Source organism: Ambystoma mexicanum, chromosome 6p (assembly GCF_040938575.1).
Source record: "Ambystoma mexicanum isolate Mex_15411 chromosome 6p, UKY_AmexF1_1, whole genome shotgun sequence".
NCBI lineage: Eukaryota > Metazoa > Chordata > Amphibia > Caudata > Ambystomatidae > Ambystoma > Ambystoma mexicanum.
In genome coordinates, this window is record NC_090935.1 from 446725203 (window position 1) to 446797291 (window position 72089).

A 72089-nucleotide genomic window follows, 5' to 3' on the forward strand; every position below is an offset into this window, starting at 1 on the left:
AGACCATTCCTCACTACGTCTAAAAGCGTTACGCTAGCGAGAACCCTTATTATGGCTAAAATTGATTACTGTAGTGCTCTTTATCTTGGCACCAGCCAAGAGAACCTGAACAGACTTCAAACGACACAAAACAACGCCATTCGTGCCGCTTTAAACATTCCCCGACACCACCACATCACAGAAACCAGAAGTAAGTTAAATTGGCTACCTGTCAAACAGAGAATTTCACTCAAAACACTCGCCCTTACGCACAAATGCCTAGCCAACAAAGCCCCGATCTACCTTGGTAGTCGACTGTCGCGCCATTCTACCTCCCGACTTCTAAGAACAGCCCAATCCCACTGTCTAGCGATCCCCAGATTTAAATTGCAAAAAGCAGGGGGCTCAAGTTTCCCCGTCTTAGCTTCCAAGTTATGGAACTCCCTCCCTGTTACAATTAGAGCGGAAGACTCTTTCAATACCTTCAAAGCCAATACTAGATCTTGGCTTTTCAACCAGCTTTAAGGCCGGCTTCGCGCTTCTTCCTGACCTACCCTGACTTGCCGACCGCTACTATCACCTATCGGCACTGAAACTACTGTACATATGTATATAAGATCCTCTTGTAAATGTATATAATGATTCTTTGTTATACCTGCATATCTGATCCCATGTGTAAATGTTTAATGATTCTCTGTTATACCTGCATATCTGTAACCTTGTACAAATTGCGCCCTGATGCCTCCGGGCTTGTTGGTTTGCGCGTTATAAATAAAAATACAATACAATACAATACAATACAATACTGTCAGCCAATACACAGGTCTCTGATCACCCTTTTGCTGCCATGCTATGCCTCCCTGCGTTTTCACTTAGAGGGAGTGGGGGGTTTGCTTGTAGCCATGCAATCCATTGCATGCACATTGCATGTGATGTCTGAACTTGCCCTTGCACTGCCTTCACATTTATTGATAGACATCATAATGTACTTGTTCATGTAGATAGTGGGTAACGTACAGATGTTCTTGACTGCATCAACCCACTTCTGAGCCGTGTTACACCCTTTGACATGCCTACTCACTGATGCAATGTCAAAGTCAACTGTCATGTATGAGCAGTTTTTCATCCCTTCTCTGTCATGTATGCGACGGGCACAGGTGCATCCTGTGACACATATACGTAGTATTGGAACTCCCTAGTGGTTGTTTAGATGAGTTGATTGGTCAATCTGCAGCCTATACCAACTGGCATAGGGTACTGATTAGATGTATCCTGCCAATCGGGTTGTAATGACTATGGAGCTTCCTTCACGTGTGTATGTGTGCACTTGCACATACATCAAAACAAGTTGCGTTATAGCTGCTTGCTTTGGTGTATTGGATGCTGGTCATGTTCACAATACAGATGTATGGGGAAATGGGTGTTTTTGAACGCTTTCACGTGTACATATGCAAGCAGCGTCAACATTGTGTGGTGCAACATTGCGAATACTTACTTATGTGTTTATGAAAGTGTCCATTTACACATGTGTCTTCTGCAGCTTTTTTGTTGACTGATTAATATATAGTTGATAGACGTTTATGCTGGTGAGATTTCTGCATTGTGCACGTTATGTGGAACTGGCATGATCCCAAACATTCACTGTTGTGCAGTATGTATATGCCCAGGCCTACTTAGCTACTATGGTGGGTCCTGGGCGTGGAGATTTCCACAAGGAATTATGTAATAGGGCACATTCATAGCCCAATGTGCTCAATCAGGCCCTGAGGGGTGTTGTGAAGGCCTCATGTCCTGCAGCTCGGACGGTACTGGGCATTATGTTCCCTCATGCCTGGTTGCTGGCACTTGCTTTGCTTGGGACATTGACTATATCTACATGGCCCATGCTACCCGGTACGGGCCGAGCTGCAGATAGATGTAGCTATATTGATGCTGATGCTTTAGTGATGCATGTCTACATGCATGGTACCTGTGTCATTGTGTGTTTGGATTCACTTGCAGCAGTGGTCAATTTGCAGTTCAGAACTGCTTATGGTGTGTTGCATGTCTTAGTTGTCATCTGTCTTTTCTGCATGTGACATGTGCCTTACAGAGGTGGATTTGTAATGGAGTTCACAAACTACATTTTGTACTTGTGTAGGCTTTGCTATTTAGACACATCCATTTCTGCTTTTGGGATGTGTTTGTATATCAAGGCCACTGGATGCATTGCAGGTTCTCATTTGTGTGTGACATGTCTGCTTCATGTGTTGGCTGTCAATGTGTGTTATGTGCTTCTGACATGTGTACTAATGTTAATATTTTCTCCACTTTTCAGATGATGACAAAATGGAGCCAGAGGATGGTGTTGTCATGCCAGACACAGGGTTGCTATCGCACCAGCAAACCAGCACAAGTGGGGGTCGTGGGGTGGTAGGCCATGAGAACCCACTTGTGTTACAGACCATCTTGTCTAGGGCTGGCAATGAGTCTAGCTCGGATGATCAATCTGATGACAATTTCGAGATGGATGTGCATCGGGTCCATTCGTCAGGGGTTAGTGATTCTCATGTGGATGCTCCTGTGTCTGCGACACGTGCACTGAGGGGCCAGATGGTGGTGGGAGCTCCGCCTGTGGTGGATCGGGATGCAGGGTCACCCTCCACTCCAGTTGCTGATTTGCCTGGGGCATCACATCAACAGAGGAATGTTGTCCTGCAGCCGCGGGCAGTGCCAACCCAACAAGGATGTCGGCTCCTTGGGCCCCGCAGGTATCAAGCCCCGCAGCACGGTGGCCGCGCACCACTGGGGTATACTGAGTGGGAGCAAGACATGGTTGCCAATTCAGAACACCAGGGGGCAGCAATTGATAACATCTCTGAGAGCATGGAACGTGTAGCCCAATCTGTGCTACCCCCTGCTAGGCAGGTGGAACTCCAGCAGCAGGTTGCACAGTCCACGGCCCGCTCACTCAGGCTGGGCATGGCGGCCTCAGACAGGGCAGGCCAGGCTGAAATGGTTTCTTTGTGTCAAGCAATTGCTGCTCATGCAGAGGCACACATGGAAGCCATGAGGGTTGACTATGAATCCCTCAAATCTACTCTGGCTGTGCTCATGATGTCCCAGCCGAGGCGGTCAGAGGAGAGGTTGGAGAAGCTAGAGAATACCATCTCGGCTGAGCTACGTGCTTGCCGGGAGGTGTACCAGTTGTCCAGCCAGGCCATGCAGGAAGAGCTCTGTGTTACACATGTTAACTTGCAAGAAGAAACATGCATATCACGCGAGGTTCTACATGCTGACCTACTTGTCATCGCCACACAGACCCAGGCTCACCTCTCCCACAGACTTGCTGCCGACAAGGGGCAAACTGTGCCTAGGCGTGGTCAGGGTACTTTGCCACATCAACCTATTCATCCAGAGGGTGATGAGGACGACGAGTTATCTCCCACACAGGTCAGGCTGTACAGGCATTGAGCCCATGGAGTTTTTTCTTTTGTCTCAACATCATCGCATGTGGGTGTTGAAGTGCACCCTTTACCTCCCCCCTCCTGGGTGCCTCCCCCCGGTCGTATGTGGCCATTTTTGATTTTTCTTGTTAGTTTAGTTAGTTAATATGGTTTTTGATAGTTTAATTAGGTAATGTAGGTTTTTTATAGTTAGTTTAATTATTTTAGTTTAAAATTGCTTGTATATGTGACGGTGTGGTGCTTTGTGGCTTTTGAAAGCATCCACTGTCGGTTCCAGCTGGGCTCTTCAAGCTTGTCCCGTGCATGTGTTGTGCATGTGCATTGCAGCTTGGGGTCCTGACTCACATAGGCCACTCCTGCTTCCCTTATCCATGGGCTCACAAAGATGGCCCAGTGTAACAAACATTTACACAAGGGCTTTGGATTTTCATCATATCTGTGGCCTGTCTGCTGCTGTACTACTTGTGTTAACACCCCTAGTGGGGATTGAGTGGGTTTTATCCATGGCCTGTCTGTAATCAATTTGGGTTAGTACATGATTGATGTTTCCATTAATTGATGTGGATTGTGATGTATGTTATTTTCTTGCCTGTATATGTGCTTGATGCACTTCATGCTATAGACAGTAGCCTGCAACCTTTGCCTGTCAAAGTCACACTGATTGTGGGAGGAGTTCTGATGTAGGTCTCTAACATGGCCCAGTGACAATCAGCATGAAGGCACACACACAGGGAACTTTCCAGTATTATTAATATGTTTTATGCCCTTTCTGCAGGAAAATGAGCCTCTAGACTACCTTTACCAGCAGACACAGGGCCAAGCACTACTGAAACCTGGCCATGTTCGGTGGTGCAGAAGTGCACATGTGTGCGCAAGCAGAAGCACAGGGCTTGTGCTCAGACGTCCAACAGAAGCAGACGTGTTTCCAGGAACTCCAAGCAAGGTGAGCAGCACAAGGGGTCACACCGCAGCCAACCTTCCACCAGGCCACTTGCACATGCATGCTAAGTAGCGCCAGTGCTGGGGAGCTTGCCCAGATATTGTTGTAGAAGCGCACAGTGAGCTAAGATGCATTGAGGGACAAATGCCAAGTAGCTTTACAAGTTGTCAGGGGCACACGCAGGGGCCATCGCACATATCCTCCAGTCCCCCCTGTTTCATAGAAGCTGAGTTATTAGCGCAGTAGCGTTCCTAGCCAGAAACGTATACAGCGCACAGGGACACCCAGCGAGGCACAGACTCGTGTGCAGTGCATATCATTTACATGTGCAAATTGCCACTTGCACTACCTATTGTAATCCACAGCTGCCAGAGCACGACTTGTACTGAAGTCGCACCTCACTATACGCGTCTGGCAGCTCACCCAGGGACTATTCTATCATGTGTGATTCTTGACTCATTGGTCTTCCATTTACCGCGCGCCCACGTGCGACTGCATTACTGCATTGACAGTGTATGAACCATCACGGGGGCAAACTAACGTATACGTACATAGCAGCAGAGAAGAGTGTTTGTTTGTGGAGAAGTCACTTACTTTGGGGGATGAATGGTCTTGTGTGTGTGTTGTAAACTCACAATCTCTTTGCAGCATTGAACTGATCTTGTTACTGGACCTGAGAGTGCGCAGGTAGGAGGCCAGCACTCAACCCAGAGATGAGTCTCTCTTTGTCTTGCATTTGACTCTTTTAGTACAATGTTCATGCAGAACATGGTTTCTCTGATTGAGTATGTGTTATTGTCAATAGTTGTATTTTGTATTTTGTCTACTTTCCCTTCCCAATCCAACTCCCCTCTCCTGCCCCTCTTTCCGGTTATCCTGAATACCGATGCCTGTCCAACCAACGGATCCCTGACCCTCTTTACCCGCCGGGGTCTCGGAGGCCTGTGTAAGTTTAACCTTGCAGGTGCCCAGACCATGGAGGGGGTGGTTGGTTTGTGCCAAACCTGCGCCTGGAGACCGGAGCTCTGACACTACCGATCAGTTTTTGCATCCTCATTGTATGTTGTTTCCTGAAAAAGGTACCCATCCTGTTGAACCATTGTTGAACTGTGCTACCTTGGTAGTTCTATCATTCTGCTTGTACATGTGCCTGGACTTTTTTTTCCACTTCAAGTAATCTACTGGAGACTCTTCCAGGGTTTTCTTGTGCCTAGAGGCTTTTGGGGGTTTGGCTCTTGGAGTTCTCTGCGATTTGCTATTTTTACCAGTCAAGGAGGCCTCTGTGGGGCTGGACCCTATTTACACGCAAGGTGGAACATGAACACCAAGGGATAGGTGGATCCTGTAGCCAGGTAGACTAAAAGGGAGAAGGCTACATACCCCTGATACAGTTGTTCAGAAGGTCATGGTGATGTGTAAATGAGGGAGGGCCTTTTGTTGTTGGACAGTAAGCCTGAGCTACAGTGTTTGGGCACTCTCTGACAATGTCATTGTGGGGTACTATGTACATGATGTGTTCTGCTGGTCAATGGCTGTTCCTGTGTTGTATTTACTTTTCAGGTGTCAGGGGATTGTTGTGGTTTGACATGCTGCGGTGTACACATGGGCAATGTTCGCATGTGATGTGTACAGGACACTGAGGGTCACTTGATTTCACATGCATATATTGAGTGCATGTTCCTACTGACACACACAGTTACACAATGCTCCACCACACGTACAGCCACCCTTCCATGCCCACAGGTGCACACAGAATGCCTTCTCGGGCATGATGTGTCCCTGCAGTGCATGATCAATTGCCATTTGGGAATCGTGTACATGTATCAATGGATTGTATCTTTTGTTTGTCCTTTTCATGTGATGCTCAAGGTGTATCCCCAACACAATGTCTGCTCACTGTGCTGTGTGTTGAGCAGTGCGTTGCAGGAAACACAAACAGCACAAGGGTTAGGGAGTAGCCATTTTGCCTTGACCAATGTGCATGTGAACAGGCATTCAGTCTTTTGTTCATGGTAACACTGGTGGAAAGCATTTCTGTATGACTTGGTATGTGTGGGAGGTTGTTGGTCAGTCATGTCATCAGATTCCATGTCAGACGTCATTGCGTCGTGCCACTTCCCATTTATCACATGTCACGTTTTATGTAATTGGTCATGTGTTGGGCTTTTGCTGTTGCATGCCATGTCATGGTGTGGCAGACAAGGGTGATCTGGGTTGGGAGGGTTTGGGTGACAGGCCAGTGATTGTCATGGCCTGTTTTGCAGGGGGTGGTGTGATACACACCTTGCATGTGTTCCTTTTGGTCACACAGGATTGGTAATGTTTAAGTAGCTAGAAATGCACACACGTAGCACTTTTGTGGCAACATTCTTAGGGTGGTAAGGTTGTGACAGTTAGCTGTCTCTTTGTCATCATCGATTGTCACCTGGTATGTGCCAGTACTATGTGCACTCCGCAGGGGTGTCAGTTTAGGTGAAAAATGTGGCCACAAGCTGGATCCGGGCTGCCTCGCCACGTGCCCTTTTCCCCTGCCATAGGCAGCGTGTGTGCCTGTGGTTGGGGATGTTGGGGCACCACCGTGTCCACCGGTACGTCCCGCCGTGTTGCAACATTGTGCAGGACACATGCTACCACAATGATCCTGCACACTACTGGGGGTGCATATAGTAGCTGGCCGCCAGAGCGGTCAAGGGAGTGAAAGCGTGACTTGAGCACTCCGAATGTGCGCTCCACTATTGCCCTGGTTGCAATATGGGCAGCGTTGTATCTTACCTGAGGTGGTGTGGTGGGGTTCCGGATTGGCATCATCATGTGGTTGCTCAGAGGGTAGGCACTGTCCCCTGAGGAGATGATGATGGTTGTGATTAGTTGGGTTTGTGTATTTGTCTGTGTGTGACATGCATGCATGTGCACATGCAATTGTGCTCACCTAGGAGCCATGTGTTGCCATGCTTCCCAGCTTCCAGGGCCCAGCTCAGGGTGGACATTCTGTATATGAAACTACTGTCATGGGTTGAGCCAGGGTAGTTTGCATAGACAGAGGTGATGATTCCCTTTGCATCGCACACAACCTGCACATTGATGGATTGCCAGTGCTTGCGGTTTCGATAGATATGCTCAGTGGCCCTCGGTGGACGTAGGGCCACATGGGTGCAATCTATGGCACCGAGCACTTGGGTGAAGTGTGCCACCCTGTAGAAGTCCTGGATCACAGCCTGTCTTTCTGCCGGTGTTCTGGGCATGTATATGTGCCTGCGGACTGAGGGGCACGCTGTCATGATTGCCAACACCTGGTATAGGCAGTGTGACTGCGTGGCCTGTGAGACCCCCCCCCAGTATGGCAGTTGTCTGCTGAAATGACCCAGTGGCCAAAAAATACAGGACATTGAGCACCTTCTCCAAGGGGCTCAATGCCCGGGAGCACAGGGTGGTGATGTAAGGTCATCTTCCCACTCGCTGACCAGGTCTAGGATGATACAAGGTGGAAAACTTTACATGCCATAGACCTGGTCATCAGGCATCCCAAATAGGCTGGTCCAGGGCAAAAAAATGCAGGGCCTGGCTATTCTCCTCCTCCTGCGGTGTCCCACGATCAGTGCTGCAACAAATGGGGCATTCAACGTAGCTGTATATACATGTTTGTTGTTGCTCGCACTTTTATACTGTGCGTGGGGACGCTTCCGCCTGCCTTCCTGTGGCAGACGTGTTGATGCCTGTGCACGTCTTTTAGCGTGCGTGGGTCTCCCGTATTCGATTCCATGAATACGTGTTGTTTGCGTGCATGTGGGTGTTCCGTGTATTTCTCTGCATTACTTCCCCAGTTACGCGTTCTTTTTCACGCGTTTTTCCCCATTCCACATCTTACGCCCCGTGTCCCGCCCCTTTTTAGTGTGTGCACTGACGTTGTGCGCGTTCGCTGTGCGCGTCGCGCACGGCGTTCAGGATGTTGATGTGACGTGTGCGCCCGTGAATGCCACGCTCGGATTTGGTGCACATCCCGCAGTAAACATGCGCAGGCCCTTCCATGAATCGCACGCGTGCGCTTGCTTTATCACGCTTGCGCTGGCTTGCGCCAAGATTTTCAGCACACATTTGTTGCATGAATCGGCCCCTGAGTATTTCATATCATTGTGATATTTAGAACTTCAACTGGTTCCAGGGAGGGCATTTCTGGGTGAGCTGTGCTAAAAGAAAATTAATAAGACACGTGCACTTTTATTACGGGTACAGCCAAAGGAGCAGGCCCTTATTCACAGATGGTTTTCCAATGTGGGGTTCGCCATTATAAAACACTTCTATGAATTAGGCACAAGTTTTCTAGTGCAGTTGAGGAAATAGGCTTTGGTTGCGGGAGCAATTGACAATTAACATTGTGTGGGAGGTGCAGAAAAACAATGTGACTTAGTTGAGAGAGAGGTAGGGAATTAAAAATAACTTAATTGGTGAGAGAGCAACAAAGACTCAGTCGAGGGAGTTGCCAAAAATAAAATGTTTCTAGTCCATCTTTTTGTAGCTACTTCTACTCTTACAGACACAGAGTCTAATGGCACTACGACCATGCAGTGGCAATGGAAGCTTTTGGTACCTGGGGTGGAGGGGGCGGGGCAAATGGCTCTTGAATGGGAACCAAGATTTCTAAACGAGACATGGGTAAGCCCTTGTGGAGCGGTGAATGCTTTCAGTGGAGGGACCTTCCTTTTTTCTCAAATTAACGCAAGCGACCGAGCATAGCGATAGAGCCTAAAATAATTAAAGGGGGCCTCAGAGTGTGCCAACCTAAATAATGTGCTGAAATTATGCATTTTGCAGCACCATTTTTAACAAAAATTAGATAAAAAGTGATACATATTAGAGTTTTTTCTCAGGGTAACACATGAAAAAATAAAGCAAATGCTATAACTCAAACAATAAATGGTTAATGCATATGCTTTAAAAAAATACCATTGCTGGGATATATAGGTTGAGGCAGCAGTTTCATGAATGTGATTTGAAGTGTCAATTGCTGGTATATATAGGTTTACTTATCTATGCCAATAATGGTCACTTTAAATTAGAAGCTTGAAGGCTTAAGTGCTTCATGCATATGATTTCAAATGTCCATTACTGTCATAGATAGGTAACCGATCTATAATGGTCATTTGAAATCCTATGCGTGAGGTTGCTGACACACAACATATTTATTCCAGCAGTCTCTGCGAGGGGTTTGAAATGCTATACACACAGCACACACATTCACACACACACATTCCCCGACACACTCTGAAACACTCTCTGAAACCCTGTGAGTGGTGCAACATACTTGCTGTTCATAACCCGGCTGATGCTCAGTCAGCGTGCTAGCCCTACGGGAGGCTGGGGGCATGCTGGGCACCAGGAAGGAGCCAGGATGGGTGGCCACACCTACCTCCCTCATCCCTCCCTGACTTTGACACTGATACTACTCCCACAACTACTAATAATAATACTAGTTCGACCACTACTATTACTACCACAAGGAAACAGCAGAATAGCAGTGAGCTGCATGCATGATATACACACACATGACATTTATTCTTACTGACTTGAGAGTCTGGAGAAAATCACAGAAAAGTTTGGAGGCAGTCTCAGATTACTTTTTGTTGAGGAGGCCCCAAAATCCCAGATAGGCCCAGCGGTATCGAACTCGGTGCAAATAAGACTCAATGACGCATTAGACAGTGTGCACAGCAGAACTCAGCTCTATTCACATCAAGACAAAGCCAGGACAGCATATATCTGTGAGTATATTGCTTGTGCCATAGGAATTGCTATCTCATGCCTTTGTTCTGCAGTCCCAATTCTAAACACAACTTATCGCTGAACAATACACACTGCTACAATCCTCGCTCACCTTTTTTCCTCCTTTGCACAGCCCTCACCAACAATATTTCTACACAAATTGACACCTCTGCAGCTGTCTATGAGACCACGCCTCCTGCATCACTCAAGCCATCGGAACGGCACCGCAAACACCACTCATTCCACGAGCAGACCCACCCCACTGCTCCAGCATTGGACCACACTTCTTGGTCCACACAACCACTTCACGTCCTCCACAAATTTAAAGAAAACCACTGGTAAAATATCTCACAAAATAAGGCTGGTGCCAGCAATCATTACCCCAATACAATACAGCTGTCTTCTCATTCTACTAGGCTTAAATTTAAATTTGGCATTTTGCTCAGTATCCTTCTCTTCGTGTAGATTTTCCTACAGTTATAATGTGAGGGTTGAGTAGGTAGTTTAGCCACTACTTATGCTTGTTTTACTGCAGGGCATTAGACATTTTGTCTCACTGGGGGACAGTGGTCCGGATTTGATTCAGATTGTGTCTACAGCTTTGTCATACAAAATATAAATAAAATGTGTTCACTTAATGTTACAAACACTTACAGACATTTTTTAATTGCAACAATTGAACTTGATATGAGCAACACAAGAGGCTTAAAAAGGGAGCAGCCTCCACAAACGATGTCAAGAGAGGGAACTCCCTTGTGGCAGTAAGGTCAAGAAAGCTGAACATTTCAGGAGCCTCTAAGCTTTTGAGAAAGCCAGGTGGATATGAGAGTCTTATGGGGCAGCAGAGATATTGTACCCCAGGTCAGGTCAGTGGCTCCCACCATTGGTTTCTCAGAGATCTCAAGTATCCCACCAGTGTCAGGCATCAGTTAGGTCTCAGGAAAGATTTACTGGTGACAAACTGTAGTGTAGGAAATTACTGCTGGATGAAATGCTTGTGACCCTAGGAGAACAGAAGCAGAACGATGAGAAGGAGAAGGCTGCACCTGATTTATCAGAGCAGAGACAGAGTGAGGCAACTGCTGTTGGGAAGCAGAATCAGAGCGATTGTGTGATACTCTGCTGACCTGAGGTGGAGACTAAGAAGAAGACTTGCAAGCTAACCTCTGGTGGTAGGGAAGTAGCTCTAATGGTGGCATCCACGTGAAGCTTTGGTGCCACATACCCAAACATTTTATCCAATCATACAAGGGGGAGAAAGACATCTTGGATTTGTTTGAGGCACTGGAACATGGCTTCCACCTCCAGGATGTGGAATAAGAGCTATGGGAAGCAGCCCCTATAAGCTTCCTACCGATGGCTAGACTAATGTAATTATTCAGTTGGCTACTGCATTTATGAAAAGATCAAAGCTAGCATCCTCATAAAGTTCTGAAAAACACCACGGAAGTACCTCTGCGCATTAGCGATTTCAAAAAAAGGGGAATCAAGCTTGTGACGTGGAGTTACACCATCAGTTAGTGGACAAGAATCAAAAGAGCTTGCAACAGCTGCAGACAGGTATGTTAGTACTTTTGACCTTCTTCCAGGAAAGGGCCACAACGACATGTATAAAGATCCCAGACCCATGGCTGGACATCCCTCATAGAAATGCAGAGTGAGGACACCTTCTGGACTGATACCCCTGCTCTCTCAACACCCAAATGTAGTTTAGTATTTGCCAAGGGAACACATAGAAAAGGAGTTCTGTCATGCAAGGGGACATCCAAGTATTTCAATTGTAGCTGTTGGTCTGAGGGAGGAGACAATATGGGGCAGACAATATTAAGTTTTGTATCACCACAGATGAAGTCTCACTAGGCCAGGAAGTCACTGAAAGTTCCTTAAGTCTGATTTGGAATATTACTTGGTCACTGGAGGTGGTCCAACTTCCTGCCTACACTGAGTTGTTTTTGGAGGGTGTCTCCATAAACAGGGAATATTCTCTGACTGTGTGTGACATTGCTGCTAATGACAAAGCTGTCATGTGAAACCAGCCATGGAAGGGGTTTAGATTATCAGAGCTACTGTACCTTGACAAAGGTAGTGTAACGCTCACCTGATTCTCGCAGAGGCGCCGGTCTTGACTGGGCGACTACCGTATCTTCAAGGTGATGTGTAGCACCCGGTTGGCTCTTTGGGCTGGACCTCTGTGCACTGTATGCCTGACGTGTAGAGTAAGATGTCTGCAGATAGAAAATATGGGGTTAATGAACTGGGGTTATTGGGGTGTCCCTATCTCTTTCCTCTTCTCCTCTCCTGTACACCCCCAAAGGTTAACGCTCTCACCTTAGGTAAGTGAATGCCGAGCTCTCCATCTGCCTCAGGGCAGGGTGCTGTAACCAGTTTCTTCACTGGATAGGTAGCGCAGGCCTCTTGACTTCAGAGGACTGCTGTCCGTCGTTTACTGCACGAACGGTAAGTTTCGAGTCATTCAAATGTCTTTAAAGTCTTTAGTAATGATGTCTCTTGTTTTGCAGGGTTCCGGCGATGGCGGATGACGGGCTGAAGTGAGTTGAAGATGGAGCCCGTGTGATGAATAGAAGCGCCTGGAAGCACGTAAGTAAGCGCTTGTTGCCTGCTTCACTATGCGCTCTAACTGTCTTTTTATTTTGCAGGTACGAGTTCAGAGCGGCTGCAGGGTGCCGGAATACCCACTGGATTAGATGTGGAAAGGAGTAATGGCACGTGAGTATTAAAGTTCCCCAATGTCTTTAAATGCACCTTGTTTTGTCTTTCAGATGCGGGATGCAGCGCCGAAGACCTCCGGAGCGCACGAAGAGTAGGTAAGCCTTTGCCTTTCAGATGCCGGAATGCTAACCTGTTCTTTCTTGTCTTTATAGGTGTTGCTGAAGACTGGATTCAGGATGGTAAGCCTTTGCCTTTCAGATGCCGGAATGCTAACCTGTTCTTTCTTGTCTTTATAGGTGTTGCTGAAGACTGGATTCAGGATGGTAAGCCTTTTTCCTTTGGCCCAGGACCGGATGCAGAAGACACGATGAGCGTTCTGCTGCAGAGGTTGCAGAATAACGCAAAGCAAGATTCATCCACCGGGTGTGGTTTAAATAGCCTCCTGTAGTGCTTAGGTGTCTCCTTCCACAGCCACGCCCAAGTAAGAAAAGAGTTCCTGGTAAGAAAAGAGTTCCTGCCTTCCAGAAGAGTTCCAGTGTTCTGAATCTAGGGAGTGGCTCCAGCCCCACCCAACAGGAAAAGTAGTTCCAAACAGAAGATGATCAGAGGCTCAACTGGCAGGCAAGTAAGCAGCATGGTCTGCTGAAGGTAAGTCCACCCAAGCATTATGAGCCCGGCGCTTCCAGCGCTGGGACTGGGCATATTTATGAGCCTGGTGCCACTGGCGCCAGGACTGGGTCCAAAAGGTCCCAATTGGGACTGGTTGGCACTCGGAACCTGGGTTATGGATCTGCTTCCAAGGGAGTTGGGAAAACCCTGACCTTTTGGAAGCAGAGATCATGACAGTACCCCCCCTCAAGGCCCCTCCCAAACCGGGCTTCTCCGGGGGTTTTGGCTTGTCAGGAAATGTTCGGTGAAATCTTTTGATTAGGCGAGGAGCGTGGACATATTCAGCAGGTTCCCAGGATCTCTCTTGGGGGCCGTAGCCTTTCCAGTCAATTAGGTAGAATAGTTTAGATTTGGAGATCTTGGAGTCCAGAATGCTTTTGACTTCAAACTCGAGTTCTCCATCCACTAGAATAGGTTTTGGAGATTTGGTTAGTCGGGTTTGAGGTTGCACGGGTTTTAATAGAGAGACGTGGAAGACCGGATGTATCTTCATGTGCGGGGGCAAGTCCAACTTGACCGCTACTGGGTTTACTATGGTAGTGATGGAATAGGGACCAAGGTATCTTGGGTTGAATGTGCGTGGCCCTTTTAGAGATAGATATTTGGTGGATAACCAGACTTGATCCCCTACTTGATAGTGAGGGGCTTCCTTCCGATGTTGATCTGCTCCTTTCTTGTATTGTTCTTTAGCCCTTTGAAGGTGAGAAACAGCTTCCTTAAAGGCTTGGGTGATTGTAGAATGCAGGTAGTCTACTGCTGGTGTTTCAAGATCTTGGAGGGGATCCAACTCCGAGGTTCGAGGGTGACTGCCGTACAAAAGAAAAAACGGGGTTTTCCCAGTTCCCGAATGGACAGAGTTATTGTAGGCATACTCGGCTATCCAAAGGATATCTTTCCAAGTTTTTTCAGTTTGTTGCAGCATGCAGCGTAAATACTGTTCCAGAGTTTGATTGGTCCTCTCGGTTTGTCCGTCGGTCTGAGGGTGGTGACTGGTCGATAGTCTCACATCAATTTGAGCCGACCGACAGCAACTTCGCCAAAAATGAGAAATAAATTGACTACCTCGATCCGAAATCAGAACCGAAGGAAAACCGTGCAGTCGGACGATGTTTTCGAGAAATTCTCGGGCCAGAGTTGCTGCTGTTGGCAAGCCTTTGAGCGGAATGAAATGCGCCATCTTGGAGAATAAGTCCACGATTACTAGAATCATATTGTATCCGGAGCATGGAGGTAGATCGGTGATGAAGTCCATAGAAAGCGTATGCCAAGGGCGAGGTGGGATGTCAATAGGGCGTAAGAGGCCTGCTGGTCTTTCCTTTTTACTCTTGTTTTGGGCGCATACTCCACAGGACATTATAAAGTCTCTGATATCTTTTTTCCAAGACGGCCACCAGAAGTAGCGCTTGATCTTTTCTGAGGTCTTGGCTATACCGGGATGACCTTCCATTAAAGAGTCGTGATAACAAGAGATTACTTTTTTCTGTAAATCTGTGCTGGGTAGGTATAATCGTTCTTGGAAATACAATAAGTTGTCCTTTACTGCAAAGTCCTTTCCCTGCAGATGCCAATTCTGTATGTCTGCTGGAGTTACAAGTTGCCTGGCTTTATCCTTAATTTCCTCTATGGATTCTGTGGCGATTACACCCAGAATTCTTTGTTCGGGAATGATTGGTACAGGTTTAGGGTTGACCAAGTGTTCTTCCACTCCCATCCGAGAAAGGGCATCGGCTTTACCGTTCTTTGTACCAGGTCGATAGGTAATTATGAAGTCAAACTCGGCAAAGAATAATGCCCAACGGAGTTGTCTAGAGGATTGGGCTTTTGCGGTCTTCAAATATTGCAGGTTTCGGTGATCCGTAATCACAGTAACGGTGTGTCGGGCCCCCAGCAGATAATGCCGCCAAGCCTTAAAGGCAGACTTGATAGCCAGAAGTTCCTTGTCAGTAATCGTGTAATTGATTTCAGGAGGCGAGAATTTGCGGGACCAAAATGCCACAGGATGCAACTGATTGGTTACCGGGTCCTTTTGTGATAGAACTGCCCCCATGGCAAGGCTTGAAGCATCAGTTTCCACGATGTAGGGGAGTTCGGGGCGAGGGTGTTTTAAGATTGGTGCAGAGATAAATTTAGTCTTCAAATCCTGGAAAGCTTGTTCCGCCTCGGTAGACCATTCAAAACGTTTGTTTTTCTTTAACAAGGCAGTGATGGGCTGGACTATTCGAGAGAATTCGGGGATAAACCTGCGGTAAAAGTTAGCGAAGCCTAACATGCTTTGCACACCTTTTACGGAGGATGGTGATGGCCATTTGAGAACTGCATCGACCTTCTTTGAATCCATACGCACTCCGCCAGGTGATAATATGAATCCCAAGAATTCAACTTCAGTCACGTTGAAAACACATTTTTCCAACTTAGCGAAAAGTTTGTGTTGACGCAATCTTTCGAGGACCATTTTCACATGTTTCCGATGTTCAGATTCCGATGAAGAATAAACGAGGATGTCGTCAATGTAAACAACAACACATACATCTATGAGCTCTCTGAGGACATCGTTCATAAAATATTGAAAGGCGGCCGGGGCATTGCAAAGTCCGAAGGGCATGACCTGATATTCAAATAGCCCATACTTGGTGCGGAAGGCCGTCTTCCATTCATCGCCCTCTTTTACTCGTACCAAGTGGTAAGCTCCTCTAAGATCCAGCTTTGTATATATGCATGCTTTTCTGACTTGGTCCAGGAGTTCAGGGATCAAAGGTAACGGATATCTATTCTTAACGGTGATCTGGTTCAGGGAGCGATAATCGATACAAGTTCTAAGGTCTCCTTCCTTTTTTGGAACGAAGAACAAAGCTGAAGAAGCAGGGGACTTGGAAGGACGAATAAACCCATTTGCCAGGTATTGATCCAGGTATTGTCGAAGGTGAAGGTTCTCAGGCTCGGTGAGGGCATAAATTCTACTACAAGGAGGAGTAGATCCAGGTATCAGGTCTATCTGGCAGTCATAAGACCTATGAGGAGGTAGAGAGTTAGCCTGATCCTTCCGGAAAACATCTTGGTATTCTAGGTATTCTGGAGGTAACTGGGGAGTCTCTGAAGAAATTGCGGCCAGTGCAACACCAGGTGGAGGGTGACAAGTAGAGACACATTCTGGAAACTGGACCGTTCTTGCTCGCCAATCGATCAGAGGATTGTGTTTCTCTAACCAAGGTATTCCTAGAATAATCTGAAACTGAGGGGCCTTGATCAGATCGAACACGATCTTCTCATGGTGTCCATCTTGACTTACTAGCGTCACCTCTTGAGTGGTATGCGTTACTGGCCCGGAGGCTATCTCCGTACCATCCACCGTAGTAATGACGTCCTTTACAGCCTTGGGACAAAGAGGTAGATTCATCCTCAAAACCATTTCATGATCCACATAATTGCCGATGGCACCGCTGTCGACGTAAGCTTCAATTGCATGTAATCGATCCGGATTATCAGGGCTAATGAGGACCATAGGTATCACGAAATGCGAGGTCACGGAACTGGTTTTCACGCTCGGCAAGAGGACCTCTATTCTTGTCGGGCGAGGTCGTTTCCCTGCTCAGAGTTTGTAACTTTGGTAACTGCAGCTCCTACTGCCTTCTTGGCAGGTTTCACCGGACAGTCTCGAAGAAAGTGCCCTGAGTTTCCGCAATATAGGCATAATTGCAACTGTTTCCTCCTTTCCCGCTCCCTTTGTGTTAGAGGACCTTTCAGTCCCCCTATTTGCATGGGTTCCCCGGAGTCTACTCCTTTGGAAGGAGTTGGCGGTTTGGAAAATACTCGAGCACCAAACTTGGAACGATCGGCCTTCCTGTTCTGCAGCCTGTGATCTATTTGAACGACCAAGTCTATATAATCCGAACAGTCTTGTGGGGGATTCACTACTTGGGCTAAAACGTCTTTGAGCTCTCCACGTAGACCTCTATAAAACAGCGTAATCCTTTTGTCCTCAGGCCATTGAGTTTCCACTATTAGTCTATTGAAAGATGCAATATAAGCCAAAAGGTCTTGATTACCCTGTCGCAACGAAAGAAGCTCATTGTCCAAGGCCTGCCCCTGTGAATGTCTTGCAAGCAGTTTTTCCATACTGAGCTGAAAGGCTTGAAAATCATGGAGAACCGGATCATCTTGATTAACTAGAGGGATCGACCAGTCTGCCGCATTGCCACTAAGGTACGAAAGTACAAAAGCTACTTTTGCTTGATCAGTTGGAAAGGCTGCTGGCCGGCATAAGAAGTGCAACCGGCACTGATTGATAAATACTGCAAACCTCTTTGGGTCACCAGAAAATCGTTCGGGCGGAGCCAGAGGTACATTCCCAGGTAGGTTGATCTGCACTGGATTCATAGAGGATGTTGAAGGAAGATTTGCCCCTGATGCGGGTAACGGGGTCTGTCCGGCTTGTGACTGTAGCACTTGTCTAGCAAGATTGTCTGTTCTCTCCTTGGAAATAATTAGTTCCTTTCTTAGAGCATTCGTTTCCTGACGAGCTGCATGCACTTCTGCCCTTAGTTCCCCAAGTAACCGGGCTAGGGGGTCAGTATCCGAGGTTTCCATAGCGCCTGGGTGAGAGTTTTGCGGTAGGCTTTGCGTTCTGTAACGCTCACCTGATTCTCGCAGAGGCGCCGGTCTTGACTGGGCGACTACCGTATCTTCAAGGTGATGTGTAGCACCCGGTTGGCTCTTTGGGCTGGACCTCTGTGCACTGTATGCCTGACGTGTAGAGTAAGATGTCTGCAGATAGAAAATATGGGGTTAATGAACTGGGGTTATTGGGGTGTCCCTATCTCTTTCCTCTTCTCCTCTCCTGTACACCCCCAAAGGTTAACGCTCTCACCTTAGGTAAGTGAATGCCGAGCTCTCCATCTGCCTCAGGGCAGGGTGCTGTAACCAGTTTCTTCACTGGATAGGTAGCGCAGGCCTCTTGACTTCAGAGGACTGCTGTCCGTCGTTTACTGCACGAACGGTAAGTTTCGAGTCATTCAAATGTCTTTAAAGTCTTTAGTAATGATGTCTCTTGTTTTGCAGGGTTCCGGCGATGGCGGATGACGGGCTGAAGTGAGTTGAAGATGGAGCCCGTGTGATGAATAGAAGCGCCTGGAAGCACGTAAGTAAGCGCTTGTTGCCTGCTTCACTATGCGCTCTAACTGTCTTTTTATTTTGCAGGTACGAGTTCGGAGCGGCTGCAGGGTGCCGGAATACCCACTGGATTAGATGTGGAAAGGAGTAATGGCACGTGAGTATTAAAGTTCCCCAATGTCTTTAAACGCACCTTGTTTTGTCTTTCAGATGCGGGATGCAGCGCCGAAGACCTCCGGAGCGCACGAAGAGTAGGTAAGCCTTTGCCTTTCAGATGCCGGAATGCTAACCTGTTCTTTCTTGTCTTTATAGGTGTTGCTGAAGACTGGATTCAGGATGGTAAGCCTTTGCCTTTCAGATGCCGGAATGCTAACCTGTTCTTTCTTGTCTTTATAGGTGTTGCTGAAGACTGGATTCAGGATGGTAAGCCTTTTTCCTTAGGCCCAGGACCGGATGCAGAAGACACGATGAGCGTTCTGCTGCAGAGGTTGCAGAATAACGCAAAGCAAGATTCATCCACCGGGTGTGGTTTAAATAGCCTCCTGTAGTGCTTAGGTGTCTCCTTCCACAGCCACGCCCAAGTAAGAAAAGAGTTCCTGGTAAGAAAAGAGTTCCTGCCTTCCAGAAGAGTTCCAGTGTTCTGAATCTAGGGAGTGGCTCCAGCCCCACCCAACAGGAAAAGTAGTTCCAAACAGAAGAGGATCAGAGGCTCAACTGGCAGGCAAGTAAGCAGCATGGTCTGCTGAAGGTAAGTCCACCCAAGCATTATGAGCCCGGCGCTTCCAGCGCTGGGACTGGGCATATTTATGAGCCTGGTGCCACTGGCGCCAGGACTGGGTCCAAAAGGTCCCAATTGGGACTGGTTGGCACTCGGAACCTGGGTTATGGATCTGCTTCCAAGGGAGTTGGGAAAACCCTGACCTTTTGGAAGCAGAGATCATGACAGGTAGTGCTTAGTAGGATGAATAACAATTTCCTGCACTGTGTTGCAGTCAACAACTCAATTCCAGTGCTTGTTGGGTAAAGACCTCCATGACACAGATAGTCCAGGCAGTGACTAAATGTGAGCAGCAAAGGAGGAAACACGTGAGGGAAAAGGCCCCATGTCTTTCCTAGCTCGAATGTGTGAGAGTCCAGTCACGCCAGTAACATCAAGCTGAGACCTGATGCCCCCTACGGCCATTGCCCCTGCATGAGATGGCTCAATGTCACTGAAGTGCTGATGGTTGTAACGCATGATTCAGTGAACTCAGGGTTGCCCAGTAGCATAGAAATGGAACCTGAGATGGTGGGATGGGTAGTTTCAAAACTAAAGAGTCTGCCAGAACTGAATGAGTTGTCATCAGCTGAAGGCCCACATCAAGTTCACTTTTGCCAGGTACAGAAGGACTGTTCCACTGGGACAGGTCTATGGCATCAGCCAGGGGAGATGGAACAGGGCAGAGGTCCTAAGCCACTCCCAAAAGGGGAACAGGCCCACAGCAAGAGCTCTGAAACTATTCAAAACAAAGAACAGATGCAAGGCGAAAACCCTGACCAGTTCACAGACAAGGAGGCCAAGATGTCTGAGGCACGTTATAGCCAGTTGGTTGTGCTCCCAAGACCTAGGTGTTTCCTACAGTGCTTGGCTCCTGAAACACTTGCTGTCACTTAGAGGTGACTGGGACATCTGACACCTTATCATATCACATCATTTTTACAAGCTTCAGGTGGATGTAAAAATTGAGGTAACAGTGAGCTCAGCTCAGTCTAACCAAGGGACTGGTAAAACAGGAGAGGCAATCCAGACAACATTAAGGGGCTGGTTCATGGTACTTATTGAATGGTGCAAAGTGACTTTGCAATGCATAAATACACTTTGCAATGATCCACGAATCAGGGTGGAGCAGTGAAAAGTGTATTTAGCAGTGGAAAGTCACTTTGCACTGCAAAAATACACTTTGCACTTCAAGTATACACTTTGCACTGCTCCATGAATCAGGGTGTTTGTTTGTAGTGCAAAGTCACTCTGCAGCAGTGAGAAGTCATATTGCACCTTGCAAATAATTCCATGAATCAGGCCATAAATCTACTACCTGAAGTTGTTTTGGATCACGTGTCATGTCTGTAACATGAAGAGATCAGCAACCCTCTGCCTGCCAAACATTATTTCAGCACTCGAAGGGCAGAATTTTCAGGGCCTAGTTTATAGAACTCCCAGATTATAGGCAGGGAATTAAAAGCCAGACAGGCACAGTTAAATCAGGAATTGAAATAGATGTAACACAACTGAGCTCAGAAGTTCTTGATCTTCCCACGGCTTACCTTCACAAGTGGCTGAAGAAGAATCCATAACTGACATGGGGCCAGATTTCTACATAAACTCTAAATGGATAGGCTGCTTAAGCCTGGATTTCAACATTCTCGTACAGACAACATCAGTATATTTTCTTGCCTTGAAGATGAGTGTGACCCTTAGAAGGATGTTGTCAACCTAATTGGTTGGTGGGGAATCTGAGGAATTGCCACCTGAAAAGAACTTTGGCACAATGCATTTTTGGATTGCAATGATTTCCGAACTCTGATTTCACCTAGTCAATATTTAAATTATACATTTATCAGCCACTGCTAGACATTGCAGAAGGCCAAGGCTGGGAAGAATTTGCTCAGAAAAATAACAGAACTTTATCTGCTGCGACCATTCAAAGTCCCTTATCAATATGATTTATTGTAAATACTGAAGACAAGGAAAACAACAGGCCACGGAATGTGTATTAAAATCATCTGAGTGTTATGTTCAAAGCCCCAAGCACCTCTGAAATGTTCTCTAGTTTTCTATAAGAATATAAGATATCTCATTGGGTTAAGTGCTTGCTGCTGCAATCTGTGTGTGATCTGCAGGTGACGGGTATGAAACTCTTTCATCTTTCTGAGGGAGATAAAATGAGTACTGATTTCGATTGGGCAATAATAATTGAATTATTATAGCAACCCACCCTGAATCCCAAAACAGCCATTCTTGCAACTCTGAATCTTAACGAGAACATTATTGCTTAGCATGTCCTTACAATATGGATACCCTGTGTAGAAAAAATGTATTTGCAGCTTAAATGTGATTTGTATTCTGTGGTTTGAGTAAACAATTATGTAAAATATAAGGCCTATTGCAGCCTTATGTAAAGTATCATTGTATATAATTTCAGGGTCTGTATTTGCAGATGTGTCATTATACCCAAAATAATCTGGCGTAGAGTAATGTACGAACAAAAATCAAAGTTACCTTTCATTATACCATGCATATATTTCACTCAGAATTCTTGCATTTGAGATTCAAAGTAACCTGCGTGAGTCTTGCAATTGAAAGGGGGAGTTCGAGACTGCTTAAAGGGGAAATGTAAGTCTCAATATTCAGATTCTCTGAACTAAAGCATTGGTAGCCTGTTCAAGCTGGTTCCAGAGATTGTACAAATAATCACACTGCCAGATGTCACAGTTGAATGTTGGCTCTCAGCTTCAAAGGGCTTGTCATGATTTGTCACATCATCCATGCCATCCTGCTCAACCATCTGCGTAATAACCTGGGTATTACCAATCAGACCCTGGCTTGGCTGACCTCTGTCCTCTCTAGTCGAACCCTCCCGTGTCCAACTAGGGTCCTTCCTCTCCTCTATCTCTCTCTCTACCTGTGGTGTTCCCCAGGGGTCTAAACTCTCTCCCCGTCTGTTCAACCAATACCTGACAATTCTTGCCCACTGCATTCCCTCTCTCTGTCCCAACTTTCAGTGCTATGTGGATGACAATCTGCTCATTTTCAGGCTCCTTTCTGCCACCTCTTCTCCTTCTCTCATTTCTGACTGTCTGTCTGCTATCCAGCAGTGGTGTGCTGCCAACAATCTCTCCCTTAAAGCCAGTAAGACCGAGATTCTCCTCATTGGAACACCTGCTCCTTCTTTTCCTATCACTCTCTGGCCAGCCTCTTTTGGCCCTCTTCCTGCTCCCACCTGTAAGACTAAACAACTTGGGGCCATCTTCGACTCCTCTCTCTCCTTCTCTCCTCACATCTCTGACATTGCTAAGAGGTCACGATACCAACTGCACCTCTTCAAGGGTCTTTTTCCTTTCCTCTCATTCCCCCAGAAGCTCATTGTCTCCAGAGCTCTGGTTCTCTCTAGGCTGGACTACTGCAACAGCCTCTTTCTAAATCAGCCTGCTTCTACTTTCCGCCATCTTCAACTCATCTAAAACAAGACTTGAAGACTTGTCCTTGGCCTCGAGCCCAGGGATTGTATCTCCCCAGGACTGAAATCTCTGCACTCGCTCCCAGTGGCTGCAAGGATTAAGTTCAAAAACCTCTTCATTGTCCACAAGGCCTTCTGGCTCCTGGGGCCTCAATGCCTTCAACTCTCTCTTCGTAAATATCTTCCTTCTCGAGCTCTTCGCTCCTCCGCCTCCAGCTCCCTCAGGGTCAGTCGCTTCTGTAAGCAACGCGTTGGTGGTAGATCTCTTTCTTTGGCTTGGTCCTCCCTCTGGAACAGCCTCCCTGCCTCTCTGAAACTTGAGGAGAACCATCTCCAGTTCTGGAAGCACCTAAAGACCTTTCCTCTTTGCTTCTGCTTTCTCTCTTCCTCTCCCTTGCTGAACTCGTGGCTGTAACTGAAACTGCACTGATCACTTGGCTACCCTCTGATCTTGTGCTCAGGTCCCCTCCCAACCAGTTCACACCTGCACTGCCCCCCCCGGCAACCCTTGCACTCGGGGTCTGTTTCTGTATCCCTGCAGTCCCCCTACCAGCACTTGGACACACCAGCTGGCCACACTTTTTTTTATTGTTTTCAATAATCCCATGCACTGCACTGCCCCATCCCCTAACCCCTCACACTTCCCATTCCACCTCCCCTTCAGTTGCGCGATCTCAATGTCATCTTGTCTAGTAAGATCGTTGTCTCTGTCTTCCCTTTATCGCCTTTCCCTGTCTGGTCACGCCATGAAACACTTGTGTATAGGCGTGTTATCATATCACACCTCTCATAAAAACTCTATTAGTCCAGGTTAAGGAAAAGGTTATTGAATTTTATACAAAGCAAAAAGACATGCTGCTTTAACATACATTCATGGCATGAAGAAGGAGTATGTAGGGGATGCACCCCGCCTGCCGCCTGCATGAAAATGCAGCACTTCTACACTAGCAGCATGAATAGACAGTAACATGAGATAAATCGTAAAGCAAATGTTTAGTAATTAAACGAATTGCTGTGCGATGATGAAACCTTCAATCGACACAACATGTTTACATTTTTGAGCTAGGAGAAATATCTACTAAATTATGTAAAAAACATATCATTCCACGTTAAGAATAGACAAGAATATGGCAAAAAAACATTACATCAACTGGGGAATACAATTTGAGAACAGGAATACAAGTGCTGAAATTTTAAATGAGCTCTGTCCTTCCAGTTGGATGGGACACAAAGTGAATTGCTTATTTAAAGTCCAATGTATTTCGTAATGAGAAACAACATTTAAAACTGAATGCATTTTGGTGCCACTTTAGTCTGGGAATCCCTATGTAAAATTAAGCACCATTTAAAAAATAATTGGTGACTTAAGCTGATCTGGATACATTGTGGACCATAATGTTGTTGCAAAGCACAATTGTCTGAGAGATATCATACATGAATGCTGCCGGGGGAATCCATACTTTTAAGTCAGATGGCTTTGTGACACAAAAAAGTATAAGGAAGTTGTTCTATCAAATAATAATTGTACAAAGTGTTAAATCCCTGTAGCCCTCATCTTTAAATGCACAAATAGAAGAATGTGTAATGCGAAAGGGTGAGGGGCATAGGGAAGCCTTTACGCTGTCGATGTTACTGGAGAAGATTACAACTGCAGCCCAAAAACCCATGCATGGTGAAAACTACATGCAGACACACTAAGAACCCTGCACACATCCTTAGATTCGCAGATGCATGTGCAAATAGATTTAAAACAGTCCACATGTGTGTGTGCGCACACACACACACACGCACACACACACACACACACACACACACACACACACACACACACACACACAAACATTTAAAGATACAAGCAGCTGCATTTAAAAGCACACACACTCATAAGTGGATTTAAAGTTGAACATATAGCTGTATTGACTGTAACACCCTCATATGCTGATAAGACTGCACATACATGTATTCAGAATAGAGTAAAGAAATCCCTTGAGAGCATTATTGAAACAAACCTGCAAGAGCCAAATATAGTTGACCATTGTCTGCATTAAATGACCTACATGTAGCCAATATATCCAATACGACACGTAGGGGTTGCCAAATTAAAAGGCCCATGTAATTTCAATGTTATTTGTTCAAGTAACATTATCCAATACCATACGTTTCTTGATACTGGAGAAAAATGACTATTCTGGAAAATTGTTTGAAATGGTTCTATTGAATATGCATACATGGGGCGAAAAGCAGCAAAGTTGGCAATTAAGTAACATTTTATTTCTGAGATCAATGAATTTATAGGAGCAATTATGCTGATTAATACCACCAATATCTCTATAGAATGAAAATGAATGCTTGTCTGGACTGATAATATTTAGATTCATATAGGCAGTTGAACTCATTTAGTTGACTATTTGGCTTTGGAGAGTTAGGAGAGTTCCCTGTAGAACAAGCCATGTAAAACTGCCCATGAGAGAAGCAGTCTTCCCTTAGGTCAATCACCTCTACCTTTAAAGCCTGCCCCTGAGATTAGTTGCTGGTCATGGTGAAACAAACCTTTAAGGGCAATCAAAGTCTTTGGAATTCAAACAGATATTCTGAAGGTATAAGAGGTATTTGTAGTATGAACATGGACTCCCCTTGGCCAGAACGGTTAGCACCGTAGCCACAATTACCATAATATTAAATTGTAATAGTATACTATTAAATTGTAATTATATATTATGACTCAACTTTCAGATATGAAAAAGAGTATTCATTTTTTTTAGATATCCATATCTTGAGAACTACTGATGTAAGAGGACGTTTGAAACATAAACCCACTTTATAATGAAGATTTGAAATGTTAATTTCTTCTTTTCTAACTTCTTCGGTTTGTGACATATGGGTATCCTTTCAAAAAATCACCCACCTTTTCTGCCTCCCTTTACTGTATTTCTGGGAAATGGTAAACACGTGTTTCTCTATTTTTGAAGGAGAATATAAATACCTATGTTCACATCTGTAACAGGGAAGTGAAGCTGTTCCAGTGCTTCATTCAACAGTCGGTGACAAAGAGCACCCCCTTTTTCTTCCACAGCTCTTTTTCATCATGTGGTGCTCTCTCTGCAATATTATTTGTTCTATCTGTGTTGCATTAAAGCTATCAGGCAATGCATCTTTTTCCTTGCTAGTTTGTATTAATGCTACTGCTGGACTTGTTTCTTCTTTGCCAGGCAACTGCACACGTGTTCCTTCTGGCAGATATGCTGCTTCTTTCGCTGTTTTGTCTTCTTTTCTGTTACCAAATGAAAAAAAAATCTTGCACTCCTGTGTGGGCTTTGCACTTTTTAGTGCCAACTACTGGAAGTAGCAGCACTTCTATTAATATACTCGAAGGTGCTGCATGCTTTACTGGTGTTCCATCACTTTTCTTGAATCCTCACCTTTCCGACCTTGCTAGTCTTGAATGTACAGTGGATGTTATGTACGCAGAGTCTGAAAAATATTACCTACTTGCCCTTCTGACATGTTTAGTGCCTCAATCAATGCCACTAACTCTGCTGCTTGGGCGTAGTAGTGCATTGGCAATCTTGTCTGTGAATGCACTATCAACAGTATGTAGTAATGTCATTGAATAGAAAACAAAGAATGCATTTTTAAACTAAACCAAAATATCTATTAAACAATGTTTTTTTTTAGAAAACTATATATGTGTGGTTGGGAATGGGAATAGTAGATTTAGGGGTGGGGGAAAAGTATTAAAAAGGGAGGTTTCAGGGGAACCCTACCAAAAACATCAAAAAAGGTGTTTTTTAAAGATGTTTTATATTCATTCAAAATTCATTATTTGTTTTATCATTCAATAAAATGACATGTAACCTTGTCAACTCCCCTTCCTTGTGTATTCTATATTTGTGGCCAACTAATGCTGAATCAGAATGCCTCTGTCCTAAATGTGGTCTATACTTCAGCTTCCATCAATAAAGATCATGTCTCACCCCTCAATTGTTTCTTCTTTTACTACGGGTTTCATTCATTCCTGTCCATACACAAAACATAATCATGTGTGTAATCTCCTTTCTAGAGTGTTTCTGCAATGAATTCTGCTGAGTTTACCATCCTACACCACTTCTATTGAAGGATTTGTTAATATAATTTAATTCCCAGATGCTCTCTGAGTTATCAATTTTCATTTGGATCTCTCTAGTACTGGGAAAAATGCATGTTCCACGTACAAAATTGTTGGGCATCCCATCATAATTGTTGATGCTTTCTCAATAGCACAGGCAGCGGTAGCAAGTGCCTGCTCATAGGGAAAGTGCCCTTGCACCACTGTATCAAGTAATCCACTGTAGTAGGGCAGCGGCTTGTGTCCCTGCCCCTTCTTTTGTGTCAATACAGCTGTCATTACCTTGCCGCCTGAATGGAAAAACAAGCAAAACTTCTATGTCTAATTGGGTGTAGCCAGCACTCGTGCACGTGTTAATTCATGTTGAGTTTGTCAACATTTTCTCCCATTTCAGCTGTCCAATTTATGCTGCTTTTGTTTTTCTGAGCTTCCTTGAGTGCTTGGAGAAGTGACCTGATGTAAGTGGAGTAATCAAAAAAAGATGCTCTGCAATAATTACATAATACTAGGAACTCTTGAATTTCTTTTACTGTCTTAGGTCAAGGTTTTTTATATAGTGCCTCAACTCTCTCCGGTGTTATTTTTCTCCCATCCACTGATGCAATCTGTCCCAAGGAAACTTCTTCTTTTTGACAATACTGCAATTTGTCTCTGTCCACGTTATACCATTTGTCAGCTACTAATGTCAGTAGTGTAACTGACTCCTTTCTGCAGTCCTCTTCTACTGTGCTACACACTAAAAGGTCATCCATGTATTCTATCAATGTACTTGCAACCTGTAGATTGGTCAAATCCATTTGCATTACCCTGTTCAATATGCTGTTTCCCTCAAAGTACTCTTGGGGCATTCTTGTCTGTTCAAATCTGGTCCTGTGATACGTAAAAGCAGTGTGATACCTGGAGCCAGGATGCAGGGCATTAGAGAAGAATGCACTCCTCAGATTTTCAACTGTGAAGGTGCATTGCTCTGCCGGGACGATGCAGAAAATTTTCTTCAGGTTTGGAACTAATGGGTACTCTGCTTCAATAATGTTATTAAGAGGCTGTAAATCCTGTATGAAATGTCACGCCCCTCCCTTTGATTTTTTAATTGAAGTGATCACTGTATTGCAGGGTGAAGTAGATTCCTGTATTATATCTTGCTGTCATAGGGCATGCCGAATCTCATATATGCCCTGTCTGCTTCTCAGGAAAGGGGGTATTGCTTTACTCATGTGTACTACCCCTGCCCATTTCAGTATGCCCACATCATGGGGTCCCATGCTCCATAGAAACTTTGGAATTGTTTCCAAATCCTCCTGCAAGGATTTTGTTTCTGTTTTTACCAATTGTGTCATCTCTGGCACTGATCTTTCTTTTACCTATATTGGACATGGTATGCTCAATTCAAATACTACCCCTCACTCCTTTTATTCTTTTTAAGTGAACAACTCTGTGTCTGTTACTCCTGTCAGAGTTGAATTGATGAACACAATTGATCACCACTCCATGTTATTGTCATCAGTAGGAACTAGTATAATCATGTCTTTTCTCACTCCTGCTTCCTCTAGATATAGCAGTATGTGTGTGCCTGGAGTGATGGTGGAGGGGCACAGTGGTCTGAACAGGAATTCATTGGACAATCAAAACATCCTCCCCTCTATTCCTGGAACCCATCCTAGCAGCAACTACACTCTGTACAAAAACACTTCTTTGTGTGTGGGTTTTGTCATGGGTTATTAGATGGTCACTCTCAACTCAGGGAGTTCCTTTCCCCCGGATCAAGGTACCGCACAACAAAGCACTTAGCAGATTAAAAAGTGGTTAGCCTCCAACCTGTATAACACCATTCAGCAGATACCCTCTGTGTTAAGAAAGATTTCACATTTGAATGTAATTTTCCCTCCATGTGTCAACTCCCAAACTTGTTGCTGCTGTTTTACACCCTGATCTAAACTTTGCCAGAGAAGCACATCCCTAGGCTGCACTCCTCTGGGCTTTCGCTCACTTTTAATGGAGAAACTGACATGCCCTTAAAACAGTCAGTACTGGGAGACTTTGTTTCCCTTAGTCCTTTCCTCATGTTTCAGCTTTTGTGCAACATGTAACAAGTGTGCAATGTAACTTACTTTACCGCACTCTTGGGTCTCTAGTCATTCCAAATGCCCTAGAAACTCTCGCTGGACTTTTTATGAACTGTGAAGATGTGTCATGGACAGGAGTGGTGGCAGCTATCGTTTTCCTGTATTTTTTAACCCATTTTTGCCATATAAAACGCGCGTACCACGCTTAGCACAAATAAGTGGCCTGGCTCCAAAATGGCCATGCCATGAGGTACTTTGTCCTGTCCTTTGGCCATCTTGCCCCTTCACCTTCCCCAGGTCGACCCGGGTAAGTCCTTATTTGGTCATGCACTTTCCCATGAAACCAATGCTTTCGCGGGCTTCTGCATGCCTTGTGTGTGCGCCTCCAGGATGTGGGCTGGGATGTCTGTTCCCAATATACATCCTAGGTGCCAGATAGTCTGGAGTGTCCTGAATGCCTGGGACCACCGTGGTCCATGATTGGTACACGTATGGAATGAGTGTTTGTGAGCAGATCTTCCATTGGGTCCTTTCCATTTTGGTGCAAAGGGAACTTTGATTAAGAGGACGCCGAGAACACCACTACCATGTCGATCTCCTGAGTTCACACGAACAAAGGATAAGGAGCCAAGTATCCTGCAACAAGAAGCCGAGTCGAGGAACTGCTGGTGACCCGCTGGAAGGTTTGGCACCCTGAGCCTGCTGTTGTCCGGTGAGACCCCTCTGTATCTGATCGTCCTAAAAGGTCTGCAAAGATGCTTCGACCCATTCGAATAGTGGGACCAACTATACTTGGCACATTAATCAAACCCTGAAAGTAAGCCTCTTCGGAAGTGTCCCTGGGCCAACCAGTGTGCTGACCATCTTACGCGGGACGTTTGCTCTGTTACCGCCACGGTTTTGAGGAACCCCTTGAAACTTGGTATACTGCTTGCTCTTTGTCCCCGGCACCCTCACACCGAATTTCACACACTTGGCATTCCCACTTCTGAAGTGAGACGAGTGCGCTCAGGCCAGTGTAACCGCGGTTACCGTGTTGCCCTACTGTGGCAACGACCTGTGCAAGTTTGCTGCACTTGTAACCCCCCACCCGGAGTGGAGAAATCGCCCCTTTCCCATTTGGGAATCCCTGCTGTACCGCGGAAACTACACGCTGTCGAGACATCCTGATTGTCACATTCAAACCTGCCAGCGAAGTGGACTGTACTGGTGAAGATTGGGTCTGCCTGCATCGGGGTCTGGTGAGAAGTCCATACCCTAACTGGTTGCCCCTAGCGCAGGAGCCCATATTTACACACGAAGTGGCCCCGAAGGGCCCCTTTCCTTTCCACAGCTATTGCAAAATAGTGACCCCATCCCGCACTCTCAACCTGCCTCTGCCCCCAAGTGGAGGTCCTGCTTGAATAGTGGGGACTTGTTCTTCATCAACCTTATCCACCTTCCTGAGCTGCTAGTGACTCTTGAAGAGACCCTATTCCGTCCATTGGCACAAGCGCATGCATGTACTATTGAGCATAAGGCTCCTCTCTTCGTAGGGCTTGGACTGCCTCTTAGTTAGGAGTATTCTTGATGTGGAACTGGGTCTAAAGATTACTTGCACTGCCTTTTTTCCTCCCCCTCTAGGTGGTCTACATATTGCGTGCTTCGTAATCCATTAGACCCCTCCGGTCTTGTATATATATTGTGTTGATTGTGATGTATTGGTTTACTTTAGTATTATTGTGATTCTTTGTTATGGTCTATGTTACAAAGGCCAGAGTCCAGAAATCCCTCTTAACAAATTGGTGTATAGCGGTGGGATAGGACTGAAGGTATCCGGTGTTGCACATGAGTGAAGGCATTTCAAGTTATTCCGACCAGAACACATAGTGAATTGTTGTAGTATAACTTTTAAAAGGCCATAGTCCTATCTAACAGTACGGAAACAAGTACCTTGTTTACTTTAAATGCTTCGGAATCTGACACATTAAGAAAGATGTGTGCTGAGAGAGGTGTTTCCTCCCAAGGCACAAAAATAGAAATGATCCAGAGAATCATGGACTGGCAAGAAGCTCAGCTTAGAACTATAGCTTCCGAGGACAGTGCAAAAGGAGGTGGGGCTGCTCTCACTGGTAGAACTGATGGTTCTACCACTGCACTGATCCACAGCCACCATGAGGACATGGAGGATGTAATGTCGAGTGTTTCCTCTGCCAGTGCTGATGGGGAGGCCAGACTTGAATTCAAGAAGCAAGAACTGCTGTTTAGGCAGAACGCGCTTGAGTTCAATATGGCCAAACTCCCATGAGTTGAAATCGCAGCACTGCTATTGGCTTCCAATGTTGAGGAAGAGGAGTCTGAACCTCTTCCTGACCTATTCCAAAGTGGTCCTTCAGATAGCTCCGTTGAGGGTGTCCGAGTGGCCCCTCACCTGACTTCTGCTCAGCAGGCTGAGGTGAAAAGTTTGCTTAGGCAATTTTCCCCCCTGTTTTCACAGTCCCCTGGTTTGACACCTTGGTGCAAACATAACATAGACACAGGAGACAGTGTACCTACCAAATGTAGAGGATACAGAATGTCAGACAAAGTAAGGTTTTACATTAAGACAGAGGTCAACAAAATGTTGGATCTTGGGGTGATTGAACCCTCTAGTAGTCCTTGGTCCAGCCCTGTGGTTTTGGTTTCAAAAGCAGGGACTTCCGAATTGAGGTTCTGTGCAGATTACAGGGCTCTGAATGCTGTCACCAAAGATGCCCACCCCTTGCCAAGAACAGATGAGCTGGTGGATACCTGGGGTGCCCTCAAGTACCTCAGCACGTTTGACCTCACTGCAGGCTATTGGCAAACAGCCCTTGCAGAACATGCCAAGGAGAAGACAGCTTTCACAACTCCAGAGGGCCTTTACCAGTTCTGGGTGATGCCTTTTGGGTTGAAGAATGCACCTGCCACTTTCCAGAGGCTTGTGAATCATGTGTTGAATGGGTTGGATGAATTCTGTCTTGCATATCTGGATGATATAATCGTTTTCAGCGCCACCTGGAAAGACCATGTGAAACACCTTGGGATTGTGTTACAGACTCTTCAGAAGGCCCACTTGACCATAAAGGCCAGTAAGTGCCAGATTGGACAAGGCTCAGTGGTTTACCTCGGACATGAAGTAGGTGGAGGGAGGATACAGCCTCTACCCAGTAAAGTGCAAGCAGTACAGGACTGGCCTACCCACACTACACAGACCCAAGTAAGAGCCTTCTTAGGCCTCACTGGGTACGACCGAAAATTAATGGCAGACTATGGTACCATAGCTGCCCCTCTGACTGCTTTCACTACTCCCAAGAAACCCAAGAAGGTAACTTGAACTGAAGAGTGTGAGAAGGCCTTCCAAGGCTTAAAAGACTCCTTGTGCCAGGCCCCTATGCTCAGGGCCCCTGATTATCAAAGACCATTTATTTTGCAGACAGATGCCTCTGACACTGGGATAGGAGCTGTACTATCACAGTTAGATGAGAAGGGTAAGGAACACCCTATTGGCTTCATTAGTCACCAGCTTAAGGACAGAGAGCTCAGATGGTCCACAGTAGAGAAATAATGTTTCTCTGTTGTGTGGGCCCTATGGACGCTGAGGCCCTACCTCTATGGGACCCACTACACTGTGCAAACTGACTATAAGCCCTTAAAGTGGCTAATGAACATGAAGGGAGAGAATCCAAAGTTGCTTAGGTGGTCCATAAGTTCGCAAGGCTTTGACTTCACTATTGAGCATAGGCCAGGTGGCCAACAAGCAATGTTGATGGGTTATCCAGAATGTTTAACCGACCTGAACAAGAAACTAATCCAGGGGTGGATTAGTTCCCCCTGTCCTTAGTCTGGGAAGGGCGAGTGTTAGGAAAAATTTCATATTTGAATGTAATTTTCCCTCCATGTGTCAACCCCCAAACATTTTGCTGCTGTTTTACACCCTGATCTAAACTTTGCCAGAGAAGCACAGCCCTAAGCTGCACTCCTCTGGGCTTTCGCTCACTTTTAATGGGGAAGATGACATGTCCTTAAGACAGTCAGTACTGGGAGACTTTGTTTCCCTTAGTCCTTTCCTCATGTTGCAGCTTTTGCGCAACATGTACCAAGTGTGCAATGTAACTTACTTTACCGCACCCTTGGGTCTCTAGTCATTCCAAAGGCCCTAGAAAGTCTTGCAGGACTTTTTATGAACTGTGCAGATGTGTCATGGACAGGACTGTTGGCAGCTATTGTTTTCCTGTATTTTTTAACCCGTTCTTGCCATATAAAACACGGTTACCGCGCTTGGCACAAATAAGTGGCCTGGCTCCAAAATGGCCATGCCACGAGGTGCTTTGTCCTGTCCTTTGGCCATCTTGCCCCTTCACCTTCCCCAGGTCGAGCCGACCCGGGTCAGTCCTTATTTGGTCATGCACTTTCCCGTGAAACCCAATGCTTTCGCGGGCTTCTGCATGCCTTCTGTGTGTGCCTCCAGGATGTGGGCTGGGCTGTCTGTTCCCAATGCACATCCTGGGTGCCAGAGAGTCTGGAGTGTCCTGACTGCCTGGGACCACCGTGGTCCGTGATTGGTCCACGTATGGAGTGAGTGTTTGTGAGCAGATCTCCCATTGGGTCCTCTCCGTTTTGCCGCAAAGGGAACTTTGGATAAGAGGAGGCCGAGAACACCACTACCATGTCGATCTCCTGAGTTCACACGAATAAAGGATAAGGAGCCAAGTATCCTGCAACAAGAAGCCGAGTCGAGGAACCGCTGGTGACCCGCTGGAAGGTTTGGCACCCTGAGCCCGCTATCGTCTGGTGAGACCCCTCTGTATCTGATCGTCCTAGAAGGTCTGCAAAGACGCTTAGACCCATTAGAATAGTGGGACCAATTCTTCTCGGCACCTTCATCAAACACAGCAAGTAAGCCTCTTTGGAAATGTGCCTGGGCCAACAAGTGGGCTGACCAGCTTACGCGGGATGTTTGCTCTGTTACCACCGCGGTTTTGAGGAAGCCCTCGAAACTTGGTATACTGCTTGCTCTTTTTCCCAGGCACCCTCATACTGAATTTCACACACTTGGCATTCCCAGGTCTGAAGTGTGACGAGTGTGCCCGGACCGGAGTAACCGCGGTTACCGTGTTGCCCTACTGTGGCAACAACCTGTGCAAGCTCACTGCACTTGTGTCCCCCTTAACACTGAAGCCCGCGGCAGTGGAATTGGGCTGATTCCTCCATCCGGAGTGGAGAAATCTCCCCAGTCCCATTTGGGAATCCCCGATGTACCGCAGAAACTACACAGTGTCGAGACGTCCTGATTGTCGCATTCGAACGTGCCAGCGAAGTGGACTGTACTGGCGAAGATTGGGTCTGCCTGCTTCGGGGACTGGTGAGTAGTACATACTCCAATCGGTGCCCCCTAGCACAGGAGCCCATTTTTACGCACAAAGTGGCCCCTGAGGGCCCCTTTCCTTTCCACAGCTATTGCGAAATAGCGACTCAATCCCGCACTCTCAACCTGCCTCTGCCCCCAAGTGAAAGGTCCTGCTTGAATAGTGGAGACTTGTTCTTCATCAACCTTATCCACCTTCCTGAGCTGCTAGTGACCCTTGAAGAGACCCTATTTTGTCCATTGGCACAAGCGCGTGCATGTACTATTGAGCATAAGGCTCCTCTCTTCGTAGGGCTTGGACTGCCTCTTAGTTAGGTGTATTCTTGATGGGGAACTGGGTCTAAAGATTACTTCCATGCCTGTTTTCCTCCCCATCTAGGTGGTCTACATATTTTGTGCTTCGTAATCCATTAGACCCCTCTGGTCTTGTATATATATTGTGTTGATTGTGTTGTATTGGTTTACTTTAGTATTATTGTGATTCTTTGCTATGGTCTATGTTACAAAGGCCTTGTAATAAATGTGTCTATATTTTTAATATAACACCTGCCTGGAGTAATTTGTAAGTGTCCTTGCTTTATGTGATCATTGAGGTCTTTCAGTCACCCTCACCCCTCTTGAGACTTAGGCCCTCATTACACGGTAGGCGGTAAGGGTTTACCGGTACCGGATAGGGCACGGGTACCGGTAAACCCTTACCGCCTTACTACGAGTTCCCTTTGCGGGACCCGACCTTAACGGCTGGTTTTACCAGTAGGGTGCCGCAAAGGGACCTTGGTGCTAATTACGGTACCGCAATTTGCGGTACCGTAATTAGCACCTTCCCCAATCCCATTATGCCCTATGGGGGCAAAAATGGGAATGGGGAAGTGCCTTGGTGAATGGGGAATTACCGCCCCCGCTCACCTTGGAGTAGGGTGGTAATTCCGCCATCCACCAAGGCGGACACGGTAAAATACTGGCAGCAACCATGGCGCTAATAGCGCCATGGTTACCGCCTACCATGTAAAGAGGCCCTTAGTCTTGACCGCCTGCCATAGCTACCCTGATTGGTCTGGCTTGTCCAGAGGTTACCCTGTTCCAAGAAACTAGGTTGGCCTTCTGAACCTCTGCCCCTACAGGTCAGAGTTCAGAAATCCCTCTTAACACTCTGTATCACCAATTAGTTAGAAACCAGGCCATTGTATAGAAATAACAGTGCATATTTATTTAATTTTCTTCACTGAATAACAAACAAACACAACCACCGAAGCCACCAACTCTAGGGCACAACACAATAATCACAAATGCAAATTACTGTCATCAATTGACTGACATGTATTTCTTAATAGACTTTCTGTTCCCACAACAAACAGGTTGAATTTGAAGACTTGAAATCAAAACACACATAGGATTTCTTTGCACATTAACAAATAGGACATTTTTAAAGACATACCCAATGATTTCTGGGGTTATCACAATGCTCTTCTCTTCTCTACCAGCAACTCCTCATTCCCAGGCATCAGTTATATATGACCCCTTAGTTTTAAGGCAAGGTACCGGGAGTGGGAAGACAGTACGAAAATCGTTTTGCCTTTTTAATAGAAAGGAAAGTTTTGCGAAAGGAACCCAATGGGAACATTGTTTTGGACCTTTTATTAGAAAGGCAGGATTTGGGAAAGGAACTCAATGGGAAAATCATTTTGGGTTTTTTATTTGAAAGGTAAGGTTTGGGATAGACACTCAATGGGAACATCGTTTTGGGCTTTTTGTATGAATAAAATGCTGTTCTTTTGGATTCTGATTTGGGATGCAAGTGAATAAATGGGAAATGTTGTTTTGCACAGTCTACATACACTTGAATGGCAAGTTTTTAGGGTTACTTATTTTCGCATTATGGACTCTCACTTCTGTAAGGAAGTCAGGGGTTTCAGCAAGGTACAGTCACCCACATACTTTATTTACTATGATGGCTATAACACACTGTGTATGACATTTATTCGTTTTAAACTGTAACAAAACTCATCTTGTGATATTTTCTCAATGGGAATTAATTGAATTGACTTTATTAAATGTGCTACGGGTCAACACAGTTTTCCCCCCTCATCCACAATTAAATGGACAAGATTAAGACAGGTAGTACCCAGCACAAATCAATTTAAATGAATAAGTGTTTTTTCTATGAGAAATCGATTGAGGTATCTTTTAGTCACATATGGTCATGGTCTACCCAGTGTTGCTCGATAACCCACTAATGGAAAGGTAGTAAGGCAGGTAGCTCCGCCCAAAATGGATAGCTTTGGGATATATCTACTTATATGGGAAATATCTGTTCTTAGCTCAAGAGGCCAGCCATATTTCTGACCTCTCTCTCAGATAGGGCCCCCAGCTTCTAGGCAAAAGTTCACAGCAAGTGTCCCAGGGTCTCCTGTCTATCTCCTCTCCTTGGTGTCAGGCTTCCTTCTGCCAGCTCTCTGTTGTCAGTCTGCTCTCCTCTCTTTTTTTCACTTCTGTCTCTCTGTTCCCCCTTAGATTGAAAACTGATATTATATAGTGCTGATGACACTAAGATATTATGGATATTCCCACGCTACCGATTGGACATCCCTCTTTCTCCCCCTCCCACCAATCTGCCCACTGCCAGTTTATGGGGCAAGGAGTTTAGAGGTCTGTACTATGGATAATGCGGGAGGAGGAATATGAATCATTTCAAAATGACATGTTTTTGCATTCTGTGTTTTCCTAAAAGTCTCACAACACGACAACTACCTTCTCATTTCAGGTAACTGAATAAACACATATATTTTGTAATTCTACATTTTATGGCAAATCAAGGACTACACATTTTATTTCGGCACCACCTTCCTGGGAGGAGCTATAGTTTTTCACAATTTGCTCCTGAGCCAAAACACTGAAAAATATGCCACTCCACTATTCAAACATTAATTTTACATTCTATGAGTTCACAAACTTTCGAAGTCCTCTGAATTATGAGAACGTCAGTAGCATGGTTTTCATCCTAACTCCAATTCTATACAGCACAGCAAATTAATAGATACATAGAGCTGACAGGCATTCTGTGATCTTAATTAGGAGTCCTGGAGGGGCTCACTGCAATTCAGGATTCTCTTTCTATTCAAGAAAAGGGGGCCCAATGTTAATCAATAGCAATGGATACATTTGAAAGGTCATATTTTCAAATTCCAACAAAGCCCCTCATCAGTTTCATTTATCCCTGGTCATATAAGTAGGGTCTGTTTCTAAGACAGTCTTTGAAAATCCATTAAGGCTCTGAGATGTCATTTATTGGTGTCAAGTAAGCCCTAAAAGGTCATTTCTGTTGCCTGGCTTATCTGCAACCTCTACAATTCTGATCTAATTCTTTATATGTCTTTGTATTTTAAATGAATGTCAAGCCTGCCCTCCTACTGGGCCTCCAACAAAGGTCTGGAGGTCACAGTTCCAGATACACAGCAGTTCAGTGGGGGAAGCAGCAGCAGCCAGTTCTAACAGAATAACATTTTAAATTGAAACAAGGTGTTTACATGTAACATTTTATCTGATGGTTGAAAAGACATGAGTGTTCTTCTTGACTTGCCCCCACATACTTGTGTCCATTTGAAAACAAAGTAGCCCCTCCATTTAAACATCAATATATGTGTGGAAAGTAAGTATCCTTCTCTGTGTCAAATTAAATATGTCACTTGGCTTCACTTTTTAAATGTAAAGCACAATTCCTTATTTTCATTTTTCAAATGCACAGCTTTCTCATGTATCTTTTCCCATGTGTGCTGCTGCAGTTTTAAATCTGTCAAAATGTGCCTTTTCCCAGTTTACGCAAAGTAAGCATCTGCAGAACCACATGTCTTTTTGCAATCCATTGCAAAAAAAGTTCGCAATATTACAGTTCTGAGGTACACTCTTCTTCAGATGAGTGCCTTTCCATTTTGACTAAGTTGATAGAGGCCCATGTTTGTTCCTTCTACAGGCCTTATTTCGGAAATCAAAGTTTTGAACTGGACTGCATCTTCCAATAGGTAACAACATCACCCAGCTTTATTCTCACAACAGTCTTTCAGTCTCTGTCCTTCTAGGGCTATATTTTCACCCTACAAGTCCATCCCCCTGGGTCTTTGACTTGGGTGACCCGTAGAAAAGAGCAAGGGAGAGCAGTGTTTTTGTTTTGATTTTTCTTATTATTTTCATGAATTTCATTCTTGGAGAACATCTGCTCTTTTCCCCGTCCTGAGTGAGTGGCTCTCTGGTCTGCACTCCACTCTTTTCAGATCTTGGGGTTTGATCCTTGAAACCCTCGCCTTTTGGATCCTCCTACCACCAGGCTGTGAAGGTATGGAGTTATTGATTCTGCAAAGAGCAAAGAGGTTAAGTATATTATACAATACTTCTTTCCCTGGTATTTTAGACATTGAAAAACAAAGAGCTTCTGGGACAGTGTTCTGAAACTTACAGCGAGACCGCTGCAGCACCTCACGGATCTGCAGGCTGTCTTTCGGGGATTCGCACACACCGATTGACCAGCTTAAGCAATGAGATTCACTCGAGCAGAATAATTCACACCGCAAACTTGAATCCAAACATCCACTGAAAGGACTTTGAGACCAATACCCAACGCAATTTCTGCATAGGGAATCCCAGTATTTAAGAAACACCAGAAATTTGGTAATTCTCTTCTAGATATAACCAGGAGTTTTTTGACTATTTTGGATCACACTGTGGCAAGTCTATAACACAAGAGCAGTAGGACACCTCCAGTTCAACTTGTTTCCTGTCCTGATGAAGGCCAACCACTTGCCAGCTTTGTAGAACATCTGATGAAGGCCGAAACACAGAAGTGTCGACGCTTCTTCCCCAGTGTTTAGTGTCTACACTGTAAACAATTGTGTACTGTCATGTACTATGTTCACATGTTATTTGTTCAGCAAGATCCCTAGATTCTCTAAGGGATTATACATGTTCACTTGTACTTAGATCCAGCTAATCTGACTGGAAAGAACATCAATGTATTGATCACAGATGTTGTTATGTTGTTAATTTCATGTCTTGCTCTAAAAAACGACATTGAAAATGACGTTGTGTGCATTAAAATAATTGGGGGAAAAGCCACATTGTTTATACTTCAATCTAGAGCAATGTTTTTCTTTGTGTAGGGTCAGGTTTATGAGTGTACATAAGTTCAGTTACCCTGATCATATTTCTTTGCATAGCTGGTATTATAGACGTACATTTTGAAAAACACAATATCACATAACACATTGACATTTATTTGCCTTACATTAACGTTTCCACAAACATAATTTTTCTTATGCTGATTTGTATACATTCTTTATGAGCATGAATTACTTAACTCCCTGTATATCATCTTCTCCAGCTGGGTTTCCATTCTTTCCTTTCATTCTTCAGATGGTTCTTGGGCTCTACCCTCACTGGGCTCTTCAATCGGTTGTAAATGCTGTCTAAGGTGGCAGCTCTTCAACTGCTTTATATGAACCCATTTCTCTTCTGTATGTTCTCCTTTAGGGATGTTGTTGCAACTAGAGAAATGTTATCAATGATTTCAAAGGCACCTTGCCAAGAGGAAAGAAGTTTTCGCCCATTGGTCTGGTTCCTTTGAAAATTGTACAGGTAGATCCTGTTTCCTACTCCATATTCCTTCTTCATAGTTTTTAAGTCGTAGTAGGTGTTCATTCCTTCTGCCGACTTTTTTTAAATTGCTTTGAGCATAAGCAAAAGCATGCTGAAAAAGTTTTCTTAAATGTTCAATGTACTCATTGGTAATGTATGCGTTTATTAGGGTCTGCTCTTGAGTTCTGTAGAGCAGATGATGAGGTAGCACCATCTTTTGTCCAGTCATGAGCTCAAATGGAGACATTTTGTTGCAGAAGTTGACGTGGACCTAATGTCCATCAGGACAATCAGTAATCAGATGCCCCAACTAGGTCCAGAGTCTACCTCGAAATTCTTCAAGATGCCCACAATTGTCTTATTGTACCTATCAACTCCCCCGCTTGAGGCTTGGTGGTAAGCAATGTGGAGCTTTCTTTTTACAACTAGAATCTCCCACATCTTGGTCATCACCTCGCTGGTAAAATAACTTCTTCAGTCCTACTGAATCCTTTCTGGGAGGCCAAAATGAGAGAAGATGTGGTTGACCATTAGTGTGGCAGCTGTCTCTGCCTTACAATTTGAGGGTTGAAGACATTCTACCCGCTTACCATTAACATGTATAGAGGAGCGAATCACTGGCACAATGAAATTGAATTGCAAATCTAACCAAGGCAGTGTCATTCCCCTTTTCTGTAGGGGAGCTCTGTGTGTGAGAGAACTTGGCTAAAACTGTGCACACAAAAGACACCCTTAAAGTAGATGTCAAAGTTCTGACCCATGTGTGGCCAGTATGTGACCTCGCACAAGTTTTCTATTGTCGTATAAATCCCCCTATGACCGGCAGTGACCGCATCATGGCCGTGACTCAACATCAGGCTTTGGAATGAGGTAGGTACCACTCACTGGTCACATCCAGATAGGGATTTTCGTACCAACAAAACGTCTTGGATTCTGAACATTTTGGAAAACTCCATCAACACCCAGAGATCCTCTTTCCCAATATAATCAGATTCTGTCAGAGGAAATTTCATGGGGTCGTCAATATGTTGATAACATTTCCGAATAATCAGGTCCTTTTTTGTACAGTAATCAAATCTCCATCTGTGTTTTTTTTACTCCATTAGGCAGTTAGGAGTTCATTATTGCCAGGGGTTTGGGACCTGGTGACAGCAGTGACTTGGATTTCCCCCAACAGGGATTTGGTTTCTATGAAATCCATGTGAATGGTTCCGGTTGTTGTGAACTAGTCAACGAAGGAACTTCCAGTCTTGTCTGGTCACTCTATTTTGGAGTGACATCTGATCTTAGTCCAATAGATGGTCATCTCATTAGAGATTACCAGATCATCAATTATTTGGATTAAATTCCCATGCTTTACCGGTTTATCGTTTGCACACAGCATGCCTCGATTTTTCCAATTGATCAGGTGTTCCACTAACCCATTCCTGACATAATCAGAGACAGTGATTATAACCAGTTGTTTGAGTTGTGGTGTGCTGCAATCTGGATGGCTTGATGTACCCTACACTTGTGCATTCTCAATTTCACTGGGCCTAGTATGATCATTGTTTTGTCCTTCCATGTTCCCTTCCCTTGCCTTGTTGCACTCTGAAACACTTGTGTATGAGCATGATACAAAAAAAATATCATGAGTTTGGGCTCGAGTTTGTGGTCCTGATAACGGCAGCATTGACTTTATGTGCTTCTCTTGTGGATGTTTACTTCTGGAGCGCTGCACCTTTAAGGAGTTAATACACTCCCCTTCTTCAACAGTACTAATTAACTCACGGGCGAGTAGCTCTGGCTTGTGAGTTCGGTGCTCCAGTTTGTGCTCCTAATACCGGCAGAATTGAATGTATGTGCTTCTCTTGTGGCTGTTTACTTCTGGAGCATGCACTTTTAAGGAGTTAATACACTCCCCCTCTTCAACAGTACTAATTGACTCAAGGGTGCGTAGCACCAGTGCATGAATTCAGCACTCGAGTTTGTGGAGTTTGGTGGAGCTTGGCGGAGCAGAGGCTAAAATGGGCTCCCCGATCTGTCCACGACCTCGAACGCACCATCAGACATTGAAGTCTTGAAGTAATGAAACAGCTGTGAACAAATCCGACGTGAGCCACAGACCAATGTTGTCAATCCTATCTGCCTGCCCAGACGTGTCGTATTCAAACAAAAAACTCACCCAACACAGATATGAAGATGAGTGACTTGCTGCATGAACCACTGCATGATAATCAAATTAAAATGTCTTCTGTTTATCTAAATGGAACACAAGATACTGTGTCAGTGGATGAGGGGGAGGGCTTGAAGTGCCAATTAAAAAAATCGGATGATTGTAACTCAATCCCCCGACTAGAATTAGAAACTCCTAACAATCATAAACAGACACCCAGTGCATTAACGCTGACCTCTAATCCAACACCTAAAACCATAGCAACCTATCGAGACTGTGTACTATTAGAAAGCCGCAGCAAGCAAATACAGCAGCTGCCACTCCAAACTATTACCCAGAACCAGTTATCTGTAACATCCGATGACTACAGCCTCCCCATGACCAAGCATCCCTCTAACCTTGCCTTTGGGGAACAGGCAATTGACCTTCCGGGTAAGGATGAGAACGGTGGAAAGGAGTCTCTCACTGGTGACACAGTAAGCAAAGTAAAATATCGCCAGATGGCTCCAATGACGGATTTAAGAATGTTTGCTGCAAAAGCAAAACTAAATTGGCAACAGAAGTTTGCCTCGATGTTGAGTGAAACAAATACTCCAACCACTGACTCCCTCAGTGCCTCAAACAATGGCGCGGCTCTCCTTGGACATCACTGAAATTGAATGCTTAATGTCAGACCACAAAAAGAGAAACATTGTCTTTGGTCTTACGTGGTCACTTATTCAGAGAAATATGAAAAAAAGAGAATTATTCAGAGATGACCTTGACTCCTCTTCTGTATAGCCCACGATCTACACAGGGCACTGACCGTATCGCATAGTAACATAAAAATAATTTGAACCCGTCCTTCTCATTCGATAAGAATCCAATACAGAGCAAAATTTAAGAAGAAGGAAAATCTCTAAACAATACAAAGAATGAGGGCCAGCAAAAATAAATAAGTCATAGCAAGTGTAATTGTAAGCAAACCAATCAAGAACCCTATCCAGCGATACCCACAACAATGGTGGACTTACAAAAATCACTGATGGCAGCATCTACAATAGCACTTGCGCCTTTTATAAAGCTATATAAGAGCTGCTGTGACGCGATGAAGGACCACGCAACTTTGCTTGCACTTATACAGACCAATCAGGTACATACCAAAGCCTTCATTAAAAGAGTGCAACTTCGACTAGGTGCTGAAGCAGAAACATCAATGTGATGGCAGGCTCGACTTTTTGACATTGCAAGATCGGACCACATAGGCAAAACTTGCCTAAGAACAGCTCTAATGAATATCTTGAAAAAAAGACAACCAGAGCCTGAACAAAAGGCCCTTACCAAACAAAATTCAGTGCATATCATGAATAAAGAACAGGTCCAATAAAGCGACCAGGGAAACAATAGAACAGACTCCAAATTAACTATGAATAGTAATCAAGTCATACTTGCTCCAACTAATCCTGCAGCTAGTGCAGGAAACAAAGTGACAGAATCAACACTCAAGTTACTGATACAGGAGAAGAAACAATTGAACCAAGCCCCTTTCCCCATCTTTGAACCCAGCAACACAAATGTGTAATCAAAACTGGTATCAAATAAGAAGAAACTGTCTATGAAAGAAACAAAATCAACCCACTAGAACTAAAACTAAGGCAAATGGTTCTCATGCTTTTTTGAGAAATTTGAAACTCTGTGCAAAACAGATAATTAAGGCCTCTAAAAGATCAAATAAACAGATTGACCAAGCGGATGCAAATGATTCAATGATAATTTTGCCAAAGAGACTGATGGTTGGACAAAAGAAGAGAGGGAACAGTGCAATATCATCCTAAATCTATCAGTGTATTCAGCAGACAATTCAATAAGAGGAGAACCCCTTAGTAGAGAACATTTAGATCCAGTGGAGAGAAATCTGAATACAGACCCTTTGGATGGAACTCAAAATTACAAGGATAGATTTATTGTCTTTTCTGAACTATCATGTGAAGAAATCTTAGATACAAAGTTGGAAAGATCTATCGAGGTAGTTACTGCCCCAACAAGTGAAGTAGCCAAATGTGAAATACTGGCTGCTTCTCGTGATTTCCATTTCCGTACTGTAGCACAAAGAAGACACTCAGCTCATCGTTGGCATCTATCTACATCCAAACAATTTAGAAAGGCGAAAGATACTAGATTGCCAACCATGGCACCTACTTTTGTTGATTTGAGGCGAGATTCAGAAATAAAACCAATTATTATTGAACCAAGGAGAAGGGGAATGGATTGGCTCATGTTGAATAGAACAAATGTCCTCACACTACTACATGCTGTTCCAGATCTCCAATTTATAAAAACAAATGACATCAAAGTAGTGGAATTTATAACGGAAAATAGAATAGATTGGGTTGCAATTCAGATGAACTCCAATAGATTGCACAAACATATCTTGGATGATCAATATGCCTTTCAACAGATGGGCTTTGATGTATCTGAGACCCCGATAGAGATTGTACAGCCCCAAGAGCGAAGTACAAAAACCCCTTGTGACCAGACTAAAGGATGCACACTCGGAACATCAAGAACAGGAAAAGAAAAACTCAAACTGCATTGAACAAAGAGCCTGTAGACCCTTTATAAGTTGAAAATAAACATCGGAACCTTGGCATTTTCAAAATTGAGTGATGTAGAAACAAAAAAACTATTTCCATGATACAAAGAGAACAAAGACCTGTTCTAGCATTCTCACAAAGATTCTCAAGGAGTCCATAACAAACATGGATAGACGAAAAAGCTCCCTGGAAATTATGCTCTTGGAATACTCGGGGCTGCAGACATCTATATGAAGGAGAGAATCGAGACTTGGAAAACATTGATATTCTGTGCTTTCAAGAAACTTTGATAAGTAAGCAACCCATCTTTGAAGGCTATGCAAGGTTTTTGAATCCTGCAATTGTAAGAGATAAAGGACGTCCTTCAGCTGGCCTTCTTGCCCTCATAAAACATGGGATACATTTAAAGATTATTGATTCATACAATCCAAACCCCTTTATTCAAGTATTGATCTTGGAGCAGATTTATCCATTTGTGAAAAATGACCGGCCCAATAGTGAGGTCCAAAGTGGCAAATGTATGGGGTTGATTAATCTATGCTGCAATCCTGTGGCCATTAACGACAATACTATCATAGACAGCGTTCTTTCAGCCATCACCGACATATACGACCACTATACATTTCCCAAGCTAAGATTGTGCAGAGACCTGAATTTACATATATTTACTAAAACCGGAATGTTGATTCCTTCCCGGAATCTTCCGGCAAAAGAAACAGTCTGGATGAAAGAGTTAGCACAAAGAAACCTTCTACTAATGAATGGCTGTACACAAGGTGATATTCCAGCACTGCCTACCTGTCCCAAGTGCAATTCGGAAGTGCATTTAGACTACATATTCACTCTGCACATGCTAAATGCTGAGATTGAGACGCTGACTTTTATTCCAGTTGAGACCAGTGACAATCATAAATTGATTATGCCATATAAAAATCAACAAAAAAGAGCTACAACAGACGAACTACCAATGATGGAGTTATCTCATGGCAACAAGAGACTATGAATCAGTGATATTCAATTGAAACCACTTAAATAAAACTTTGTGAATATGCAGATGAATGAGAGGAAAGAAATAGATTATGTATGGCTCCTCTTGCTATTTAGACAGATGACACACTCAAGGATGCCTCAACGGCTATTGCACACCCATGCCTTTGACACAAAAACTGAGACTAGGAAAAAACAGCTGAGAATTGTACTTAGGAAATCAATCAATCTCCCAGTAGACCAATGAAAAGCCCTTATTAAATCTTGCAAGCAATCATATTAAAACTGGCTCTGCAGTACGTGGATTATAAGAGAACACACCGGTGGAGAAGAAATGTTAAGGACTATGGCAGGCCAAAATACAAGAGATCTGTGGAAGATCGTAAATGGCCAAGACAGACATACAGACTTGCTTACGTCAAATGTCTTGGAATCAACTTTGGTTGATTACTTCACACAATTGTTCGTTAAGAAAAAAGAAGATTTACCTGATAAAAAAAGCTTACATTGCAACAAATGGCAACTGAATTGGTATTACGAAGACCTACTGCTATACATCAAGCAACTCAACCCCTCCCGCGGTCCAGGACCAGATGGTCTTACAAACAAAATGTTAAGATCAAATCCAGAAGCCTGGGAAGACTTTTGTCACCATCTAGTTGTACTTATTAATGTACACAAACCAATCCCAGCTTCTTGGCGAACGGCATCCTTGATTCCAGTATTTTAAAAAGGGGACAGGGCTTTAGCTAGCAATTATCGACCAATAGCACTCCTGGATCCTCTTGGCAAGGTTTTTGCCTCCTTTTTGTTGCAACACTTGACGGAATGGGTAAGGGTAAATAACAGAAGAGATCCCAGACAAGCATGATTTGTTCAAGGAGTGGGTACTAACATCAACCTCCTGATCTTAAATCTACTCAAGTTGGAAGCCGTTAAAACCAAAACACAGACAAAGGCTGTATTCATAGATTTCAAGCTTGCCTTTGATAGTGTTAATTGGCAGAAACTCTGCCAAAAATTCAAACTGTGGAATCTGCCAGTTATTCTAGAACCAATATAGGCATTATACCCTAATACAACAGTAAGAGTAAGACTAGCAAGAAATGGCACTCTTTCCAAACAAATACCATCCTGGAATGGGTTGAAACAGGGCTGCCCCTTGGCAGCTTCATTATTCAACCTTTATACCTCAGATCCCGATACAGCACAGAACTTACCACCTGCAAGCCCACCCATCCTAAACGGAACACCTATACCGTACTTGATGTATGCGGACAATCTAATCCTTTTGTCAGAACACAAATGGGGCTACAAAAATGCGTTTGTGTTTTAGAGAGATATATAGACGTAAATGACCTCAAGATTAACATATCTAAATCACACCCCATGACATTGACTTACCAACGGGAAAAAAACAGAGAACTCTTGCACTATTCCTAAACACGAAGAAACTTGAAGTCAAAGGTATCAAAGATCTATGAATCTGGTTGAATCAAAGCATTGGCAAAAAGGAATGGGTGGAACAACTGCAAATGTAAACAGAAGCCTTGACCCGGCAAGGTTCATTGCTACATAAAAAATATATCACATTTTCATTAAAGCCTGTGATCACATTCTACTGACAAAAAGTTCTAGCAATCCTAACCTATGGCTGTGAAACCATGCTAAATATACACTGGAAGACGTGGGATCTTTTGGAGGTGATATTTTTTAGAAAGATCTTAGCCGAGCTGAAATCAGGTTTTAACTGGCCTTAGAATCAATGAGATCTATTGTGATATGCAATCCTTAGATCTCTATAGGAAAACATTAATAGACAACATTATTCCACCAATTGTAATCCTAAAAACTAGTGTTATGACATCACATGACCTAATGCTTAGACTATGGAAAGAAGCATGTGGTCAGCTGATGGATGGATGGATTGGGCTGCTCGATTGATTCGCTGATGCAGCCACGTTTTGAAGTCAAGCAAAAGATCCAAAGATGGGATTGGATTGAGAAAATTGATAAAAAAGCAGTATACCAGCTATCAATGCGAGGATTAAATGATAACAGAGCGCTAAACCAACTGCTTCCATATCTTGCGCTTTTTCCATGCAAACAGACTAGATACCTCTTTTTAAGAATGCGGCTTAATATACTACTGACAAGAGAGGTCTTAGTTACACGAAAACAAGAGCGAGCGAACTTCATCTCTTGCCGTTTTTGTCAAAAAAATGACAAGATTGAATCACTATACCATATTGTCAAGGACTGCCCTGCAATGGCGGAAGAAAGAAAACAATATGCTGCAAATTTACCCCAGGATAATGGAGTACTTTCACCTGAAGACAGATTTTCATTACTGATATTGGGCACAAATAATAAGCTGACATTTAGAATCATCCAATTTTGGACTTATGTAATTGGAAAAGTTTGCCCCGATTCGAAAGAGACCCTTACATCTTCTTTGCGGGAGTAGTTCCTCATAAGAATATCTAATTATAACTGACACAGAGGCACTACTTACAGTCCATCTAATTGGGTTTGTTGTTATTTTGTCTGTGGCTCCTTTGGTACATTTGGTTGTTCTTGTTTTATTATCTATGATTCACATATGAGACTATGGACATTGCAAGATAATGACAATGTTTTTGTAAAATAAACAATATCATTTAATAAAAAATCAATTAAATAAATTCATATCATATCATACCACATCACCATCAGCTCTGCCACCTGACTACTTTGGGGATCTATTTTTTACCCAGCAGAGAGTTGTGGGGTATTATTCATGCAGGCATTCCAAATGCCAGCCAGATTGTCTTTTTCGCCGCTATTGTCAACATGGTAGGAGCACCCATCCACATAAATGTGGTTATCCCTTGATGCATGTCTTCAACATAGACTTTGTGCAGGAAGTAAGGTACGCCTCCATATTGTCATTGGTCCTTAGACTTTCGTCCTCGAGACAGTTTTCTTGAGCACAGTCATGCAAGTCAGCCAATCTTTGAGCTAGAGGACTCTTCTTGTTTAGCCATATCTGACCTCAACAGGAATGCCTTCCATGGATAGAATCCAGGAAGTAATTCTGGAATTATTTACGTTCCCTGTTCAGATTCGGTCCCTTTGTAAGGTTTGCAGGGGTTGGTGAGGAGTCTCCACAATGAAGTGCTCTCCCTGTATAAATGGGCGGTAATTCTTCAATGCCCACACCATTGCCAGGATTTTCTTTTTCACAATCGTTGTATTTTTCCTCCGGAGAGGACAAAGTCTTGCTCGCTTACGAGATTACTTTGTTGATCTTGTCGTGGTTTTGATACAACACTGCTGTCACAGAAGTATCTGAGAACCCTGCCTCCAAGAAGTACTGCTTTTCCTTCATTGGGTAAGCCAAACTAGGGGCTTGGAAGGGGCTTCAGTTGTTTTACTGCCTCGGATTGTTCTGGACCCCATTCCCACCTTAACCAAGCCTTCCATAAAGGCACCAAAGACCTCTGCGTAGTCTTCAATAAACTTTTGATTATAATTAGTAAGTCCAAGAAGGCTTCTTAATTCTTGCAGAGTGGTAGGGTCTTTCAAAATCAATAACGCTTCAACCTTTTTTGCCTGGAGACTGAGACCCTCAGGGGTGGTTTCATGCCCTAAGAAGTTCACCCGGGTCTTACACCACTGTGTCTTCTGGAAGGACAGTTTTGCTCTGGTTTCTGTAACTGGGTCAGAATATTGTGTGTTTCTGCTATATGTTCCCCCACAGTTGAGCTCTTGATTAATACATCATCTACATAGGCTAGGTTTCCCCTTTTGCCCAGATCTGGCATGGCCTTATGAAGGAAGACGTTACATTTGTTGCAAGAGTTTATGTGTCTAAAGGGGGTTCGGGTACATGTGTATTGCTGTCCCCCCCCCCCCCGAAGGTAAAGGCTAGCTTGTACTGGTCTTCCCTACTCACAGGTACTGTCCAGTAACCATTAGTCAGGTCAATGGCGGAGTACATCTTTGACCCTTGGATCTATCCCAGCCCTTGACCGATGTAGCGAAGTGGCCATCTTGACAGGTGGATCTGTTTGTTCAACTCCATCAGGGCTGTGCATAGTTTCCATTGGCTGTTGGGTTTGAGTATCCCCAGTACCATGTTGTTAAAGGTAATGTGGATTGGACAAATTATCCCATGAGATTCTAGGTTTTTAATAATCTCTGTGAGTGACTCCATGGACACAAGAGGTAACCGTTATTGTCTTACAAATATTAAAGCCATCTCGGGATCCATGGGTATGGTGGTTGAATGAATGCCTGTGTGTCCACAGTCATATGAGTCGACAGAAAAGATTTCCTGAAAATCGAGAAACACCTGTTTCAGCTTCTGTTTCAGCTTCTGTTTTGCTCCTTGATCTCAGCGGCATCAGCGAGATTGATTTGTTCTTTCGACCATCTGCTTAAAGCCTGGAAAGACCTTGGGCTTCGCAATTTTGGCAGTATTCTCCAGTTGGGTGTAGAGATCTCTTGTTATGGTGTTGGCCTGGGCGTGATGTTCCAAAGTTGGGAGGGAGTCACTGTTGACACAAAATACCACGTCATGCTTCCTTACATCATATGTCACCTCTTCCACTCCATAAGAGCAGGAAGAGTACACCAAGAAATTCCCCCCTTGCCTGGTGAACATTTTTTTATGAGGGATACTGTCATTTATATTGAAGCAGTCTTTTGTGATTGGTCCAATGATCTCATGACCTAAGTCAATAGAATAATGTTGGGTATCCACCACCATTCCAATAAAGGGGTCTGCACCCAAAGTGATACTTCGAGGTTGCTGTTATCCACCAATTTTCAAATGGTGTTGTGTTCTATGTCAACTAGGGGTCGGATATAAATACAAACCTTGTTGTTGGAGATGATAATTCAAATTTATATAGACATCCTGATTTTTGAGGTTCTGTCCTTGCTTAATTTGTAGGGGAATTGTACATGTTTGCACCTGTCCTGGGATTATAACCTCTTCTCTCACTTGAAATTCAACCACATAAGGCAGCAATTGAGCTGAGCAGAATGCTTTCTCATTGTTGTCAAAGCACATGGAATTATCCCTGAGTCGGGACCAAGCTTTATTATTAATTAGGTCCTAATTAATTGCGAATTGGTTGAGAATGTCACTGGCTAATTTTTTAGCATACACCTGTTAGTCAGGAGATGTTTTGAATGTGTGGTTTTCAGGTCTACTTTCCACTTATCAATCAATTTAAATGTCGGAATGGTCTGATCTATCGTGAGTTTCCTGAATAATGTTTTGCTGATGAAGCTTCTTCCATTATTCAGGCCTACTGTGGTGAGAACAGGCTCCTCCCCTCATTTATCTGAATGGGGGAAAAACAGCTCCCTTTATCTGAATGTCAGTAGAGACTTTGAACTGGATTTTCATCATCCTTTGTCATGGGATTTGGGTTATTTTCAGATTTTGGATTGGTATATAATTTCTGAGTATTTCCCTCCAGTGTTGAATACCACTTAAACTGGGAGGGAGATTGTTTTTCAAGAATCGAGAAGGGTTCCCATCACCATTTTGTTCTCCTACAGAGATGACTGTGATGTCTGAGACTTGATTGTTCCTGAAATGGAATTCTATTTTTCTCGGACCGTTGTTCAATTACATGGCATGTGCCAATCAAACTCACATAATTTGTGCTTTGTTTCAGTTTGATCGGCCGGTTAGTCTGGGTCCAGAGGACCTTGTTCGCACAGTCAATCAGGGGTGATAACCTCCAAAGGAGGTAATTCCCCAATAGACAATGTGAGCCCTCTGGTGTCACGACTATTACTGGGTGTTTCACCCTATGTCTCCCAGATCTGCAGTCCCTTCAACGGAAATATCATTCCCATCAAAGAGTTGAAGTGGTCCAGGAAGAGGTGTGAGGTTAATATGGTGACTCTCCCCCTCCCTGAGTTCAGTGGGTGGAATGCCTTTTTGGACAGGATGGTGGCTTGGGATCCAGTATCGACCAGCGCTGATAACGCACACTGACCCTGTACCTTGACAGAAGCATAACATCTTCCTTCTCTCTCCTCAAGGGGGCAAAGAAAATGTGCATTATGTACAAGCTTTACAATTAACTTTTTTATATTGAATCTGTAAAAAAGGATTTTGCACCCAGAAACAGATGGGATTGGGATCTCGTACTTGGCAACAGGGAGGTAATCCCAAGGACGAAATACCTCACCCTTGGCACATAAGGGGTTAAGGGTGCCGATACACAAACAAAATACAGAGATCACTAGGGCAAGAAACCTAGTGATACAAATCAAAAACAAACAGATTAAAACAATTTCACAAGGGAGAGAGAATGATAAAGGCCACAACTGTAGTCAAAAACTTACAGAGAAGAAAAAAACAGATCAGTTCAAGATCATTCTCAAATAAGTAGGTGGAGATGAATCATGCAATTTTATAACCCTATTCAGGAACGTTGGAAAATTGCTAAGCCCACAACCTATAATGATACAGTAAGTGTTACCAATGGAGCACTAATTGTCAATCGTAGTTCTACGCAAAACTTTCAAGTCCTTAGTTCTAACATAGTTGGGCCCTATTTTTTGGTTGAACCAGGCTAGAATTGTATTCTTCAACAATTCCCTAGATTCCGGGTGACTTGGCTTGGCAATGTTGGTAATAATCATGCTTCTGGGGTCCAAAACAAAACTCTGTAGATCAGGATCAAATATCCCAGACATAGTTATTTTTCTTAGTCTAATATCTTTCGACAAGGAGGGGACTGGTGGAGCAGCCAGTTTAAGAGGGGGTAGAGAACCTTCCGGTACCATCTCGCTCACTGGGCAAGGAAGAGTGAGATCTACCTCGGCCTGCAGGGCCGGCCCTTCTTCAGGAATCTCAATGGGATCTGTTTGACAGCCCAAGTGGAACCCCTTCTAAACGGAGGTTTGAGAAGCCTTTTCCAATCTTTCAAGTACCTCTTGGCCAGTCTTCTGGGAGAGTAACTGAGATAGAGAAAGAGTTTTTGGGCCCAGGGAGAACATTCATGACTGAAATTCTTCAAAAGTTGAACATGCTGCAAGGTCCCGCAGCATGTGTTCTCTGCAAATCTGCCAATTTCCTGGTGCCTTGGGATCTCATAGGAGCCTATCCATGCTTTCTGCATATTCCCCTTTCCTGCTTAGGTGTACTGGCTGGATTTGGGCGCTAACAGGATCAATTGCTTCTTGTATAACCCTAGTTATCCCTTCATTGGCCGTATAAAAGTCTGGAGCCTTTGGCAATAAATGTGGGGAAGTAGGGAAAAGGAGGCAGGCAACGCTCTTAAGGTCTGTTTTAATTGACAGAAGGTTGGTGAGTAAGATCTGGTCCTTCTGAAGTTTTTGCATCATTTGCCAGGATAAATGGCGGCTGCCACTACTGTGGCAGTCCGGGGAGGGTGATTGTAGGGAAAAATCTGACCTTTCCATGACATTGTGCTGTGTACAAAGAGTCTTTGCCCTGGGACTAAAGCCACTTTCATGGGTTGTTGGAAAAAATGTGTCCTTATCCCTGCTAGGCATGGTGTGTGACATTGTATCAGAAGTCCCACTAGCATGAAAGAGTTTACAAAAACCCCACAGAGAGTGAAGCAAAATGCAGTAAAACAGAAAAGGTAACAGGTGCTAAGTCACTGTAGCTGCACTTAGCTCGTCCAGACACTAAGAATCACTCTGTGAGGCAACCACGCTGTGTGGATGGACATCAGAAAGCAGCATGAGGCTGCCGGAACTCTCTCTAAAAAAAAGGGCCATGGGGCATGCCCTCTAAATGAATCTCATAATAACTCACAAAAACTCATGTGACCCAGAGTCCCTTCTCCCAGGGTAGTTTGGGTATTGGAGGTTTCCCTGATGCCTTTCCATCCTAAGTGTTCCTTCTCCCAGCTTCAGGAATCTATTTTCTTGAAAGTGGTGAGAGAGAGGATGATTATTCTGGAAATTAGGGCTCAGGGGTACCTGGGAAAGAAGGTCAAGCTGGGAAGTGGACTATTACTTCCCTCCGGAGGGAGGTTTCCTGGGGCAGTACTTACCTGATTGAACCCCCCCTTTGTGCCAGGGGAGTCCATATATATCCAGGTATAGGTATTGTACCTTTGTATTTTTAACTTACATAAGTGACAGGGTCAGAACGGTCATTTGTCTTGTATCCTGCTTGACTCCCCCTCGAGTGGACTGTATCCCAGGGTCTCCTTTGCCTATCATTCTACTTGTTTTCAGAAGGAGTATTTTTGCCCCTTCCCATCTCCAAGTCCAATTGAGGGGTATTTTTTCAACTTTGCTACCTTTGCAGCAGAAGGTGTGTTGGATGGTTTGGAGTTGGGTTTTAGAGTTGTTATTATTTTCAGAGGGATTTTGGACCTCATAGATCATGGTGGCCTGTTCAATCACCCAATTCAGGGACCTACGCTCATGAAAATTCCTTACTAATATATTTCGGGAGCGCATGAAAGTATGTATTCATTAACAACCTACTATTTGTGTTCACCAGCCTAGACATCTGGGCAAATGCTTGTTTCAGCTCCTGCACAAACTCTCTAGATGTCTCCTGTTCTTCCCCAACATGCAGGTTGTATGCCCCCTTGCAGGCCTCCTGTGGGTTTCCATGAATGGAAAAGTGTTTTTAAATGGCTGCCTTGTAGGTGGACCATTTATGGTGATCTTGGTCCTCCAGCCCTGCAAAAGAAGCTGGAGTACTCAAGGGAGAATTTCCACTTGAAAACTCCATGCAATTTCTATAATTTTTAATTCCAAATGATGTCATCATTTGCTCATATAACTGAATATTTGACATTCTTATGGTAAGAAGTCATGAAGCTCTTTATGTCCTTTATCTGCAAAATTGGGTCTTTCACAAGGCCTATCTTCTGTTTAGCAGACTTACTTTTCCGCTGCACCTGAATTTATTCACCCCCTGATTCAGAGCTGCTACTGTTGGGGGTCCATTCCCAGTCCTCTAGGTGCTCCCTACCTCAATGAGACTGTGAAAACCTCCCAGAATTACAGGGTCTGGGCTCTTCTCTCCTGTGATGCTGTGAAATCTCAGGGTCATATCCCTTGTAAACCCCTTTTCGCACAGGAGAGTATGCCAGGTAGGCTGGGGAATTCCCCCATCTCCCTGAGTTTGTGGATGTTTTTAGCTTCATTTTCTGCCCTTCCAACTCCCTGATCTTTTCATTATAGGGGTCCTCCTGGTAAGAGGTACTCCCTAGAGTATTTTTGCTTTCACAGAGCCCACTGGTCCGGCCACCTTCCCTTCTGCTTGGTAACCCTGAATGCTCATCGATGTCAGATAAAGACTGGCCTTCTGGATCAGTTGGACTAGGCCTGGGTGAGTTCACCTGCCTCGTGTTTCCCTGTTCTTGAATAGTGGTATGCATGAGGTTAGCCTCAGTCTGGACATCTGAACTCGTTAATTGGCTTGAGGTCCCTGCTAGAGATGTCACCACCCATGATCAGAGGGCGTTTTTCCATACCCTTACTGGTCAGTCTGCCTCAAAGCATGTTTGTATTTGGCTATTTCATTTGCCAACCTCTCACACTTATTTTTCTCTGTTCCTCTCTCTTGGTGGGATGCAGAGACCTGGGTTTTCAATTCTGACACAAGTGGTTGCGTGGCTTCTAGCAACTTACTTTGGCTCATTAATCAGTGTTTTAGTTCCTTGATTTCTTCATAATTTTATTTTCATATGTAAGGCTTACATCATGTGTGCAAATTCAGAACATTTCTTTCTATCGAGATTAATCTTTTCCTTAAGCAGAGTTCTGCACTATATTAACTGCACTAGGTCAATTTCTGCTTGCCTCACACGTTCCATTAATTGTGCATTTTATAGCCTAATGCCAATCAGTTCCTGAGAATATGACTCAATGTTCTCTGCATCCATGACATGCTTCCTGAAACAGGGCACTATTCTCTTGGTTTGATGTGTGCTTTTATTCCATCAACTGCTTTCTCTGTTGTTTTGAGGTGTTCAGATCTTGGTGCGTCTAAGCAAACTCACCTTGAGAGTCACTCCCTTTGATACTTAATTGGCTCTTTTCATCTTTCAATTGTTTTATTTGTGATTGGGATGTGACAATGTCCTCTAAACAGAATATATTATGAACAACCTGACCATTTAATTTGTGTTGCAGTGCACCCAGATTTTCCACACACTCTTTATGCTCTTCTTGCAGTGCAGGAAATCTTGTTGCTGCATTTTCAAAACTTATCTTTTAGTTGTTCAATGAGACTTTACTGCATTAACTCCATAATGTGGCTCTGTTTCACTTGAACTTCTAATTGTTTCAGCTCTTGCTGGACTTGATTCAAAAGCTCTGCCTTGATTTGCACAGAGGCCACACTATTCTGATGTCGTTCGTCCACTATCAGCAAATAGAAGTACATATATGCTGTGAGCTGAGCCAATTTAGTCTACTCATCTTAAGTAGTTTATGTGTTAGAGCTTGATGCAACAGTTCAATATCCTGCTACATATCAACATTTGCAGAGGTAACCTCCTGCATCATTCTGGCTTGCCACATGTCATGTTCTTCCTCCACCTATTCACCTTTGATAAATAATTTGAATAGCAGGTGTGTCCTGGCCATATTTATTTCTTCAGTGCTCATTCTGAAATCTGTTCTGCAACCTTATATACTCTCTATGCAGGGGCAAAATATCAACCCTGTTCCTGCTTAGTCTTTACTCTCAATGTCAACTAAAGATAGTTCTATTGAAATCTGTTTTATCTAAACACCTCCATGGAACCTAGGGTACACGTCTGAGTGGCACTTTAACAATGCAAACACAACTTTCTATCCACTGCCATGTAAATAAAATAATTAAAAAAACATAATTACACCCAAATGAATAGTCTGCTGCTACTACAAATGTCACAAGTGAAAACTCTCAACCAATGCCCAGCCACGAGCCTCCAGTTTTCTCCCGGTTTATTGGGCTGTCATGCTCAACCCAGGGAGTCTCTTTCCCCCAAAAAAAGTGTTGCACAAACATAGTGCTTAGCAGATTAAAATTTGGTTAGGCCTCTCACCTGTATAACACCATTAAGCAGATACCCTCTGTATCACCAATAAGCTGGAACCCAGGCCAGTGTATAGAAATAACAGTGTATATTTATTTACATCTCTTCACTGAATACAAGCAAACATAAGCACAGCAGCCACCAACTCCGTGGCACAACCCAATAATCACAAATGCAAAATACTGGCATCAATTGACTGACATGTATTTCTTTATAGACTTTCAGTTTCTACAACAAACACAGGTTTAATTTGAAGATTTGAAATCAAAACACACATAGGATTTCTTTGCACACTAACACATAAGACATTTTCAACAAACCCAGTGATTCCTGGGGTTATCACAATGCTCTTCTCTCCCAGCACCCCGCCCACCATCAGACATCAGTTATATATGAACCCTTTGGTTGAAGGCAAGGTACTGGGAGTGCGAATATAGTTGGAAAATCGTTTTGGCATTTTATTAGAAATGAAGAGAAAAGAAAATGGGCGAACCCTCTTTTTTAGGGGGCCTGACTCGAGAGGGTTGAGAAGTATACAGATACGTGGGGGTAGAGTCAAAGGCTTCCCAAGCCAATAGCGTGACAGGAGGTCGCTATAGCCTTGCAAAAGGAGCTAGATAACTGCTAACTCAGAACAAAGAATCACCGTGGATGAATAAAACATTATAAATTTATTAAACAGGAAGACATTTTTGTGCCATAATCTGGCATATATGCATACATTAAATCTGCATTGTGAAGGATTAGTATACAGTGGTGACAGTCTATTTTATGTGTTGTTTTATATCACAACACATAAAATAGACTGTCACCACTGTATACTAATCCTTCACAATGCAGATTTAATGTATGCATATATGCCAGATTATGGCACAAAAATGTCTTCCTGTTTAATAAATTTATAATGTTTTATTCATCCACGGTGATTCTTTGTTCTGAGTTAGCAGTTATCTAGCTCCTTTTGCAAGGCTATAGCGACCTCCTGTCACGCTATTGGCTTGGGAAGCCTTTGACTCTACCCCCACGTATCTGTATTTTATTAGAAATGCAGGTTTTGGGAAAGGAACTCAATGGGAAAATCGTTTTTGGCTTTTTATTTGAAAGGCACGGTTTGAGAAAGGAACTCATTGGGAACATTGTTTTGGGCTTTATATTTGAATACAATGCAGGGCTTTGGGATTCTGATTTGGGATGCAATTGAATAAATGGGAAATTTCGTTTTGAACACTCTACATTCATTTGAATGGCAGAGCTTTAGATTTACTTATTTTGGGATTATGGACACCCCCCTTCTGTAAGGAAGTCAAGGGTTTCAGAAAAGTACCCAAGTTCTTTATTGAGCTTGATGGCTATAAAACAGTGGGTATAAAATGTGTTCATTTTGAATTGTAACACAACTCATGCTGTGCTCTTTTCTCTATGGGAATTAATTGAATTGACTTGAATTAAATGTGCTAAGCACTGTACAGTTCCCCTCCCTCACCCACAATTAAATGGACAGGATTAAGGCAGGTAGTCCCGAGCACAAATCAATTTAAATGGATAAGGGTTTTTTTTTTTTCTATGAGGAATTCATTGTGTTATCTTTTTGTCAAATATGGTCAGGGTCTACCCAGTGTTGCCCGATCACCCACTAATGGAAAGGTATTAAGGCATGTCACTCCACCCATAATTGATAGCTTTGGGATGTATCTACTTACATGGTAGATATCTGTTCATAGCTCAAGAGGCCAGCCATATTCCTGACCCTCTTCCAGGAATAGGTATTCAAAGCAAGGTCCCTCCAGCCAGATTGTAGGCCTCTCTCTGAAATAGGGTTTTCAACTTCCAGGCAAAAGTACCCAGCAATTGTCCCTGGGTCTCCAGTCTATATGCTATCCTGGGTGTCAGCCTTCCTTCTGTCAGCTCTCTGTTGTTGTCAGTCTGCTCTCCTCTCCTTTTCCCTTCTGTCTCTCTGTCCCCCCTTAAATTGAAAACTGATATTATATAGTGCTGATGACATTTACATATTATGAATATTTACACGCTACACAATTGGACATCTCTCTTTCTCTCCCTCCCACTAATCTGCCCACAGCCATCTCATAGGGAAAGGAGTATAGAGGTCTGTATCATGGATAATGGGGGAGGAGGAAGATACATCATTTCAAATGGCATGTTTTTGCATTCAGTTTTTTTCTCACAGCATGTCAATTACCTTCTCTTTTCAGATAACTGCATAAAACATACATTTTTGAATTCTACATTTTATGGAGAATCGGGACTATTAATTTTATTTTTGCCACCACCTTCCTGGGAGGAGCTATTGTTTTTCACGATTTACTCCTGAGCCAAAATAGTGAAAAATATGCCACTCCACTATTCAAACATTAATTTTGCTTTCAATCAATTCACAAACTGTTGAATTCATCTGAATTATGAGAAGGTTAGGATCATGGATTTCTTCCTAACTCCAATTCTATACATCACAGAATATTAAGAGATAGAACTGACAGGCATTCTGTGATATTTGATGTGAGTCCTGGATGAGCTCACTGCGATGCATAATTCTCTATTTTTTCAAGAAAAGGGTACCCCAATGTTGATCAATAGCAATGCATACATATGGAAGGTCATAAAGTCATATTCCCAACAAAGCCCTTCGTGAGTTTCATTACTCCCGAACATCTGCTTATCAGTAGGGTCTGTTTCTACCACAATCTTTGAAGATCCATTAAGGCTCTAAGATGACATTTTTTGTGGTCAAGTCGACCCTTAAAGGTCATTTCTGTTGGCCTTCTTATCTGCAGCCTCCACAATTTTGATCTAATTCTTTATATTTCTTTGTATTTTAAACTGAAAACCAGTCCTGCTGTCCTAGTGGGCCTCTGCAAAAGGTCTGGAGGTCACAGTTCCAGATACACAGCAGTTCAGTGGGGGAAGCAGCAGCAGCCAGTTCTAACAGAATAGTATTTTAAATTGAAAAGAGGTGTTTACATGTAGCATTTTATCTGATGGTTGAAATGACATGAGTGTTCCTCTTGACTTGTACCAACATAGGCCTTTGTTCAAAATGGGAAACCAGTGTCCATTTTAAAACAAAGTAGGCCTTTCCATTTAAATATCAGTTTATCTGTGGAAAGTAAGAGTCTAACTCTGTGTCAAATGAAATATGTCACTCAGCTTAACTTCCTCCTTTTTATGTTTCAAATGCACAACATTCCAATGTATCTATTTCCCATGTGTACTGCTGCAGTTTTGAATCTGTCAAAATGTGCCTTTCCCAGTTTACATAAAGTCAGCATCTGCAGCACCACATGTCTTTTTGGAATCCATTGGACACAGTTGGCAAAATAAAAATTCTGAGGCACACTCTCCTTCAGCTGAGTGCCTTTCCATTTTGACAACGTTGAGGGAGGCCCAAATATGTTCCTTCTCTTTGCCTTATCTCAGAAGTTAAAGTTTTGAACTGGCCTGCATCTTCCAATAGGTATCAACATCACCCAGCTTTATTTTCACGATATGGCCTTGCATGGCATCTCAGTCTCTGTCACTCTGGGGCTGTATGTTCACCCCACCGTATCCCTCTCAATGTGCTTTGTACATAGTATGCTTGTATCAGTACTGTCACTCCTGCTGGGTACATCCCAGCTGTGGTGCACACCATCCATCTCTCAGAAAATGAAATTGTGGTGTTCAACTTGTTTAACAAATGTTGATAGATGTGTCCTTTGAATGCCGTAGTGGCACTACAATATGCTGTGTCCCTATTGTCAATGGCAAATCTGTAGTGAGAGAACCTCCAAAATTGTCCTGAAAAGACTTGTGTGTCCACATTTTTGTTTGATAATGGGAATCCCTTCTCCTTTATGCATGATCTGGTTGCCCCAGTATGTATAAGAAAATAAAAACCTCCCTGTTGTATTTAAACTGCTATCTCGGTCTCCTCTTCAAGGTCTTCAGCTACTGCTAGGACAGGACACATTCATACTTGCCGTGGGCACCCTTATTGGGAAAATGTGTTTGCGGAATACATGAATGGATTACTGTCCACCATTGTAACCCCTGTATATTGAGGCAGTGCATTCTGGCCCAATACCATCACATTCTTTTGTGTGAGTGTCTAAACTGGTGCTTGATGTATGCTCACTATACCCTGCATTCCAGACATCACTCCTCCTTGCAATGGTACTTGTTCCTATGTTGATACAACCTTTGTCTGCATGAGCTGCAATTGTACTTGCTGATGTAGGATCATTTGCATCTGTTGAGATTGGGTGGGTGTTTGCATATATGATGACTGTTGTTGCAGCACTCCTTATTGCTGCTCTGTTTGTGGAATGAGTGGGCACATTCAGGCAAAGTGACCAAAGCTGCCACACACTAAACATTGACTTTCTAACCAAGGTCCCATACCACTGTATCCAGATCCCCTTCCTCTTGGTTAATATCCCATTCCTGTCTGGTATTATCCTGTATACTCATGTACTCCTCCCATATATAAGAATACAGGCTGTTGTGTATTTGTAAAAACAGGCTGCTGTTGCATCTGATGTAACAAGGAAAATAAATGGTGTCCTAAAAATAAGGACTCCTATCCCCTGCAAATTATTATGCTGGAAAAACAGCCAGTGATTTGAAGTTTCTTCCCCTATGTTCCTTCTCCTTACATTTGTTAGATTGTATGTGTTGAATTTGTCGTCCTTGCTGCTGCTGTCACTACTGTCCCTCAGTCTGATGATGTTGGATCCCCCTCTGCTGTGTCTTGCTCGCCAGCTTCCATGTGCAGTCCCCAGTCATCAATGTTATATGTTATGCATCCTGCTGTTCATCCCTGCTGGTCTTCCTTCCTTTCCCAATGCATAGGGTACAGGGTGGAGCAGTATCATTCTCTTTGTCCCCTTCTCCTTCTATTTTTTAGTTTTTTCATACAGTTTCCAGAGACCTAAAATGTCCTGTCTTATTTTAAGCTTTGCTCCTTTATTTATTCTATTTATAGCTGGCAGATATGAGTACATGTTGTCTATAATACTCTTATCAAATATTCCCTCTCTGGGGCATTCCTGATAACACTTCCCTACTGTGTCAGTCGACCCATTGAAAGTGATATTTTACTATTTTATCGCAATATTGGGTAATTTGTTACATATGTGATTAAGGGGTGCATCCATATAATCGGTTGACTTTTAAGACCCTTTTTATCCAAATAGTTTTAGAGCACTCTGCCTTCTCCTTTTATACTTAACTCCTCTCACTTATGTCTCCCCTTACTTTTACCCCGTCCTTATCCACACACACTCATTCAATGGTATACTTACCCTTTTAACCTGTTCACCCCAGCTCATTCACACTGGCCTTCTCCCCAGGCCCTGCCCATTTGCACCACTCAAACACAATGGCCCTCTCCACAGACCTGCACTGTTAGTTTCAGTTAATACACAAATAGCCCTCGCCACAGGCCCACCACCTAAACAAATATGCTCCATGTTAACGTGCTTAGGGTTCAGTTGCTCTTCCCTCCGTTCAAATAATTCCTTTGCAAGTGCTAGACTGCTTCTCCAATATTTAGATGTTAATTCGGTTCTGGCCCTTCTGCAACATCCACAGTCACAATAAACTGAACACACTACTTGCACCTAATCACAATAAATCTACTGCTGCTTCAACATGCCATCAATGCATGTGCCTTTCCATTTGTACTTCATGCCCCTAAATAATAATGATGCAACTATGCCAAGTGCCTGCACTACTCGCAACTCCCATTTAATGAGGTCTGCCACTTACTATGCAACCCTCTGCTCTAACACAGATGTTCAACCACCTGCCGCTCACTCCGTATCAGGTGAGTGGACCTAAAATCTAACACTATTATGGCTAATCGCCAACCACCTCTTGAGGGTGTGTCCTATACACTATTAAAATAATCCCTTCCTCTCCCTGCATGTTGATTCACCAGTACACTCACATATCCTTTTAGGAGATTCTCCACTTCTCTCAACCTCAGTGTCTCCTTTTAAAGACCAGTACCCTTTCCGAGAGAAGCCAGTGCTCTACCAGACACACCTTCGGTAACTCAGCTTCTGCAGGCCTCCTCGATGGTTGAGCTCTGTGGGGTGGTCAGACGATGCTGTCCTGCACTCCTCCGGAAGGATGGCTGGAATCCCCACGTCCGGTCGGGAAAGCCGATCAATCCACGTATGGGTCACCAAATATGTGCAGTGGGTTGCCTCGGAACTCACCAGTAAAAATGACTAAAGTAGTCTAAAAAGGAGTGTACACCGTGCAAGAAGTAATGCAATTTATTCTGGGCACAGTCGCAGCTGGGAAAATGAAATTCAAACAGAATGCGGACCATAACTGTATGAAAAGCGCTGTTAACGATATGCCTCAAAAACAAAAGCTTTTATAATCTCAGAAACTAATTAGCATCAACCCACATTGCAACATTCAGACATTCCTCCACAGGGGATGGATTGGCAGGATTGTGTAATTCCCCTATAGAGGGACATACATCACTTCAAAATGATTGGGTCCCTCAATCCCTCCCACGCCACCTTAGTCCACCTTTTGACATCTCAATCCAACCCTGAATTCCCACATTGGTAGTGCCAATTTATTGACACATTTTGGATGACCAGCAGATCTTTTTTTCATCGGCCGCGGGAAGGTATTTGATCATGACACTGACAGAGCCTTGACCCACCAACAAGTCATTGCTTTAATGTTGCATCCTAGGAACTCTTCAGGCCTCTTCCTACGTTAGAATGTGCTAAGGGGCCAATTGAGACCGTCTGGGCATTTTGAAACTGTCAGTAGACCAGCTTCAAAAACAAATATGCTGAATTTTAAAATGGCTGTGCATTCACTGTTTTTCCATAGGACCCATAAGCTCTGCTTCCTGACCTCGAAAATGACAGAGTCTTTTTGCTTCCTACCGTGCTATCCTGAGTATGTGTAATTTGCAGTCTCTGCGGCTACTAAGCAAGATAATGAGATCTGAACATGTGTCTAAAGGAGCATGCTTCGAGGCCTGTTTGCTGCTCCTCGTTTTAACGTTAAACCTCGTATACTTAGCTGTAACTTAACTTTTTTGCCTATACAGTGTTAGCTTAAAGCACAAGTAATAGGGGCATTCTCCAGCCTAGTGCATATGGCAGTGTGGCTCTCAATGAAGCCCCTTCCCCTTTTAGTGGGTTAATTATCCCGCAGCTGGAAAATTTTGCATCTCTTTACCATGCTAAATCTGCATGTTTACCACAATATGTTAAGGTACTATTATTCGTTCTTCTTTGCAGGGGAGTTGCTAGGTCTGGAAAAGACCCGGGGCTAAGCTGCTGTTGGAACTGTCAGGACTGGGGGCTAGCTAACCTTTTGGCTGTAGATCCTGAGATTCTATCCGGGGCTACAACCAAATGATCAGGGGCTATCACCCCCTTAACCCCCCTAGCAACGCCCCTGCTTCTTTGTAATCATTCAATCAAACAAGTTCTCATTGAATCTGTAATTATTGTACCTTTTAGATTCCTCATTATGTTGCTGGCAAATTTGTTCAAGGCTCGAGGAGGACAAACAAAAATAAATCATTGATGAGCCCACACAATGTACTATCTAATCTCCAATCCATTCCACATAACTCAACTCTTTTGGCCGACCCTTCCCGAATACTTCAAGAAATACTGCATAGTGATACCCTTTGGAAAGACGATGTTAAGTACAAAACCAGAAGTAAACAGAGACTTGTCTTCTTCAGAGGAGTTTCAAACACACTACAAATAAATATGTGTTTATTACGTTATTTTATAATGCATTAACTGTTTTTCGATGTCAATGCATTGGAGGCGTTTGGAAACACTAGCTGTTTAACCACTAGCACGTTCGAGGTGTTCAAGCAAGTGTGAAAAACAAGCATTGTTGATGTGTGGGCAAATTCACAAAACAAAATCTGCGTTTGTCAATGCATTTGCACATCTATTTTTAACTCATTCAAAATACATGTGTCAGGTCCTTCTCGTGGTAGAGTAAAGCTCCTCTCATGTTCTAAAAGGGATGAGCTCCCACTGTCTCTCACTCCCATGTGCCTTCCCTCGTGCATTTAAGCTTCATGTGTAAGTGCAGACGTCTCAGACCCCTATCTGCCTTCTGATGCCCAACATAGGGACGCTCATGCCAGGCATAGTAATTCCTATTCAGGTTTACAAGTTCCTTATGTGCCATAGGGGTGGAAATGAACAGACCAATGCAGTGCAAGTGACAGGTCCTTTTACAGACGTTCACACAGAATGTGCAACCAACAATTACATGCACGGCGGTCGGAATCTAGCCCTCCATCCACATATGTCCAGGTTTCCTTTCAATATCTGAATACTGGACTTGTGCTGACATGTAGATATGCACACGGGGAATGAGCTGCGAAGCTAGTGCACTGGCCTTCGTGCACCCTCTGTGAGCTATTGGACCTGGGTGCAGAATATGATGAGAATAGGCTGCGACAAGCACTTTGCACTTGTGAGTCTGGGCCTCTGTGTTAGACTGTTAAATAAATGTGACAAAATGGAGTATTCACTTTATATTTCGTTTAGACAACAGTCAAGATTCCCTTGTGCTATTTTGCTAAATATTTATACATATTCCACACAATAAATTAATGATAAACAAGATGTTATTACCTTGAATTTATTGTAATTTACACCTTGCAAAAATTACTCGAACAGAGTTAGGAAAAGTAGACGAACGTTGCTAAATGTATTATCTCATATTTTCAAATTAAAACACCAATGTATAATTTGTTTGCAAGGGGAATTCTATTTCTCTGAACCATTGCATAGTGTATTAAAGAAGCACTGTGTTTACTCTTGTTACTCATCTACATTTGAAACTTGTGCCCATAGGTTAATGCACGCATACACAATTATGTGATGTATAATTAGGCCTTTTTATCGTCTGATTGATAGTGTGTCCTTCCTTTGTGTTGTGTATAACTTGGAACGGAATATAAAGTGCAGTTTATTAATGTTGACATCATGAAGGTGGGAGGGTTTGACCCTTTCAACATGTCATTATCAATCACTGCCTATCACTAGCACTTCACTCACAGACTAATGTTTATGTCTCGGCTAATAGCATTCTTACGTTGTATTTAAGGCGGTTTTCTTAAATTAATGAACAGAAATTTCGGGATGTAAAGAACTGTCTTGATTTGTGGCATCCTGGCAGGTAGTATTACATTGGGATCAGACCAGTATTATTCCTTTGTTTATCTAATCAGCAAAGACAGAGCTGTTTGCAAGTTTGCCGCGCACTTTGTAACAGCCAGCAATACTGTGTTTTTTGCTCTTACAGAGAGCACACCAAGGGAATCAGGAAGTTGACCGTAAAGAGACAACAGTGATTACATTTCGCCTTCGTGCCATATCTAACTTTAGAAAGAGGTACACTGTAAACACGAGGCCTCAGTGGAGGCAACAAGCATTCGTATTTCGTACATTGTGTATCTTGCAGTAAGCACACGCATAATGAGTGCATGATTGTGTAATTAAATGGCGTCATGTTATTCACTGAGGAGATGTTCTCCATAATACTGTCAAAACTCAATGTTTCTTACATGTGATCTATAACTATCTTTTATTCGAAATCGCGCATAAAGGATACTGATACATTTCGCAATGAACAGTAAACCCTGCCTGCGGTGCACGGTAACAGTTCTGCGAATTCACAAAATCCACAGGAGTATAAGAAGTGAAAACCCACCGTCACTCAATGACATCCGCGTGATATTTGAAACCGATGATGGCTTTTATATGAGCAATCTTTCTTTAACGTGTGCTCTAACAGCATGCTCGCAAGCAGCGACTGGCAACAGGTAACCAGAAAAAAAAGCACACCAGACTGCATGGGAATAGGTCAGACGTATAATTCTCATCAATTGCTGGTTGCAACACAGGGTTAACAATAGCAACCCCCGAATGAAGCAGATAACTGGTAAATTGGATAAGAAGTTGAGTCCTTCGTTTACCAAAAGCCTGAGCAAACGGAAAAGGCAACATAGGTGTTACGTATAAGCAGTTCTTTCCCCGTATATATCAGTCTTTTCCCCATATATATATCAAATAGAATTACATTCTGGGGAGTGCTTTTAAAATATGCAAACCTGTTGTTTACATTCCCCTTTCTGTCAGTGATGACAACAAGAGGAAACACTACCATGCTGGTATGAAGCTTTACCTGTTCTTGAGTTCGCAGTCAGTCGATGGAATGTAAACATGCCATTTGCGAACAACAATTAAAAAGAGGTTTGCATTGTTTGTTAGTACAGCCTACGCCCTTCTGTCACCCTTTGCCATAGCATAGAATGGACAAATAAACGCAACTAGTATGTGTGCGTTGATTTCTCCCAAAAGGTGTCACAATTACACTTTGAAATCGTTGAAAACGCTTGCTTTGTTCCAGCGATTATAAGTCTCCACAGAATGGCTTACTGGAATCTACCCCCTACAGAAGCTTTATAAATGAGTAATCATTTGTAAAGTTAATTCATGCCATGCATTCACAAAAACTCATGAGCTCTTTGAGTCAATAATGATACTTTTATTTTTATTAACTAAAATCGACCAACTCAGCTTGAGCTACTTGGAACCCACAGGGTAATCAGACTGGATACATTCAGTGGTACCTACGGTGTTATTAATATCTGTAACATACTAATTATTTCATTACATTATTACATTTCATTAATCCATTATTAGTATAAAAAATCAGTGCATTAGTAGATAATTTGAAATACTACACTTCTAAATGAAGCATGATTAAAAATAAATGACTGTTTTCATGTTCAGAAATAATTGCTGTTCTGAGATGAAGGAAGTAAAAACGAGATATTGGCTTGGTCAATCAGACATAAGGAATTCTATTTAATTTCCACAACATTTCTCATCAGAACAGGGTGACTTGGTGTGCATCGTACAAAACGTGGTAATACCAATGTTAAGGTTGCAACACTCACTCAAATGGTACACCTTCTTAAAGTGAAAAAAGTACAACTGCGACGAATAGACTTCTGCCCCACAGGAGTACAAGGATGAGTAGGGGCTAAAACGCCTGCTTACCCTCACACCTCTACCAACCAAGAAGCAACTCAATCATAAAGATCAAACATGCACAGTCAAGAGAAATATAACTATATTCACCTTTTGTGGGATGAGGGAAGGCTATACTCTTAAGTGGGGGTGAGTGGGGGAGGTGAATGTGGCTCAGTAGCAACACAAGCATCGAAGTATAGCAGCCCAAAATAAAGGAATGTCCAATCAATATTCTATACAAATATACTCTTTATTTAGACACAGCATGTAATTAACTTCAGCACACTGTAAATATCCAGCCCTCTAGAAGAAACACAGAATATGCACAGATAGAATTGATGCAGTACTCTTGGTGATGAGACAAGTGAGAAATGGCATTCAAAAGACAACAGTGTTCAAAAGGATAGTTCACGTTGCAAAAAGGGATACAATTAGCTCCCCAGTCTCTAGGGCCTAAAGATGGACCAGGGAGGCAGATATCAGTCAAAAACCTTCTGAAAATGTTTAGGGGGTGGAACCAGGTTTCTCGGGGTCAACCCCGTTGTCGACTTGCTTCACAGATGCAGCAGTCTGGATGGTCCAGCAGCAACCTGGCATCGAGGTGGGGTCAAACAGAAGGTGAGCTCCGATCTTGAAGTGTCTACTTGAGCTGTGTGGATCCGGTGGTTACCAGGTCTGGTTCAGAGGTCAAGGATTGACAGCGGTCAAGCTGGAATCAAGATGAGCAGGTGAATCAGTTTCATGCGAAGACTCAGAGGTCCCTGTTCGGATAATACCAGGCATGATGCCAACCTCTGTTTTTTTTAACTCACAGCTCAAAAACACTTAAGTGGGATGGCATCCACCCACAATAAAATGTGTGTAGACACCAGCTACCCTCATATTCCCTAGTCTGTTGGCCTGCGTAATCTGTAATGGCCATTCTAAATTACTTTCATGAAGATGCAGCCACAATCAGAATGACGACTGCAACTCACTTTCACTGACCCCCAAGAAATGCACATGTACTGATCACTCTTCCACACAAGCGCAAACGGTGGATCAGAGAACAATGGATGCCAAAGGTCTGTTTCGACAGGTCCTGCTACATCATTGGCATCAAGGCGCGCTCAAATCATGGTTCAGAGAGGGTCATCATCGACAAAAGGGATCTGCTGTGAGTCCCATTCCAGGGTCAATATCAGTCCATTTTGCAGGCTCCTTAACACAGGGAGACTGGTACCCACCTCCAGGGGACCTGCAGCATGGTGAGGTCCTAGACACATGGTGTCTAGCAAAGGGATAGGTTTATGGTCTGATAGCAGTGTTCACCTCGAATGGTCCCTGGGTATGGTTAGCGGACACATCTTGGTTCTTCCTTTGGAACCTCTGTCTTCTTCATACATCTGTAGTAATACCATTAACATTAATCACATATGTTAGTCACAAAAGATACAAGAAAACATATATGTAAATAATATGTACATTCCAAAAGAATTTCAAAGAGTGTTATTGTCACAAGTAAATTCAAATAAAAGATCATACCATATTATGTCGAACATCAGGTCAGGACGCAGTGGTAAGTTCAGGGTAGTGGAGAGAATATTTGCAAAAAATGTAAAGAAAACCACAGATTAGCATATTCTCTATAATCATACTACATAGCATTTATGTTTTCAATTTATGGTAAGAGGTTTTCAGTCTTTTTTGTAATTATGACAATCCAGAATTTGGGGACATTCACATCCCTTTATAATATCTACTTTAAACGACACTTACAATCACAATATGGATACGTGAAAAATTGAGTCTTTTATCTTTAAAATTCATTGGCAGTACATTTAGAGTTGCTATAATGCAGTGGGTTTGTAGCTTGATATTCTGTATTTAAATGGAAACAGGAATGCCTAGGAGAGATAATGCTTTCGCACTGGAATTCTGCAGTTTGATATTCTGTGATTAATAGAGAATATGAGTCTGTGTCCATGAGGCGGAATGATCAGAGCATTGGCTAGGTCCCAGCTGTTGTAATAGTTCTAATATGGATACATGATCGATGGGAACTGGTGTGCACAGACTAATGTGTGGTTTGAGAATGCATACAGGAACTAAGCATCGGCATCACAATTGAGCGTAAAATTGAATAATAATCCATCAGGAGTGACGAATATATGGAAGTGTTTATATCTAACGTCACACGCTTTTGTGCGTGACGTCATCATGCAAATTGATTCTTCTTCCCGCGGCTTACTGCGGGAGGAACTCTTTGCTCTAGCTGAGAGGCGAACGGCACAGGATTGATCCCAGGATTGGAATTGTGTAATAGGTAAATACATAACAATGTAGCTTGTTACTTAGTACTTGGTTGTTTAAGTTGGACTTGTATTTTCATTTTATATCCCATATAGAGGGTTGGACAAATGAAAGCCAGTATTTGGAGCTTGAATCTGACCGCATGTATGTACATACACATGTTGTATGAGCCAAATGGATGTAAATCACAACATATGGCTTGTTAGAACATGGTCTTTTATTCTGTATAGGTGGTTGTGGCTATTGGAAGCCTGGATCTGATGCTTGAATTTGTATTCAGAGGAATTGTTCGCGGTTAACAGATTGAGAATATTGTTGATACTTCCTACAGATTGGTAGGTTATAGCAATTATATATTCACTTGGATTTCCTGTAATTTAAGGAGTCCACAAGTTTGAATTTGGTCTCTCTTATAGATTAATAAGATAAAGGTTGCTGAATCATACTACATTGATTGGGAAGCTCATTTGGGACATCTACCAATCAATTTTCTACAACAGGAAGAGTAACAAACAAGTGTGCGGGTAATCCCGGTCAAAATAATATAATTTGTGAATTGCAGCACTTTCAAATTAATTCTGCACATTATATTCATTTAGGTGATTATTTCAAAATGAGTACTAACAAACAGGAAATACCTAGTCACTAAATTGGGAAGGGCTAACTTCAAAATTGGGATTAGATCTAATAATCATTTGATTTGACCCTGAGAGGATGGCTTCACACGCTACAGTCGCAATGGGTGAATAGAAAAATAGTTTAGGGAAATTGTTTGAAAATAAGAAAGATTTGAGTTTATAATTGTATGAAGTATGAATAGAGAGAATATGCTAATATGTGGTTTTCTTTACATTTTTTGCAAATATTCTCTCCACTACCCTGAACCTACCACTCCGTCCTGACCTGATGTTTGACATAATATGGCATGGTCTTTTATTTGAATTTACTTGTGACAATCACACTCTTTGAAATTCTGTTGGAATGTACATATTATTTATATATATATTTTCTTTTATCTTTTGTGACTAACATATATGATTAATGTTAATGGTATTGATGGGTGAATATACAAACAGCATTGAAACCGACCTATGGTTGAAACACGTGTCTCCTGTCTACAACATAAGAAATTAAAGAGACACTATTTCAATTTACATTTGAAGTTATTTTTCTGGAATATAAGGTGTCATCAGTGGACCTTTTTCAATATTTAGAATGGGTTAGAGCACGAGACATCTTTCCATACTCATCATTTTCACCCTGTTGTGAGGTCTGGCTTTCAGTGAATGGTTGTGCCTCATGTTTTCTGCTCCCAGGCCAGCGTCCAGTGAAGTTGCTGTTCCATTGAGAAGGGTGTTACCTGCCATTTCAAAGGAACAAAGAAAGACACCCCATCAGGCTACCTTCCAGAGAGTAGGGCAGGGTCCAGCCTGCCTGGGGAAATACATATAACCCTTTCACAGCTGAACTGGTCCCACATGGCTAAAACATGTATGAATGTAGCATTAAATTGAGACTACCCTTAAACTGGGGAGTTCCTTTCCACCCCCAATCAAGAAGCCCTGCAATACTTGCTTACTTTTTTAGGGCTGGACTTACTGAAGACTCATTTAGAGCTGCCTAAATTTCTCCCCTGTACCCACAGTGAGCCAAGAACCAGGCCGGGGTATAGAAAGAATATATATTTATTTTAATTATAAACTCCACGAATAATAACTTTGTTCAATAACAGGCACCATCTTCTTTGTGGCATGAAACACAGCTTCAATAACAAAACACACTTGGTCTACATTTACATTTGTCTCACAAGCATAGAGCACAGGCTAATTTCAATACAAGGCATACATGACATGTTAAGTGTTGGATACATGAGGTCTCACTTGTACAAAGCTCTTCTCCCCCAGGCCCAAGTACCCAAGCATCAATGACATGCCAAAGGACAGGTCTAGGGAGTGGGGAAGTTTAGGAATTTCGTTGGGGATGTTGGGGATGTTGGACAGTAAAATGGGGATGATTATGACTTTTGGTTTTAGATGACCCTCCACTTAAAGGCCCA